The sequence below is a fragment of the Henckelia pumila genome, chromosome 1 (genome assembly GCF_033568475.1).
Source record: "Henckelia pumila isolate YLH828 chromosome 1, ASM3356847v2, whole genome shotgun sequence".
NCBI lineage: Eukaryota > Viridiplantae > Streptophyta > Magnoliopsida > Lamiales > Gesneriaceae > Henckelia > Henckelia pumila.
Genome location: NC_133120.1, coordinates 164,293,472 through 164,365,560, shown reverse-complemented (window position 1 = coordinate 164,365,560; position 72,089 = coordinate 164,293,472).

The window sequence follows — 72,089 nt, the reverse complement described above, 5'->3', positions numbered from 1 at the left end:
AAGCTTGCATATAGCATTTAGCCTTGATATCATGGTCCCACCATTGATTAAGTTTTGCCAATTCTTTCGGACTTATATTAGCCGGTGCTTCCTTTGGAGGATTCTTTTCTAACACGTAGAAAATTTTTTCCGAGTTTAGAACAATCTTTAATTTACGGAACCATTCCGTATAGTTTGCGCCAGTCAATTTGTTTTGTTCGAGAATTGAGTATAGTAGATTTCGCGAATCCATTGTAATGAAATACTGAAAAGAAACAGACAATAATCAGTGATTGTTTAATTAATTTACTAAGACATAAAATATGGCGAGATTTAATTTTTTGAATTTCACTCCCACTATTTTAACGATTTCACTACCCTCTAGTGAAAACGGGAAACTTGTTTCCTTAGTGGGAATATGGAGTCCAATTGACAAACTATAGTCCCGAATAATATCAGCCAACCATAATTTTCAAAAGGTAGAGCCCAATTGCTTCCAAAGCAATCCCCATGTTTTTACCTCATGTCCAATAAGTGCCCAATAATATGACGCCGTTTATTGTGACATGTCAAGATAACCCATCAATATTAAGTTGTGATGGACGGTCGCCATGTGGATCCCCAATAATATGAGCCAATCCCATGGGAGTTCCACCCAACTTACAACTTGTGTCGATCCAATGTACAGCTTTTCGACGAATGGACCCCCCCAATAATATGAGCCGGACCATGCCCGCGGGTAGCATCTTATACATTGATCGTTGATGGAAGGTAGGAACATTTAAAAAATATTTAAATTCCCTTTATTTATCTTGATATCAATTTTAAATCATATTTAAAATGAGGGATTTTTAATTTTGAAAACTGTCCCATCACTTAATATTTGTATGCTTGCGGGATTCATATAATTTAGTCTAAACATGCATACAACAATAATATCATATATTATTTAAAGGATGATCGACCCAAATAACTAATCGACCCGTGGTTGCCAATCACGAGTCTAAGTCCAATCCTAGGTGATATGCAGGTATGCAATGCAATCCTATTACATTGAACTTCCAATTTACATTTTTTCGGTCTTTATTGTCTGCTGGGCCCACCATTGTCTTCAAATTTTTATCTCCCACTACGTCTAATAAATTTCGATGACAAGTAGGGGATACATATTTAAGGGTGGGAACGGGCTATAAACCAGGCCCACTTTTTATTACAAATGACAATTCAAATTGGGCCATAAACCAAGCCCATTAATAAAACCCAACAACAATAAAACCAAATGTAAACAACCTAACATACACCTATAATATTGGTCATGGCAATCGGTCATCCTTTTATCCAATAATTAATTCTATAATTAAATAATTCAAGGGGATTTTCGAAATCCTCTCTCCCTTTTTGAAAAAATTCAGTCTGTGATTTTTCTGAAAAATTACATTCTGAATTGACAGATCAAATCTGTTTATTCTCTACGATAAACATCTGATTGATTTATAGTGCAATCAATCAGAGAGTTTTTGTTTTCTATTCGTGGACCTAATTCCGAAGATTGATCGAGCGAGTCATCGGCTTCCGGGATTTACAACAAGAGCAGATTAAATCTGTTGGAGTCCAGAATCAAGCCTTAGCTTGAAGAGGTAAAAATATTTTAATTGTGAATTTATATTTTTAATTTGCAAGATTTTAATCGTTTGGATTTGATACCCCCACGATATGGAATCGTTCCATATTGAAAAATAAAATTTTTAAACTTCCGCTGCTCCGGGTATCACATCCGTGTGATCAGAGAATGCGTGTTCCAACGGCTGGCAGCTGGAGATCGGAACTTCCGTTCTTGGATCGGAGCTTCCGATCTCTGTGCTTCCGATTGGCTTCCGAAGTGGCTGGGATCGGAACTTCCGATCTGGGTTCGGAGCTTCCGATCCGGCCCAAAAGTCAAAAGCCCAAATTTCCTTCTGAAGGCCAATTACACTCCGAAATTGGTTAATTACTAACCCTTAATCATGTTTAACATATTATTATCTTAAAATGGAATCTGGGTTACTACATTCTCCCCACCTTTAGATATTTCATCCGCGAAATAAAATCTAAAGACAAATTAAGATAACAATATGAAACATCAAACCATGTTTTATTACAACAACTGTAATTACATCTTTACATGGTAATCAAAAGTACAAAGCAAACAACTCAGGATATTCTGCTTGCATATGACTCTCAGTTTCCCAAGTTGCTTCTTCAACGCCTCGGCGCTGCCACTATACCATCACAAGTGGTATAGTCTTGTTCCGAAGAACTTTCTCCTTCCTGTCTAGGATACGGAGTGGTCGTTCAACAAAAGACAGATCTGGCTCTAGCTGAATATTAGTAGACTGAATCACATGGGATTCATCAGCTATATACTGTCGAAGTAGCGAGACATGAAAAACATTATGTATACTGGAAAGATTTGGCGGTAACGCCAAACGATATGCAACATCTCCGATCTTTTCCAGTATCTTGAAAGGCCCAATGAAACGAGGAGACAACTTGCCTTTCACACCGAATCTCATTACCTTCCTGAAAGGTGATACTCGTAAGAATACATATTCACCAGACTCAAACTGAAGTGGTCTGCGGTGAATATTAGCATAACTGGCTTGTCGATCTTGAGCAATTTTGATCCTCCGTTTGATCAAATCCACCTTGTTTACAATCTGCTGCACCAACTTAGGACCCTCGACTTGTCGTTCCCCGACTTCATTCTAGAATAACGGAGTACGACACCGTAGACCGTACAATGCCTCGAAAGGTGCCATATCAATACTACGATGATAACTGTTATTGTAGGAAAATTCGATCAAAGGTAACTGATCCTGCCAAGATACGCCAAAGTCCATAACAGAAGAACGTAGCATATCCTCCAAAGTATGAATCGTCCGCTCTGACTGCCCGTCAGTCTCCGGATGATATGCAGTGCTCAAACTCAAAGTGGTACCCAACGCCTGCTGAAAACTACCCCAGAAACGTGAGATAAATCACGGGTCTCTATCACTGACTATGCTTACTGAAATCTCATGTAATCGCACTATCTCCTGGACATATAAGCGTGTCATGTGATCATAAGAATATTCCCGGTTGTAAGGAATAAAGTGTGCTGATTTCGTCAAACGGTCAACAACAACCCAGATAGCATCACACTGACGTGAAGTCATAGGTAAGTGGGTGACAAAATCCATAGTCACGTGCTCCCACTTCCATTCGGGAATCTCAAGATTCTGCAGTAATCCACCTGGTCGTCGGTGTTCAGCCTTGACCTGTTGACAAACCAAACATCTTGAAACAAACTGATACACACTCCGCTTCATCCCTTTCCACCAGAATCTAGTTCGCAAATCCTTATACATTTTCATGCTTCCAGGATGAACTGATAATCGACTCCTGTGAGCTTGAGAAAGAATATCATTCCTGAGCTCCGCAACATTAGGTACAACCACTCGATTAGATAAGCATAATAATCCATCTGCCTGAAAATGGAATCCAGATGTATTAACCCCATTGGCTAAACGTGCCAAACGCTGAGTCTTAACATCAGATATCTGCGCATCTATGATCCAAGAATACAATACTGGCTCAGATAAAATAGTATACAATCGAATTCCATTCCTCCTTTTTCTGTGCTTGAGCGTAAAACTCAAAGAACAACACTCTTGTATCATATGAGATACTTCATTAGTCTGAAGTGCAGAAAGTCTCACCTGCCGACTCAAGGCATCAGCAGTAAGATTAGCAGAACCTGGATGATATTTGATTTCACAATCATAATCCTTCAAAAGATCCATCCAGCGTCTCTGCCGCATATTCAACTCTGCCTGAGTGAATAAATACTTCAAACTCTTGTGATCCGTGAATATCTCAAATTTCTCACCATAAAGATAATGCCTCCAGATCATGAGTGCAAATACAATGGCGGCTAACTCGAGATCATGTACTGGATAATTATTCTCATGCGTCTTCAACTATCGAGAAGCATAGAAAATAACATGTCCATGCTGTGTCAGAACACAACCCAACCCTTGACCAGAGGCATCAGTATAGACAACATATCCTCCTGATCTAGATGGTAGAGCTAGTACCGGTGCAGTAGTAAGACGTCTACGTAGCTCATGAAATGACTCCTCACAATCCGAAGTCCAAATAAAGGCAACATCTTTCCGTGTAAGCTGTGTCAACTGTGTAAAATTCTCTATGAACCGATGGTAATAACCAGCTAGACCCAAGAAACTACGAATCTCAGCAACCGTCGTTGGACGAGACCAGTTCAGCACTGCCTCTATCTTACTAGGATCAACAGATATCCCTTCATTAGAAATCACATGACCGAGAAACACTACCCGATCAAGCCAGAATTCACACTTGCTCAATTTTGCATACAACTGCTTATCTCGTAATGTTTGCAACACAATCCTCAGATGTTGTGCATACTCATCCTTGTCATGAGAATAGACAAGAATATCATCAATGAAGACGATGACAAATCTATCCAGATATTCTCGAAATACTTGATTCATCAGATTCATAAAGACTGCCGGTGCATTCGTCAAACCAAATGGCATAACCAGAAATTCATAATGTCCGTATCTGGTCCTAAAAGCAGTCGTAGAAATATCTGAGTCTTGTACTCGCATCTGGTGGTATCCAGATCTCAGATCTATCTTCGAGTAAATAGAAGTACCCTGTAATTGATCAAACAGATCATCAATCCGCGGCAAAGGATACTTATTCTTGATGGTGACACGATTCAACTGCCTGTAATCAATACATAATCGCATCGATCCATCCTTATTCTTGACAAATAAACAGGTGCTCCCCACGGAGAAACACTTGGACGAATATATCCTTTATCAAGCAGATCCTGCAACTGCTGTTTCAATTCCCTCATCTCTGACGGCGCCAGACGATAAGGTGCTCGGGATATAGGCGTAGTTCCTGGTAATAGATCAATACCAAATTCAACTTCTCGAACCGGAGGAAAACCAGGAATCTCATCAGGGAATACATCTGGAAACTCACTGACTATCGGTAGCTGATCAATACCCATACTACTCATAGACATATCACTGCATAGATGAGGTAGCCCTCCCTACCTGACTCCAAGACATGACATGCCTTCAGAGCCGAAACAAGTAGCATCGGAGGTCGCGCACCCTCACCATAAAAATACCAGCTATCACCCTCAGCAGGATGAAACTGTACCAGATGCTGATAAAAATCCTCAGTAGCGTGATACAAAGTCAGTATATCTATTCCCAAAATACAATCAAAATCTGTCATCGCTAATATCATCAGATTAGCTGACAATACATTACCCTCAAAATCTAGAAGGCAACCCATCACTAGACGCTTAGTTACTATCTCCTGCTCCAGCGGAGTAGATAAAACTAAATCCATATCTAATGATACATAAGGTAATCTATGTCTCTTAACAAAACGACTAGAAATAAAGGAATGCAATGCTCCAGTATCAATTAAAACAAGTGCAGGAATACCACATAACAAAAAGGTACCTGCCAACATGAGATCGCTTCCCTCAGTAGCCTGTTCTTGAGACAGAGCAAATACCTGCCCTTGAGACTGTGGACGGTAACCAGAAGAACTCTGTGGTGCTGGCTGCTGTCGTGGAAAAGTAGAAGCCTGAGATCCAACCTGTGATCCCGATCCACTAGCAGAACCCATGCACTGAGGACAATCTATCCGCAGATGTCCCTGCTGACCGCAAATATAACAAGAACCAGTAGCTCTCCGACATGAAGATGCAGGATGATTTCCTCCACAATGGCTACAAAACTCCTCCTTCTTCTTCTTCTTCCCAAAATGGAACATACCTCGTGAACCGCGAGAACCAGACAAAGTAGTAGGAGTAGAAGAAGACATAGGTCCAGATTGCACAATAGATTGAGCTCTAGGCTCAACAGATCCACTAGACTGTCCTGGCATCATCAACTGTGCCCTCTTGTTGCTGGTCTCCACAAGACGGCAACGGTTCACCAAAGTCTCATAAGATGTCGGATCATCACAGACAACAACTTGTGAGTAGATATCTTGATTCAAGCCTTGCAGAAAGATATCATACTTTGATGCATCACTGGTACTGATATGAGGACTGAAAGATAGCAGATCAAGAAATCATTGCTGATATTGATCAATAGTCATTGATCCTTGCCTCAGAGTCAGCAACTCCGCCTGACGAACAGCTGGAGGAAAATACAGTTTCTGAAACTGCTGACAGAAATCCCCCCAAGTCATCTGTCCTCTCTCAGTACGTGCCTGAGCAGCTTTGGCATCCCACCAAAAACGTGCTCGATCCTCTAGAACAAATTCTAGAACTTTCAATTTCTGATTCTCAGTGCAATCGAAAGCACGAAAAGTACTCTCGAGTTTAGACATCCAACTTCTTGCTTGCTCAGGATTCTCGCCTCCCACCAAAGGTTTCGGTCCTACTTGCTTGAATTTATTGATAGAGTAGCGACGTTTACCCTCATGATGGCGATTTTGATCATCATGATGGCGGTGGTGACGATGATGATGACCACCTCCCTGGCCAACACTACCGTGACTCTCGTCAGCCATATCCTGAAAAGAATTGCACATTAAAATCCCAAATGAGCAAAAATTACTCAAGTCTAAACTAAATCCCAAGTACTAATCCCAAAATCTAAGCATGCTCTGATACCAAAAATGTAGTGACCCTGCATGGTATCACCTACTAACTGACAACTAATAGCATGCATTAAACTTAATAAAGCAATAACGCTTAATAGAGTAAAACGTACGGAAACATAATCCATAATTACATATCAGCTTAGTAAAACATATTCGGCTTAAATCTGTAATGATACAACCATATCGAATAGTTTAAAAGTAAACATTATACAGCTATATCGAATCCTGCTTGTATAATTAACTCCTCAAGGCTCCTGCTCCCTAGTCCTGCCTTGAACTACCAGCTCCGTCCATCCTACGACCTGCCCTGTGGAATAGGGTGTCCAAGATAACAACTAGGACGTGAGCGCTAATGCCCAGTACATAAACATGAGTAAACATATGTATATAATGCATGCAACATGATGACTGGTAAAGGGTCATCCGAAAAGTCATGCTCAGTACCGGCGCCACATGAGTGCTACCACTGCACGGATCAACCTCTGGGTGCAACCACACTCCTCTAGTACACCAAAGTAGTCAGACATAAATGCCCCCGCCGTCGCGGTACTCTCAGTGACAGACTATCGAGTATAGAGCTGAGCGGCTCTATAGTCAGGTATAACAAGGTATAGGCTCAACGTGTATATGCACATGACATATGAATAATGAAAGCGATAAATCATATCTCATGCCATATAATAATGCCAAATAAAATGCAACATATAAACATGTATACTCGCTGTCAATCTCAGTCAATGTGTACGTACCTCTAGGCTAGTTCAAGTATAGTAGATCCTAGGTTCCAAGCCTATATTCAAAAGTTCACCGTATCACTACCCAAGTTCTATAAGCCTTAACTAAGCTAATAAGTACTCCCAAAACTTAAATAGATTCCCGGACCATACCTTCGTCCGTAGATAGCCCTTTGGAGTCGCTAGTCCCGGATGACTATAACCATACCTTGGTTATTCCATAACCTCTATTATAATCGATAGGGCCCTCAAGTTTATAACTCACACTATATAACTGAAGAAAGAAACTCGGGAATTCGTAATTCAAATGAAATCAGACAAGCCCTATTTATAGGCAAAATTCCCGGCCAGGATCGGAACTTCCGATTTTGGGATCGGAGCTTCCGATCCAGCTTACTGCATGCATGCATGACACGCTGGGATCGGAACTTCCGATCCGATGATCGGAGCTTCCGATCTACCCTCCGTTCGACACTTGTCAAAACTCACGGCTGAGTCATCGAGCATTGCTGGCAGCTGGAGATCGGAACTTCCGTTCTTGGATCGGAGCTTCCGATCTCTGTGCTTCTGATCGGCTTCCGAAGTGGCTGGGATCGGAACTTCCGATCTGGGTTCGGAGCTTCCAATCCGGCCCAAAAGTCAAAAGCCTAAATTTCCTTCTGAAGGCCAATTACACTCCGAAATTGGTTAATTACTAACCCTTAATCATGTTTAACATATTATTATCTTAAAATGGAATCTGGGTTACTACAGTGTTGGTGCGTGATAAAAAAATACAGTACCATTTGTAACGAAACGTAGTACTTTTTCTTGAAAATAAAGTATAATAACGTCTAATTGTGGTATGAGAATTTGTTAAATTTGGTACATCTTCCACACATATTTTACATTGTGGTGTTGGTGCTTGGTCAGAAACGCAGTACCATTTATAATGATACGCAGTATATTTGCTTGAAAATGAAGTATAATGATACGTCTAATTGTAGTATGAGAATTAAAAGTTCATTCTACCAAAATTAAACATCCAACTTCATTAACATAGTTATAAATAAAAATTAAACATCAATTCTACCAAAATACAGTACTAACTTCATCAACATAGTTATCCTTATGATCAAAGTACAGTACAAAATACACCAACAAAATTGTTCACTACATTCTCATTTCCCTTAGTCCTTCCCGAAATTCTGAAGCAGAGCAACGACTTGGTGTCTCATATGGCATTCGGGTACTAGCTTTCACCTAAGATCCTACTCGTTTTCGAACCATTCCTAAATAAAAAGATAAAACAGTGTGCAATAAGTCATAACGAAAAGCAGCATAATTTAATAGATTTCATCGGATTATCATGCACTGCTTCAAAATCAGCATAATTCAAAAAAAAAATCAGTACGTTTCGAAAACAGATCATCACAATTTCATTAAAAACAATAAATATCTGAGGAAAAACCCGCCATAAATAGAAGAAACCAACATATGCCGAATAGAATTTGGCACAAAGTGAACGAATAAGCGCAAAAACAAACAAAATTTTGACAAATATTTTATTTATATGATTTTGATTCTAATTTCAAGGAAAAATTTAGATTTCATCCGAGTATATATAATACACTTTTTCATGAAAATTCAAACTTCTTTCATCCCCTTCATTAAATAAGTGCTCATCTTCAATGGCGCAAACCCCCAATTTGATTCAAAAATCACTGTCACATTCGTCAAATACCAATCAACTAAAATGCAAATCACCACCCAATGAGCAACGCGATTATCTATATAGCAGTAACCATAAAACACACGCCATCGTAGTCGATTTCAAACAAAAATAACAAGAACCCATTAAAAATTGCAGCAAGAATAACTATCAGAAAAAGGGAAAAGGGAAAACAAAATCGGCTTCATGAAAGAAAATAAAAGTAAGATTGGTTGTACGTGTTTATCCTCAACTCCCCCTCCAATATTTTCCAAGCTTATTTTGTCCTTAATTTGGTAGTTTTGTTTTCTGGTAATTTTTTTTTATTGTTTGCATCAGTCAAAGTTCCTTGTTTTGAGTCATTTCGATAAAACATCGTACTCATTCAAGCAAGAAAAATCAGCAGGGAATAATAATCCCAAAACAAGCCACATATCCATATGCACAACTATACACACACATATTTCAAAATCCAATATCGTAACCCTAGATCCCATTTTCTACACCAAATTTCAATATCCAAAATCCTATTTTACAAATTAATAAGCACACAAAGCACATAACAACATAAAAAATCAGAAATAGAGCAAACCGGGTTGAAAGCGATTAATGGCGATTGAATACGGCGACGCCGGCGAGGAGCTATGTTAGCTGTTAGGGACCGGATCGAGAGCAGTGCAGGTAGGAGGAGAGAAGGGAGAATCTATGCTGAGTTTGAAGCGACGCAAAGGAAATCAAATGGAGCAGATTTGGCAAAGTCGGGTGGTGGATGATTTGGGGTAGGAATTTCTGTCTGTCTTCGACGACGAAAGAGGAGGGAAAGAGCGTGAGAATGAGGAAGGGGAGAGGAAAGAGAAACGAAGAGGATATAAAATAACGTTTAATGAGAAAAATAGTATTATATAATAATGGATAAAAAAATAAATTTAAAAAATGAATAAAAATATGAAATAGGGAGTGAGAAAAAAGTATTTATGTGCAGCAGGGAATGCAGAATAAAAATCCCTTACATGAGTACTGATCTTTAAGTTTAGTTTGTGTGTAGGGATTTTTCCCCAATTTCCCCTTAATTATTTTATACATACAATTGCAACGTATATATATGCTACCATAATTTATTTCTTACTTTCTGGAATTTGTTTACACAATATGAATAGATTTTAAAGGCAAAATGATTGACCTATAATCAAAAACATTATTTTATTTTTGATTGACCTAAACATGAAATAAAAAGGCATGATGTATAATTTTACTGATTGATCTAAAATTGAGAGAAAATATATTACATATTGCCTTTATTAATACACAACAGCGTAAACTGATAAAGCTCAAACTCACATAAATATATGTTGATCTAAGTTAAGTTCTACCTATGCGAGCTCATGACAGGCCTAAAATAATAATTTCGAAATTGTTTTCGAACAGCATGCAAAACCCAATATGAGTGGCCCCGGCCAGGTAGATTTTTAATGATCTTTTATTCCATCTTCCCCGGAGCTTCCGGCAAACATAGCCCAGAATGTGACGGGTTCCGCAAAGCAAGATGATATCTACTTTATATATATAATTTTTTAAAATTATTTTTTTAGTTCTGTATGTTTGTCACTTTGCGATTTCAGTACTTTATATTTTTAGATTTCAGTTTTAGTCCTCTATCTTTATTTTTTTGGCAATTTTTTTTTCTGACGTGACACCAATTCAGTGCTGATTTGGAGCTGACGTGTAATTTTCCCGTATAATTTTCTTTGACAACTAATGGTATAATATTGGTATGCCACTAATATATTTCATTAACGAAGATGTGTGTGTCAGCAAGCAATTATTCGTCTATTTTTAAGATAGTGTTTGCAACCTTTAAAAATAATTGATTATAAAAAATTTCTTAATAAATTGTTAAAAAAAATTTCATAAAATTATTTTTAGAGGTTGCAAACACCACCTATGACACAAAAAAAATGTAAAAAATTAGACAATAATGGCGCCAGTGATCGATCCGCAAGATTAGTCCTTTAAATATATATGATCTCAAAATAAAAGTGTAGGTACGATTCTTCCAATTAATCGCTACCTAACATATTTTCTGAAATGCTTCTCGGTTTTGCTTCGTGCATTCAGTTCCTCTAGCAAAATTGAAGTTAAAAAACGGTCTGAAAAAGCAAGCTTCAATGGCTGATGCTAGCTAGCAATTCCATGTTGACTTTACTTTTTGCATATATGCCACCTGTTATTACTAATACTAATATTCCACCTGTGCGATGCATATATTGTTATTTTTATGTAATTATTGGTAAAAATTTGTAAAATGAGTGCTTGAATAAATAATTAAAATACAAATAAATTTTGATGAAAAGATTTGAAATATATGGATTTAAATGTATTTTCATTGTTTAGATAACTTAAAAAAAATCAAATTCATCTTAAGATTTAATTACACTACAATTGAACTAATCACAATGGATTTCAAATCCTTAGAATATTGGAATCAATTTAAATTCATTGTGGCTATAGGGTGTTTGACAGAGCTTATATGTTCTTTAAATTTAAAAAAAAAAACAGTTTTAAGCTATCAAAATAAGATATTTAACATTTTATAAGAAGTTGCTTTTTTTAAAAAAAAAGTCGTTACACCTCTATTTTTATAGAAATCTTTTATTTTAATATTTTAATTTCTCATGTTATCTTTATATATTTGTTATGTCTTTCGCCCAATTTTCACATTAAACTAAAAAATTAGTAGCCACTCATTTTTTTTATTAACCTAAGATTAAAAAAAATATTTTTTATATAAAAATTTATGATAAAATTCTAAAACTATTTTTGTATATATACAATTACTTATATTATCTTAATAGTATTATATTTTTTTGGTAATTTTTACAATAAAATGATCTCGTAATATTATCTAAAAATATATTATACTGTTTGAAAAATATGAACTTAACATTATCTCGTTAAAGAATTCTGTTGTTATATAAATATGCTAATTTTTTTTTGATCTTATTGTGTGACATTGTTTTAAATTTGCTGTTGAATATATAATCTAAAAAGGGCTTATATTGTTTAAAAAAATAATTCAACATTATATCATAAAAATTTTTTGCTACTTTTTAAGTATTTTGTTATACTTTTTGGGTTTTATTACGTAATATTTTTTTATATGCATCTAAAAAGTGATTGAATTCTGTTGTTTTTTTAATTATGTTGTATATTTTTCGGTCTTATTTGTGTACATTTTGTTTAAATCTTTTGTTAGATATATCATCTAAAAAAATTATACCGTTTATAAAATTTAAATTTAACATTATTTTTGCATAATATTATTAAATATGTCATTGAATATATAATCTAAAAAACCAGTATAAAATTTAAATCTAGCATTTTCTCGTAAAAGAGATTCTGTTGTTTTTAAAATATGATGTTATATATTTTTGGCATTTTTGTGTAAATTTTTTTAAATATGTTGTTGAATATTTTTTATGTCATTGTGTATCATCGTAAAAATTTAAATTTAATAAATGAATCTATTATTTTCATCTTTTTAAATACAAAATTTGAATTTATTGTTATCTCGAAACTGCATTTCATCTTTTTAAAAGCCAAAATTTGAATTTGTTGTTATCTCGTAATATTTTATTTATTAATGACTAATTATATTTTTTCCACATAGATTATTCGTTTTTTTTATAATTGTGTTTTTGTACTTTTAGTAATGGGTTTTAGGCTGGGAAAAATTGAGCTTTATTTTTTAGCAGACTTTTATGCATATATATATATATATATATATATATATATATATATATATATATATATATATATATATATATATAGTTTGAGGTTATTTTTAATGTGCACCAATAAATATTATATTGAATTTTTTTTTGTAGGTAGCCTCCACAAAAATCGAAGATGCAAGCTTCTGATAAATTTATTTCAAATTAATCATTGATATTATAAATGTTTGTTATTAATAATATTTAATATATATAATAAAAATAAATAAATAATTTATTTTTTATTTATTTTTAATTTTTATAGATAATTTTTTCCAATAGACATCCCATAATTTATAAGATTTTATTAGCTTATTTGCATAAAAATCGAAGAGACAATCATGAGATATTTTAAAATTATCCAATGAAGATGAGAGAGAAAAAGTAATGATATATATTTTAATATTTTTTATTTTTATTGATAATACTATTTAAAGTAATTTGTTTTGAGCGGGAAAATTGAAGTTTCTTGTTTGGAAGACTTGTTTGCTTTTATATATATTAGTGTTTCACTCGTGCGATGCACGGTTTAAATTGTGTATAAAACGATTAAGAATGAAAATTTGAGTTTGTAATTAAAATTAAATACAAAAGCTAAACTAACTCTAATTAAATCAAAAATTTGTGTAAAAGTATTATTATAAATTTTGAAAAAACTTGTTTAAATACGACATTCGTCGTTGAGTTTCTTTGGTTACCATCATTATCGCATATTAAAATTTTAAATTATTTAGGATTTGTAACTCTAGACACGATGACTTACAACTGACCATGATTGAAAATTGATTTTAGTTCCATGGGATCGATGAATTCTTAATAGATGATACTTATATATATATATATGACATGTTAAATCAATAATATCAGTGCGATTTTTGAGGTTGAACTGGTTGAAATTTCATAATCATGTAAATTTTTTTATGAGTACGGTTTGGTGTGTTATATGCACAAATAAATTTAGAGATATATATTTTAAAAATAGATATTAATGCATGTATAATTTAATATTTTTAATTGTCGTTGATTATATCCTTAAAGGAGATAAAATTGTCGAGAAGAGAATGCTTTTGACATTACTTCATACGCTGCTTTGTTGATAAAATATATGTTTAGTGAATAACAATATAAACGATTTAATTAAAATATTAAACTAACAAATAACAATACACTAAAATGCTTAAAACTAATAATTTTTTTGTAAAATTATTTGAATTTTTTTTACATAAAATTAAAAGAAACAAAAGAAACTCATTCGATGTTCTTTAATTTTTAGAGTTTGATGATATTTCTTTAGAAGAAAAATCGATGTTAAATCGATGACTATTTTTTGTTCTTGTTTTTTCAATGGGATTTATTCGAAAAAATCAGTATTTCGAAAATAGATTCACAACTTTTGCTATAAGCCTATAACCATAAAGAATCTTTTATATCTCGAATGGTTTAATGCAAAATAAGTATTTTCGAAACTTGGGTACAATTTTTTTGTTTTAATTTGAATATTCATGTTTTCTTAAAGGATTTTACGGAATCTTAAGCTGGTAACCAGATCTAGGTAGTGTCTTCTAAAAAAAAAATTATCAAATTTTCTTTCACAAAATTTCAAAATTTACTAAAAATACTCACATAATGAGATCCAATTTTTTTTTTTTTTGAAAAAAAACTTTATCTTCAGCTTTTCAACCAAACTCTAGTTTTTTTTTTTTTTTAATACAGAACACCAAATGTTTTGATAAATATTTTTTTGGTCTTTTGATATTTATTTACTTATTTTCAGATTCAGAAAATCACGTATGTTTAATCCTTGAATCTGTAGAGATAAGCACTTGTTTAGATATCAAAATATTTTTCTCAAAGCAATTATTTTTGAAATAGAAATAATTTTTTTTAATGTTTTAAATTTTTCATTTTATTTATCAGAAATGATTGTATCTCATTTGTTTCGAAAATAGATCTGGTAATTTTATAATTTGATCTACAAATTTTATAAATTTTAATCATATTTATCTTTAAAAAATATAACTAAATCATTTTATAATTATGGTTTCAGTCTTTCAGATTGGATAATTTTATTTTTATTATTTTTAAAAATATCATTCATTCCTTTCGGAAAGAGATTAGAGATCGATGTATAGATAATAGATCCGGTAAGTTTCAAATATGATAATAATGTAAAATTTCGTTCTTTTATGGGCAATATTCTAATTTTCCGGAAGAAATAGCCCAATTTTGTGTTGTTGTAGTTTCATGTATTTCTTTATTTTCCTGTTTTTATTTTACTCAAATTTTCAGTAATCTGTTTTCATCAAGAAGTCATTGATTTATTGAAAACATGGTCATCTACGTGCATGCCTAATTATCTTAATTGATAATGTTTTTCAAATATATTATATTTTAAGCTATATAAATAAAGTATATTTAAAAAGATTAATATTTTGTGTTTTATTTTTAAATTAAAATCAATTATTGAGAAATATAAATAAAGTGTATTTATCATAAAAATTGAATTTGTAAGTGGCACAAAAATCGAATAGTTTTAGTAATTACATGCTTTAGAGACATGAAATATGACCTACTTTTGCAAAGCACGAGGTTTAAGAATGTTTTAATAATATGAAAGAAAATTGAATTTAATTTGCATTTTTTTATATGTATATAGATAACTATTCTATTTATTATATTGATTTTGAGCGAAAAAATTTGAAGTTTATTTTTCGATAGATTGACTTGGCTTTATATGTATAGATTTTTAAATTTTCGGATAAAATAGTCAATCTAATTTTTTTAAAATTTTCAATATTATCGTTATCTATAAGTTTAAATTCAATCATATATTTATTTGCATTTATGCAATATCTAAATACTTTGGAAAAAACATTGAATAAATGATAGTTTTCTTTTTTAGTATATTTTTTGGACAATTGGCACATGACAAATAATATCATTATCATATGTTTCAACACTTGCTATTTTAACATTAACCCAAAAGTTAGCGACCTTTAAATCAGATAATTAGAACAAACAAATCATAAGACAAAAATAACATATAGAAAAATTAACATAATATTTAATGTCATAACTATACTTAATTGTTCTCATAAAGTTGTTCAAGAGTTCTTAAAATTCCTTTCGAAGTCGTAATTTCTTCTAATAAGCTATGTGCAATTGTTGGAGTGACTGTGCTATGGGGTTGTTGCACTCGGAGTTTAATCTGTACATGCAATAAATTTGATTATGAAATGGTTGCAATTGCTAATTAAACAATTCAATAAATTAAATATATTATAAAATACTTTTTTGAAAATCCTTGATTTCATCCAAATCCTTCTTCACAAGGATTTTGGTAATTTGGTATGCGGTAGTAGACATATTTCACTTGAAATATTTTTTATTGACACATTTGAAGAACATCACAATAGGCTCTTCACGATATTTGCCTGTGAGCCCTCAAATCATCAACCAAAATTCTTCAAAATGTATACGTTATTCGGTTAACTTATTTCTAAAGAGTAAATAACACAGAATTAACATAAACAATAAGTAAGAAATTGAAAATATTAATATTTACTTTGTGTCTTCAAAAATGATATTGATAAGTTTTGTAACACGTCCATTTATTTCCTTATTTCGTGGATATTCTCTCGTCACCATCTTGTCTATCACATCCGAAAAAACAAAACAAAACAAACAATTAAATTTGGAATTTTTTCAATAACATTACGAAAAAACAAAATTAAAGTAGAATAAATAAATTTAATTAAACAAAAATTATTTTTTTTCATCAACTGCTTATTGATTTTTCAGTTCAACGATTGATATGAATTCATATTTATAGGATGATAACGTATCTTCAAAAAACTCACAAACTTGAGTCTTCTTAACAATAATTTAATTTTGTGTTGTGTTGTTTTGTAGTACATGTGGTTGCCAACAACTATCACATCTTTAAGAGCAAACAAATGTCATCTTTGAGGATTGGTATAAACTGTCCACAACTATAGTGATCGTACCATGAATGCGTGAATCCTAGAGAATAAGACAATTCCACAAAGTTTAGATTAATATTTGTTAATGTTTGAGCAATAAAACAAAAACTTGGTAAATTTACCTCTCGATCATGAAACACACAAAATTTTGTTTTTCTTGGACTTAGGTTCATACAAATGAACCAAATGGAGCTTCATAGCACACAAATTAATGGATGGAGAAACATCACGGATCGCACTGAAGATGAGAGCCATTAATCGAAAACTGGGCTGGTTTAGAACGTGAAATGGAAAAAATAATCATATTTTTGTTTCACTGCTTGTGTTTTTTTTTTAAAAAAACAAATGTTTATATTTATATTATATCGCAATATAATCTATGAAAAGATTAAACAGTTTAAAAAATCTAAGTTCGACATGATCTTGGAAAAGGTTTCTACTGTATTTTGTTAAAAATTTCAAATTTTAAATTATCTTGTCAAAGGGATTTTTAATTTTTTTTTTAAATATTGATATTTTTTGGGCCTTATCGTGTAATTTTTTTATATATCTGTCAATAATGGATGAATATAATTTTATCTAATAATACAGTAATAATATGAATCTACTGTTTTTTTTAAATCCATAATTTAAATATATTGTTTTCTCGGAACTTCTTTTCTTTTAAGGCCCCGTTTGGTTTCAAAAGCCAGACCAAAAAAACACTTTTTAAGTGCTTTTTAGTTAACAAGGTGTTTGGTTGACCAAAAAAGTGCTTAAAAAAACATTTTTTAACTCAAAATTAGAGCTTTTTTAAAAGCAAAAAATTGTAGCTTTTAAAAGCACTTATTTTAAAAAATCTCTACAAAATCCAAACGGGCTCTAAATATTTTTTCATATGTGCCATTGGATGTTTAACATCATCTAGATGAAATGAATCTATTGTTTTTCTTCTTTAAATCCATAATTTAAATATATTGTTTTTTCGGAACTTCTTTTCTTTTAAATATTTTTCCATATCTACCGTTGGATATTTAACATTAATATAATATTTAATGAATCTGCTTTACCGGGATGAATTCAACATTATCTGTTAATATAATACTTAAATGAATCTATTGTTTTTTTAAATTCATTAATTAAATTTATTGTTATCTACGAATGACTTATCTTATTTTTAACGGCAAAAATTTTGATTCATTGTTATCTCATAATATTTTATGCATTAAGGGCTAAGATATTTACAATACAAAGATTATGAAATTTTCTATATTTAGTAATGGGCTTTGGCGGGAAAATGCTTGTTTTTTTTTTTTTTTAACATACTTTCTTGTTTTTATATATATATATATAGATATAGATATAGATTTTATGACAAGATTCTTATAGGATATTTGACTTTCCAAAGTAGTCTCTCACGATGTTATTTTTAAATATTTGAGGTCAGATGTTATTTATAAATAAAGGGGAAAACTGTATTTTTGTTTTCATTTTATCATTTGTTTTTTAGTCATCCGTGTCAAATTTAGTTTTAGTTGTTTTGACAGTTTTAGTTTTTTTTTTTCATAAAGATTGTTCACATTTTACACGTCAGCACTACATGCATCCGCATTGCATTAATTTCATGTCAGCGCTAAATTGAAAAAAAGAAGAAGAATAGACTAAAAATATTTGTTCACATAAAAGACCAATATCATAATGAAGCAATATTTGTTCCCGTAAAGTTTCTAAATATGTAGACGATCACAATACAATAGGATTACGAGAATTTTCTATGATTCAAGATATTTCAAAATATACATATATCATATTGTTTTAGTTATCTCCCCAAAATTATGTACACCTAGAAATTCATCCCCATCTTCGATTGATAATTGGATTCAGTTGCAATATCCTTGATGTCCATGACATGCTCGGGTTATACATCGTTTAAATTAGGGGTGGGTTTTTTCAGTATGATGTATCAAAAATATTGGTACGAAAAAAATTCATACCTATCGATACCGAAATTTTGAAATTTTGGCATGGTATGGACAAAATCCATATGGATCACCATATAGATACTGAAAAAAAATTCGGTATACCAAAAAAAGGTCTGTTTATCGAAAAAATTTCGGTACGATATGCCGAAAATTTGGTGTTTTGATCCGCTATATCAGCCCTAATTTAGATCAACCGGCCGATTACTTATAGCACATAATTAAGGTCCTAAGTTAGAAATTAAATTTGAAGCTCGAAACTCAATTATAAAAAACTTCTCTATAAATAAAAACAGAAAATAAAATCAACCCTTAACCAAATTACTCATGTAGTGCTAAATAATTTGTCATAATATTCATAGATTTCTCAATGATCAGCACCCGATAAGAATACGAATAGATCACATAAGATATCAGACATAATTTGGTAATAATCTATTTCTAATAACTAAGTTTGGTGTGGATGCACAATAACCATGAATTAAGCATAACTCGCATTTAACATATACGTACTCCAAACATTTATAAGTACCTATACTACGTACGCTACATAAATTACCTTAGGAATAATATATATCTTATCACTAATATTACATATTCATTATCTTTGGTCATCTCATCCTACGTGTCAAACCGGAAGCAAATAATAAAGTCTTTTTCCCCCTAAAATATCCCTTTTAATTTTAAACTTACTCTCCTATTTGAAAGGATTAGGCGTAATAAATAATTTTCAAAATTATTTATAATATTCCATCATTTATAATTTCTAAATTTTGTTTTCATATAATATAATATATATGTTTTTTAGTAATTTCTTTTCAAGTTTCTTTAGATTGTAAAAATTAAAACTTGAATTACCGTACACAAATTTATATTTTATTCATTATTTTATACACACAAATTACAACGTACATATATATGCTAAATAATTTATCTATTACTTTCTGGAATTTGTTTACACAATATGAATAGATTTTAAAAGCAAATGATCATTAACCTATAATCTAAAACATTACTTTATTCCATATGAATAGTGGATAGGGGGAACCCTGAAACATCCGTCATGCTTTAAGTTAAGATTAGATGCCCAACATATACATACATACATACATATATATAAAGTTTCTTTCAAGTGCCCACCTATCATACCCACTACCATGCTCATCAATGATGTGGCACTATTCTATTGGATGTGATAAAGATGTGATTGTAGGTCCAATAGAATAGTGTCACATCATTGGTGGGCATGGTAGTGGGCATGATAGGTGGGCACTTGAAAGAAACTCCATATATATCAAGTGCCCACCTATCATGCCCATCAATGATGTGACACTATTTTATTGAATGTGATAAAAATGTGATAAATTGTAGGTCAATAGAATAGTGCCACATCATTGGTGGGCATGGTAGGTGGGCACTTGAAATAAACTCTATATATATATATATATATATATATATATATATATATATATATATATATATAGAGTTCTTTTATGGTGCCCAACACTATATGCCCACTTCATGCCCACCATATACAAGTCAACTCATCTATTGTACCTGTCAACTCATCTATTGTACATGGTGGGCATGAAGTGGACATATAGTGTTGGGCACCATAAAAGAACTATATATATATATATATATATATATATATATATATATATATATATATAATATTGTTGTAAAAAATAAAAATTTACGATAAACAATAAAATTCTTAAAATCTTAAAATATCCTCCCTCCGTCTCAATTATATTGTTCACGTTTTTTTTATTTGTCCCAAATATATAGTCATATACCATATTTAGTAATATTTTTTTTTACATTTTTTTATTAATATATCCCTATTAATTACACCTTGAAAATTGTGCATTCATTTTTTAATACACTGAATATGGATAAAATAGGAAGTTTATATAAAATTTGCTTTCTCAATACATTTTTCATAATCTGTATGAAAATCCAAAGAACACAATATATATGGGATGAAGGGAGTATCAAACTTCATGCTTTATAAAGTTTTCTTCACTCAATGGTGTCCTTCTTGACACATGGAAAATTGAAATACATATTTATAGAACTTTATTTGAGAATAATCCAAAAATACACATTTAATTATTTTACTATTTACTTTGACTTTTACTACACATCTTAATCATCACATACTTATTTTCAACATTTCCAACTCTTATTTTTAACATTTTCCTTGTGACGATGATCGTGATACAATGATTATTTTCATTACGTATTTTTATACTGATTCATTAAAAATCTTACTAGAAAAAATTCATTGAGATAAAAACAATAATAAGAAAAAAAATAGTGCAGTCACGTAAACCCTCTCTCATATAAACACGAACGATTCTTAATACATTTCATAGATTGCGTATCCCAATGTTATATATATGATTTCTGAATATTGTTGTAGGAAGTGCCTTTGTGAAGATATCTGATGAGTTTTTACTTGACAGAATGTAACGAATATCAATATCTTTATTTTTCTCAAGATTTTGTGTGAATGCGAAAAACTTAGGGGAAACTTTATATATATATATATATATATATAATTTTTTTATGGTGCTCAACAATTATGCCCAACTCCATGCCCACCATGTACAATAGGTGAGTTGACGAGCTTGAAAGTAGATGCAGTGGTTGAATGAGTTACATAGACGCACAACCCCTCTCAATTTACCTTCAAATATTGTGAACACTTTCAACACTACATGTCTATATCCTCCTTTGTTCTTTTACATCTAAAATGACATAAGTTAAAATGTCAAATGAAAGCCATAATTTGTAATCGTACTTTGGAAGGCATAATTAATCATTTGCTTTAATTAATCCTACGAACACAAAACAGGAACCAGTTCTTTCAAGTTTCTTTCACAGGGCTAAAGCATTCAAATTTTTTGTTATTCTTGAAACAAAAATAGTTCACTTCTTATGGAAAACATGGTGGGAAAGATGATAAGTAATTGATGTCTGTGGTGATCATCTTGAATATCGGTATTATATGGACATTAAAGAGCTTCCATCACATAGCTTGGCTGATGATATCCTGCATGATAATCAATTTTAGTTCCAGATTTTTTAGTTGACCAAATCGATATCAGTTTTTTTTCTTTTTAACCTGGAATATGACCACAAGATGTGTTTTTGTCTACTGACTGCTGGATTTTATGCTTTTTCTTGTTATCCTAACTATCAATCAGACAAGAAAATTTTTTTGCACAGTCCAAGGTTCCATGTAAATGTAGAAGGCATAATCACATATGTGCCTAACGTAAATCACTCCTCTGGAACATTCTATTTTTTATTCACACTCGTTTTTTTCCCCTGCAGGGACGTAAATGGAGACAACAATAGATTGGCTTGCAAGGGAAGAATTATGGAGGAACTTTCTATTTCAGAATTTTTCTTTGGTTAAAAGAATCTGTAAACATAATAGATTTGGTTTGCCATGGAAGATGCCCACTTAAACCCCATAAACATAATGTTGCTGATTTGCTTAGTAAAATGTGGATGGATGCTTGATAGAACTTTTCTCTTTCAATTTTGTACCCTCCACTTTGGGTGGATATTTGGGATGCACGTTCACTTGATTTTCAATTTACTGTTTCATGCATTCATTTGAATTACTTGTATTACAATGTGTCATTGGTGCATATATTTTGCAGGAAAAAAAATCAGATTTATGTGTTTGTATTCAATACTGGGGCTTGGCTTTATTTTCAGTGTCATGCAAACTGCAAACATATGGAGGATATTAATATTTGAAATGAGTTATGATTTACGTTACATTGGGATAAATATTTATTTGTCCGTTCATATGATTGTGTTTCAGGGAAATATCTATAGAATGAGATCTATGCAATGCTACACAACTGTGGAGTATTCCTCTATATTTAGTGTACATCATCCAAAAAAATTTATTGCCTTGTAGCATAAATAATAATATAGAAATCGGATCAGGATCATGTATATCAGGATCATGTTTATCAGAACCTTGATTCCACCACCGGCAGCTGTAGGGAAGAAGCCATGAAGAAATCAACGATTTAGTCTTACTCTTTATGCAAAAACTGTTGCCTATTATGTAACGTTTTTGTAGTTGCTGCATGACAAATCTAGAAGGTAGAGTTGTCACGTGTATTGAGTGAGGTAGCCATACCTACATGGTGGATCACAATCTAGACAAGTTAGATGAGGATTAATATATAGCTAATTCCGTTCGACGGTTAGAAAGAATTTCTACACCCAGAAAAACTATCAACACACTGTTTTATTGGCACTATTTTGATATGTGCTTAGTTTACCTCGTTTCATATGTTTCATTTAAAACTTCGCTTTTTTGTCCACATCGAATTCTTACATTCTATAGCTAAATCTCGACACTCGTGCTTATGTATGTTATCAGCAGGAGGGTGGGGGGACCAATTTTGAACCTATTCTAGTGAAAGAGTTGGCCAAGTTATTATAGTGAAAGAGTCATTTCATCTCCAAGAACTTGCACGTTCATTCATTTGATTTTCAAGTTAGATTATGATTTTTTTACAAAAAAAATTAGCTTAGTTAAGTTTCGGTTTTCAGTAATAAATGTGTATTTAGTAATTTTTTACCCATGAGTGCATTCCGATTAATGCAACGGCGGGTCGTAGGCGACTAGGCGTTTGGCCGTTTAAATTCATGTTGTATTCTTGTCCTTGTAGTTTACTTATTTTATTTTTTATTTAGTTTGATTAATTTAATTCCCAATCATGTTGATCTCAATTATTTATTTTGTTTTCCACTTACGAAACACTTGTGATACACACACGCACACACTATTAATAAACCAATAACTCTTTTTAAATTTTTTTTTTATTGCTTTATCTTTATTCTGGATAAAAATTGTCTTGGATAACCTTAAGTTGTTCTATGAATTCAGTAGGTGTCGTACGATTATAAGAAACAAGAGTTGAATGACTCTACTGATCAACTGGCTCGAGATATCAGACTCAACGTGATCAGCACATGTTCATACATACATAACATGATAAACATACATCATATGACAGAAAATAATTCAATACATAAATATTTGTACTCAGCTCAGTACTTACGTACCTCTAAAAAATTGGTTTAGTAGCACAGAGTCTAAAGTCTCGTCCAAAAAATAAGTGAACATCATATATGTTGAATCCGACATTTTGGTGATAACAAACAACAACTCATTGTATAGGAATGTGCTGCCAATCTTTTGTATTTCAGGAATCTACTACAACTCCTACCGCAACCGTCTAAACCCTTCAAGTTATCTACCGGAAGCTTGTCAACCGCCTTTGTCTCTCGACCGGTTGCAGTCACAAGCCTATCGACTGGTTATTCAAACCAGCAGAGGATAAATCTATCTACCGGTAGAAAGTCAACTGCTTATCAAGATATCTCAAGACAAATACTTGTGACAAGACGTTCATTGCAAGATCTTTTATCAAAAGCAGAACCGGCGTATCAGAAGATCTGTTGACTCTTGCATCGAGACAACAGGTTGCACTAAAATGGCAAAAATGCAGAATGGCTACAGATAAAACATTCGACTGTTTATACCAGTTTTGGACCCTGGAAGTTGTCTGCATTTAAAGAAGTGTACGATCTTCATGCAGAATCATCAATGCATTTATGAAGCATTAAATGTGCATTCAATGCAGCATCAGAACGTTCAAAATAAAGACGTTGATGATTGACCTATATAAAGGGAAGATTGCTCAAGAAGTGACAAGAAGAAGACAAGCAACACGAAAAATCTCAATCAACTCAATCACTTGAATACTATCAGAAGTCCTCATCTGATATACTGAAGCAATACTTGAGCACACTTACAAGATCATTCACTTGCTGCTCAAATAAACCCTCGCCTACAGTTTACATATCTGATCTTCAAGGATCATCCTAGGGTTTCCAAGCCTCTCGACCGCTCTGCAGTTTGAGAAGCTCAACCGGACTGTATTCATTATTGAAGAGACTTGAAGCTACTCTGAAAGCTTCCACCAGTCTGATAAGAACTGAGAATCTTATCTGTGTAAATCTAGGAGTTTCGGATTAGGCATTGGATAAGTCCTAAGTCTGAAGTGGGTGTATTGCAAGACGTTGTAATAACCAAAGTCTTCTAGTGAATTCCTTCCTAAGTGGAAGAAGGGGAGACGTAGAAGGATTAAGCCTTCGAACTTCCATAAATTGTGCCTTAGTCTTTACTGCATATTTATCTTATATATTGCTCATACATCGTGTTATAACTTGCCTTTGCATCACTAAAACCTCTGAACTATTTCCGCACTATTTAAGTTGTTCAAACCGTTTTAGAAGTTGAGAAAACAGATTAAGTGAACTAAACTTCACTTGATCATTTTGAAAAGAAAGAAAATAAGTTTCAGAGCGTATTCACCCCCCCTCTACCCTCTGAACCGATCCCAACAAGTGGTATCAGAGCGGGTTCCTTTCTCAACTGCTGATCTAAAGTTTTAAAATCATGACTTCTTTCAACAAAATTCCTATGTTTTCTAAAGAAGATTATGATGACTGGAAAATTCGCATGCAGGCACATCTTGCAGCACATGACGATGACATGCTATATGTCATAACAGACGGTCCTATCAAAATCATGAAGGTCAACCCAGCTCTAACCGTTGGTGCAGGACAAATGATTGAGAAACCAAGAGCTGAGTGGACTACTGAGGACAAAAAGAAGGCCAATCTTGACAATGTGGCCCGGGACATCCTATACAAAACACTGGACAAGAACATGTTCAGCAAAATCAAGTCATGCTCCACAGCAAAGGAGATTTGGGAGAAGCTCACTCAGCTGTGTGAAGGAAATGACCAGACCAAGGAAAACAAGCTCACCATGGCCATTCAAAAATATGACAATGCCAAAATGAAGCCAGGGGAAACCATGGCTGAATTTGATGAACGGTTCAGTAGTATCATTTGTGATCTTATTGCTTTAGGAAAAACTTATACTAACCGTGAAATTGCTGTGAAGGTTATGAGAGCTTTGCCCAAAGAATGGGAGATCAAGACAGTGGCCATGAGGGAGTCAAAAGACTTAAGCAAGGTTGAACTGCATGATCTCTTTGCAGATCTCAAAGCCTACGAGTTCGAGCTCAACATGAGGACAGAAGATGAACCATATACCTCTCAACCAACCAAGGCCTTAACCTCAACGGTGATGCGTCCACCGGTCGAGGAAACTCCAAAGAAATTAGCTGAGCAAATCAGCAACGAAGCCATGACACTCTTTGTCAAGAAATTTGGTAGATTTATGCGTAAAAACAATTCTAAATTTAAAAATTATCATAAATCGGACCATACAGACGATGGTCCTACTTGTTTTAACTGTGGCAAGCCAGGCCACTTCATTGCAGATTGCACCAAGCCTAAGAGCAATGATCAGAAGCAATTCTTCGAAAGAAGAAGGGGCAAGGAGGACAAGAGGACGTTTAGAAAAGGAAGAGACCAAAGGGTTCTAGTAGCAGACGAAAGCAAAAGCAAGTGGGCTGAGTCTGACTCTGACAACCCCAATACCGGAAGCTCTTCAGATGACAGCGATGATGAAAAGGTGGAATGCCTTATGGCTGACATCGAAGAAGAAGCTGAGGAGGTATTTGACTTTGGTTCACCTGAATTTACTCACAGTGATCTAGTTACTGCTTTACACGAAATGGCTAATGAATACAAAGCATTATCCAAGGAATTCGAGGAGGTAAAGGCAGAAAGAGCTGACCTAAAAGATAAGTCAAGCGAATCAAGCTGCATGCAGCGAAAAGAGCTTGATGGTCTTAAGGTCAAGCTAAGTCTGCTGGCTACTGAGAATGACACCTTGAAAAGAGTGTTCCAAGCAACCCTGACTGAGAACAAAAAACTACTTGAAACAATTAAGGCTTGGAATAAATCTTCTGTAACCATTGACAAGATTCAAGAAATCCAAAGACCGGCACATGACAAAACCGGTCTAGGATTCCGAACAAATGAACAGTCTATGGAATCTTGTATTCAGTCAAGCCTGGACAAAGGCAATCTTAACAAAATAAGATTTGTCAGATCCAGAACGATATATGAACATGATGAGTGTAGCTTTGACAAAAATCAGAAAGTATCTAACGAACGAAGCTCTAAGCATAGAGGGCTGGGATATGTGGATCCCCAGATCTCTAATCAAAGAGGAACTTGGATTAAACCAAAACCTAATGAAAGAAGAAAGGGAAACCAATCTAATTTCAAAAGGCCATGGAATGAGTCTAACTACTCTAAGAGAAGATGGTCAAAGGAGAAGCCTTACCAGTACTTTAATTGCAGGCCAGTTCAAAAGAGGTACAGGCTAACTGATAAAGATCAAAAAGGCAAGCAGCACAAAGCAACCTCACAAGCACACACATTTACTGCTTATCGACCGCACAGATTTCTGGATACACACACGGGCAAACCTGTAAGGGTGTTCCAGGTGTGGGTCCCGAAAGGGCTAATCCGACCTGGACCCTACTAGATATGGTTACCAAAAGTTCTTCACTTTTTGCAGGTACTAAAAGTCCAAACGGGCGAGAAGACCACTTCTATCAAGGACACTACCTGGTACTTAGATAGTGGTTGCTCACGGCACATGACAGGGAATCCAGAACTTCTAACAGAAGTTGTGCTGTGCAAAGGACCAAAGATCAGCTTTGGAGACAACTCCAAAGGTAAAACCGTGGGTAAGGGTAAGATTATCCATGGTAACATCATTATTAAAGATGTGTTGCTTGTTGACAAACTGTGCTATAATTTGATAAGTATTAGTCAACTATGTGACAATGATCATTCGGTCGAGTTTCACAAACACACTTGCATCATAAAAAATGACAAAGGTGAGACTCTTATGACCGGTGTAAGAGACCTAAACACCTACAAGGTAAACTGGTCTTGCTCACATATTTCTTCACCTACTTGTCTTACTTCTCATCATGATAAACATTGGTTGTGGCATAAGCGGTTAAATCATCTAAATTTTAAGTCCATCTCTAACTTGAGGAAGCATAATTTGGTTTCTGGTCTGCCTGAAGGAGATTTTATAAAAGATAAAGTTTGTCCTGCTTGTCAACTAGGAAAGCAGGTGAGAGCAACCTTTAAAAATAAAGGGTGTATTTCTTCTTTCAAATGCTTAGATTTACTTCACATGGACCTATTTGGTCCTATAACAGTAAGAAGCATAGGGGGAATGAGATATGCTCTTGTTGTTATAGATGACTTTTCTCGATTTACTTGGGTCATCTTTCTCCCTTCAAAAGATCAAACTGCACCTCACCTGATTAAGCTTTTTAAACGCTTTCAAAATGAACAATCTACTGTGATAGATAGAATCAGGAGTGATAGAGGGACTGAATTTTTAAACACCACTCTTATGACTTATCTAGATGATCAGGGAATCAAGCATGAGTTGTCAGCTGCTAGATCCCCACAGCAAAATGGGATGGCTGAAAGAAGGAACCGTACTTTAAAAGAAGCAGCCAGAACTATGATTGCTGATTCAAATGTTTCTCAAAGGCTTTGGGCAGAAGCAGTTAACACAGCTTTCTATACTCAAAACAGATCTATGATTAATAAACGATTTAACAAAACTCCATATGAGATCTGGAATGGCACAAAACCTGATATTTCATACTTCAAAATTTTTGGGTGCAAATGCTTTATCCACAACAATGGCAAAAATCATTTGACAGCCTTCGATGCCAAAGGAGACGAAGGAATTTTTATTGGTTACTCAGCCATTAGCAGAGCTTATCGAGTGTTCAATCAAAGATCACTAACGGTCGAGGAAACCATTCATGTTGTTTTTGATGAATCTACTCTTTGTACAGAACAAACTCAAGGGAGCATAAATGATCTGAGTCATAGACTGGAAAACACAAATCTACAGGAAGAGAGTGACAGTGATCCATATCCTCCAAAGAAGGATGATCCAGTTCCCTCTACCGTGTGTGATCAAACAAGGCCAGAAGAGGATCCACCGGTTGATAACGATCCTCCTGCCAATGATGATCCAGTAAACGAGGACGTTCGTCAACCAATTGATGACAACCCTTTAGGGAATTATTTTAGGTGGAACAAAGATCATCCACCTGGGTTGGTCATAGGTGACCCTTCTGCTCCTCGAAAAACACGTGGTCAAATGATTAATGAATTCTTGCATGCATCTTTCATATCTCAGGTAGAGCCCAAGAAGATAGATGAAGCTCTATCAGATGCCAGCTGGATTGAAGCTATGCAAGAAGAGTTGAATCAATTCACCCGCAACAATGTTTGGCATCTAGTTCCTCGACCGAAAAATCAAAATGTGATTGGAACTAGATGGGTGTTTCGTAACAAGCTCGATGAACATGGAACTGTTGTGCGTAACAAAGCTCGGCTTGTTGCACAAGGATTCAGAAAAGAAGAAGGCATAGACTTTGAGGAATCCTTCGCGCCAGTTGCAAGACTAGAAGCAATCCGCATCTTTCTTGCCTATGCAGCTTTCAAGGACTTTAAAGTTTATCAAATGGATGTCAAGTCTGCATTCCTCAATGGTCTACTTCAAGAAGAGGTGTACGTTGAACAACCACCAGGTTTTGTCAATCCTACTCATCCTCAATATATCTATAAACTTAACAAAGCCCTCTATGGATTAAAACAAGCACCGCGTGCATGGTATGATACATTACTAAAATTTTTACTGGAACATGATTTCCAAATTGGAACGGTCGATAAGACCTTGTTTAAATTTGTAAAAGGTGATCATGTGTTACTAGTACAAATTTATGTTGATGACATTATATTTGGGTCAACTAACCCCAAGTTGTGCTCAAAGTTCTCTAAGATGATGCAGGAGAAATTTGAAATGAGCATGATGGGCGAGCTAAATTTCTTTCTTGGATTGCAAGTGAAGCAACTTGAAACTGGAATATTTATCAATCAATCCAAGTATGCCAAGGAATTGGTAAAGAAGTTTGGAATGGAACAATGCTCAACTGTATCTACCCCCATGAGTACATCAATCAAGCTTGATAAAGATGAAGGGGGAATCCCGGTCGAGGTAATAATGTATCGAGGCCTTATTGGCTCATTGCTTTATTTGACTGCCAGTCGACCGGATATCATGTATTCAGTTTGTTTATGTGCTAGATTTCAAGCAGCACCTAAGCAATCTCATTTCATTGCCGCCAAACGAATAATTAAATATATTAAAGGAACTACTAATGTGGGTCTTTGGTATCCCAAAGATTCAAATCTTAATCTTATTGGCTATTCAGATGCAGATTATGCAGGTTGTAGAATTGATCGCAAAAGTACAAGTGGCACATGTCAATTCCTTGGAGATAGACTAATTTCGTGGTCAAGTAAGAAGCAGACATCAATTGCTACCTCGACCGCCGAAGCAGAATACCTTGCTGCTGGCAGCTGTTGTGCTCAAATACTCTGGATTCAACAGCTTAATGATTATGGAATCCGGTCGAGTGAAGCTCCAATCTACTGTGACAATACAAGTGCCATAGCCATCACTCACAATCCAGTGATGCACTCTAGGACAAAGCACATTGATGTCAGGCATCACTTTATCCGAGATCATGCCTTAAAGAAGGAAATCAGGCTGGAATACATCTCTACCGATCAGCAAGCAGCAGACATATTCACCAAGCCTTTACCGGACGCTAAGTTTTCATATTTTCGAAATATTCTTGGCTTAGTAGATCTAAGTTAGTATGCATGCTTTTAGGGGAAATGATTGCTAGTATGACGTTAATAGCTTAGCTGTTACATTGCCATAAATGTTGGCATATCATCCGCCTTTAGCTAGTCTCTGACAGGCTCCGTACTAACAGCTTTGTGCTTTGAACCAAATGACATTAATTGGGCGCGGTGATTATACTCTTCAAAACTTTTTGAATTTCAAAAATACTTTTCATGACATCACCATATGGCCCATAGGTTCCTATATATACTTTTTTACACTCGTATATCAACCTTTCACCGTTGCTAAAGATTTCATATTGCATTAAAAGTTCTATCGCATTACTATCAAGCTTTTGCATACTCTCTGCTCGAGTTCTTATCTACAGCTATCATATCGATCCAGAAGACTTGTCTTGCAATCAACTTTGATTCCGTTATTGAGGCAAACAATGCAGGAATCACTGAGGTCTTCACCATGCTTGAAGCCTCTGGACTGAAGAAGTTTTTGGGAAGCAGCGCCATCTGCGATCTGCCTGTCTTGAAGGAGTTCTTTGCAACCGCTCAAATCGAGCATGGGACTATCAAATGCTTGATCCGGACAGAGTCCTACTCCTTCAATCAAAAGTTCTTCGCCAGCACATTTGAACTGCCCTCCAGGGGTTTGACAAAATGCGCGGATCTTCCCGATGGTAACTGCTCATACTGGTTGAAGGAATTCTCAACCACTGATGCTCCGATCAAACTGCCGGCTCAGAAGACATCTCTTAAAGCTCCATTCAGGCTATTGACCAACATCGTGGCCAAGAATCTTCTTGCCAAGGCTGGATCGTACGACAAGGTGACGATGGAGAAATTCTAATACATGGCTTGTATCGCCTCCAAAATCAACATCAACTGGTCAGACATATTGTTCACTACTTTATGTGAAATGATCAGGGGAAAAGGGCAATCCGAGGGATTTGCTCTGCAAATTTGCCACATCTTGGGCGTCCTTGGAGTAGACTTCTCCAAGACTGAGCCTCTGCATCCCACCAAATGGCTCAACAAGTCTACAATCTTCAAGTTTCTGAACAAGAAAGAGGTTGCGGTCGACACTCTGCCTTCAACCGCAAGTGTTGTTGCTGTCACTCAACCGCTTTCAACAGTCCCGGTAGCGGCCAAACCAGCCCATACCAAGAAATCTGCCAAGCGTCAACTTATCATAGAGTCTGACTCTGAAGAAGAATCACGTGAGAACGTTCTCCTGATTCAAGCCTTCAGCAAGTCATCTCTTTCTGTCTCCAAAGCAGCTGTGCCATCCACGCCTGCAGGCGAGAAGAAGAGGCAGCACAAGAAGTTAAAGTCCCTTTCTGGACTTGCTCCTACCGTTCCAACACCAATTCTGCCAACGGTCGAGACTACTACCACTACTGCTACTACTGCTCCACGTCCTACCAAGGGTGTGATAATCAGGGAAGGTGCCTCATCAACTCCAAAGGTCACTCTCGCTGATCCCAAGGACAAAGGGAAAGGTGTGATGATCTACTCACCTAAGGCTCAACCAGCAGCTACTGTAGAGCTCAACTTGATCATCTCTCACGTTCTTCGCACTGTCAAGCGTCACCTATAGCGCTTTGACAGATGGCATCATTCCCGTACTCACCTGACGCTTGCTCAAATATTTCCTAAGTGGAAAGCTTTGAACGTTATTGAGCAGAAGATGCTTCTTTTTGCTGACACTGAAGACATCGTGGAGGCTCTGGGAAGAAGACAGCTCATCAACTTGAAGCTTCGAGGAAGCCTGATATCTCTGTTGATTACTGAGCGTGTCAATAACTTCAAATCCAAGAGTCCTACCGCCGCCGATGACTTTGTGATTTTGACTGGACTACAGAATAGTCTACGTCAAATCACTCAACTACTTCAGCACTTCCAAGCTCTTAACAACGTAAAGACGACAGCTTCAGCAGCTTGTTTACAGGCTTATGGACTGGAAGCACAGGTGATGATGAAGACTTTTCTTACCCAAGATCAGGGTGAAGAAGACGTCTCTGCTACTACTCTTTCAGATGGGATTCTGACCGGTCTCATCACTGCTGACCTGTTTCAGTCATCCGCTCTAGGATCGATTGTGGGAGCATCTTCATCGGTCGACCCCGCCTCAACCGCAGTCCAAGCAGTAATTAAACCGGAAGCAGCTGTGACTGCTCACTCATCTCCAGCGGTGACCGCTCACACCTCTCCCAGTCGTCTACAAGATTTTTTAGAAGTGATTGAACAAGAAATTCCTGTCACCTCTGTGACAGAGGCTCCTTGCAGCAGTGAAGCAGTAGTGCCTCCAACAGAGATACCAAGCACTATTGTATCACCTGTACCTCCAGAACAGCCAGTGACTGATGCTGACCCAGCACTTCAACCGTCTCCATCTACTGAAAAGTTTGTGGAAGATCTCCTAATGGATGAACCGAGTGCTGATCCTGCTACTCCACCAACCATCTTGGCTGCAGTCGAGACCCCTACATCTCCAACTGTACCACTATTGGAAGGTACATCAGCTAGCTCACCAGCCAGATCACCAGCACCACATCATCTTGAGTCTGACCCGGCTTCACCAAGGAATGACACACAGAGTCAAATGCTTCAGACTGATGACTCATATATTGAAGCCATGGCAGCAGCTCTGGATCACACATTGATAAATAGGCTTCATGAGCTCATGCAAACAGTTCGATCCGTTTCACAAGCCATCACAAACACATCCTCATGGGTTGACAATTCACGCACGACGATGATTCGGAATTTTGAGACCGTGTCTAGCGACCTTGCTCATCTGTCCAAAGAGATCACTGCCCATCATCGCACTCAAATCAAAATGCTCTCTACCGTCTCCGAACAAGTTGTCAGATCTGAAAACCTCCTTCATAGGCAGTTGAATGATCGGATGGACACTATGCAAGCTACTCTAATTGCTCAACTAGATGCAAAAATTGATACTATGCAAGCCTGCCTTGGCACTCAACTCACTGAGATCATCCTTCGACTCAACCAAGGTGATGCCAAAAAGGGGGAAGAAGAGCAACGAAGAGCAGCAGAGGCAAGAAGACGTGAAGAAGAATCCAGAAGAAAGGAAGAAGCCGACAGAAGAAGAAGAGAAGGCGATAGGTCAGGAGGAGCCAGTTGGTTCAAAAGATGAACAACTTGTCTCTTCTTTACTTATCGCAGCTGTATCTCATTTTGTTTTTCTTCAGTAGGTGTAATAAGAATGCTTATTGTAATTAATGAAATTCATTCTCTCAATGAAGTTCATTTTAATGCTTTCATATTGTTTTCGGAGCACTTAAGTTTTGTCATCACCAAAAAGGAGGAAATTGTTGAATCCGACATTTTGGTGATAACAAACAACAACTCATTGTATAGGAATGTGCTGCCAATCTTTTGTATTTCAGGAATCTACTACAACTCCTACCGCAACCATCTAAACCCTTCAAGTTATCTACCGGAAGCTTGTCAACCGCCTTTGTCTCTCGACCGGTTGCAGTCACAAGCCTATCGACTGGTTATTCAAACCAGCAGAGGATAAATCTATCTACCGGTAGAAAGTCAACTGCTTATCAAGATATCTCAAGACAAATACTTGTGACAAGACGTTCATTGCAAGATCTTTTATCAAAAGCAGAACCGGCGTATCAGAAGATCTGTTGACTCTTGCATCGAGACAACAGGTTGCACTAAAATGGCAAAAACGCAGAATGGCTACAGATAAAGCATTCAACCGTTTATACCAGTTTTGGACCCTGGAAGTTGTCTGCATTTAAAGAAGTGTACGATCTTCATGCAGAATCATCAATGCATTTATGAAGCATTAAATGTGCATTCAATGCAGCATCAGAACGTTCAAAATAAAGACGTTGATGATTGACCTATATAAAGGGAAGATTGCTCAAGAAGTGACAAGAAGAAGACAAGCAACACGAAAAATCTCAATCAACTCAATCACTTGAATACTATCAGAAGTCCTCATCTGATATACTGAAGCAATACTTGAACACACTTACAAGATCATTCACTTGCTGCTCAAATAAACCCTCGCCTACAGTTTATATATCTGATCTTCAAGGATCATCCTAGGGTTTCCAAGCCTCTCGACCGCTCTGCAGTTTGAGAAGCTCAACCGGACTGTATTCATTATTGAAGAGACTTGAAGCTACTCTGAAAGCTTCCACCAGTCTGATAAGAACTGAGAATCTTATCTGTGTAAATCTAGGAGTTTTGGATTAGGCATTGGATAAGTCCTAAGTCTGAAGTGGGTGTATTGCAAGACGTTGTAATAACCAAAGTCTTCTAGTGAATTCCTTCCTAAGTGGAAGAAGGGGAGACGTAGAAGGATTAAGCCTTCGAACTTCCATAAATCGTGCCTTAGTCTTTACTGCATATTTATCTTATATATTGCTCATACATCGTGTTATAACTTGCCTTTGCATCACTAAAACCTCTGAACTATTTCCGCACTATTTAAGTTGTTCAAACCATTTTAGAAGTTGAGAAAACAGATTAAGTGAACTAAACTTCACTTGATCATTTTGAAAAGAAAGAAAATAAGTTTCAGAGTGTATTCACCCCCCCTCTACCCTCTGAACCGATCCCAACAATATATATCACTATTTTTTTTCCTAAAAACACTCAATTATAGACCGAATAACTCAAAAAACTCTGTTGCACTTAGGCACCAGAATCTCGCGTCTATTTGAATTTATGTGTTTAAATAAAAAAAAATTGTCAATATTTTTTGTGATTTTTATTTATAAATTACTTAAATGAAACACAATAAAAGATAATTTTGATATTATATTTTTAAACTTCATAATTTTCTAATTTGTGATCATTTTTTCTGACCAATATTTTTTGTGGCTTATATTTATAAATTACTTTTATAAAACATGGTGATCATTGCGATAAGAATACGACAAAAAAATGATACGATCAAAACATATTTGAAAAAAAAAATAGTGGTTCAAATCTTTTCAATTTTTTTTTAAAAAAATGTGTTTTTTTTTTCTAAATTAGTTAATATGAGTAATTAAATTGAATTGTCCAAATTTAATACTATAGTGGTTATCTTTTGTTGAATTAATTAATTTTGGCGTAGATTTTTTGGTTTTGTTTCGAATTATAATTAATCAAACATATGTTCAACACTCATAATTAGAATTTATGTTTCGAATTCTAATTAATCAAACATATGTTTCACACAAATAAAATAATAATAATAACATATGTTTCGAATTATAATTAATCAAATTTATATAAATAGAAATATATATATTTATCGTATTTTGAAAACTAAATAACTATATAAATATATTTAAAAAAATTATAAACTTTAATATTAATAAATAATATTTTTAACGAAGAAAAAATTTCAAATAATCATGTATATATATAATAAAATATTAAATTAAGGTTTTAAAATAAAAAACTATTTTTTCAAAAAAAATCGAAAAACCAATATTTTGGTTTTTTATCAGTTCTGTCGGTTCAACCATTAAAATGGTTTTTGGGAGTGTTTCGAATCAAATCACTGACCCTTTTCGGATCGAACCGGTTGAATCGATCGGTACAACCCGATTTTGGAAACATAGCATTTTTTTTTAGTAATGAAAACATAGCATTTATACACCATTTCTACACCCCACAATAGCAATACAGAATTTACAGAAATTCCACTGTTCTTCCTTTTAATTGACAATTTTCATAAGAACAAATTCCAGCTATGTAATTTTAATATAATTAATGCAGTCTTATATATTAGGCAGCTGAATATATTAGTGAAATCTTAAATAGTTGAGTCATTCCATTTCCTAACAAAAAAGTCAAAGGTCGCAGTAGTTAACTCTAACAAGCATTTGAGGGAAGAAATAAAAAATATGAGTTACAAAGTTACCTTGCCACAATACATCATCAAACTTATTTGTAGTGACCCTTACCCGGATCACCTACAAAACAGAACTTAATTAAACAGATATCAGAATAAAACTGCGGAAACCATAAACAATATACAATACCAAGTAAAGGAATCTGTAATTTATCCAATAATATACAACCAAATCGAATAGCTGTATCAACCCAAACAACAGTAATAAAACCTAAGCGAAGCTCCAGCTGGCCAACCACTGACTAGCCCCTCCTGGATCCACCCTCCTCGTCCAATCGCAAACCTGCCCCATGGAATAGGTGTCCAGAAAATATAGAGTACGAGACGTGAGCATAAAATGCTCAGTACGAGAGTATGAGTATACATGCATGCAAAGTGAACTCCCTAAAGACTCGAGGTCAAGGATCATATAACAGAGACAGACCGGGCCCTGGTATGTAGCACGCTGTGCCGTCGCTTCAGGAGGTGGCTCCCATACCAAGATAACCGTGGATACGCCGGACCCAAATCGATGGAAGTCCATCCACTAACAGGATATGGTACAACCCTACTAACAGACATCTCGAAAGAGATTCAGCAAGATGCAAATGAATGCAGCATAATATCATGGCATATAAATCATGCAGTCACATAATACATGCATACTCAGTCAGGATATCTCGAACAGTACTTTCGTACCTCAAAACAGTGCAAGCTCTACCAACTCTAGGTCCACGCCTATAGTCTGCTCTACACTTTCAAATGATATTACTATCATTAAAGTGCTCTAAAAGCCTTAACTAAGCTATTGCATACTCCTAAATATTTATAGAAAGCAAAAGCTATACCTTCGTCCGTCGTTAGCCCTTTGATGTCGATGCCTCCAGAACTTGGGCACAACTCCGCTACGACTATCGAACGTCTCGCCGACCTCCGAACCAAGCCTAAGAAGACTAGAACAGCTCCAAAAGGACTAGAATGGAAAGGAGAACTCGGAATTGGCAAATGAAAGTGAAGCCTCGGCCTTCTATTTATAGACAACGATCGGAACTTCCGATCCTTGATCGGAACGTCCGAACCTCGATCGGAACGTCCGATCCTGCCATCGGAGCTTTCGAAGATCCTGATCTGCCACGTGTCAAAATATCACTTGATGACTTCGGATAGGGGTGATCGGAGCTTCCGATCCTGATCGGAGCTTCCGATCTAGCCAATCGTCATGGATGACGTAATATCATCGGTGCCTCCGATCGCTCATCGGAGCTTCCGATTCTGATCGGAGCTTCCGATCGTGCCTTCGGAGCTTCCGATCCGTCCGATACCCAATTTATTTAATTAGCATTAATCCTTTAATTACTCAATTAGGGTACGGGTTACTACATTCTCCCCCACTTAAGATATTTCGTCCTCGAAATCAGATCTTAAGTACCGAATGCAAATACAGAAATCAGAAACATTCTTCAAATCAAACGTTTACAGAGTTTGCAACTGAATACAACTTAAAGAATGAAATCAAAACAACTCAGGATGGTCTTTACGCATCTTGACCTTAAGCTCCCAAGTAGCTTCCTCAGTGCCTCGGCGCTGCCACTGAACTAAAACCAAAGGAAGAACTTTGTTCCGTAAAACCTTATCCTTATAATCCAGGATACGAAGAGGTTTCTCAACATAATTCAAATCCTTGTTCACCTGAACCTCAGACCGCTGCAGAATATGAGATTCATCCGCCACATACCGTCGCAACAGAGATACGCGGAACACGTCGTGAATACTGGATAGATGCGGTGGCAAAGCTAGTCAATAAGCCAAATCGCCAATGCTCTCCAAGATCTCAAACGGACCGATAAATCTGGGAGACAACTTGCCCTTAAGGCCAAATCTGAGAATCTTGCGAAAAGGTGACACTCTCAGAAACACTTTCTTCCCGACATCGAACTGCAATGGCCTACGCTTGATATTAACATAGCTGGCCTGACGATCCTGTGCAGTCTTAATCCGTTTCTTGATTTGATCAACAATGTCTAACGCCTGCTGGATAAACTCCGGTCCCTCAGCCTGTCTCTCCCCCACTTCTTCCCAGAAGAGTGGAGTACGACAACGTCGCCCGTACAACGCCTCAAAAGGTGCCATCCCAATACTAGTATGATAGCTATTGTTGTAAGCGAACTCGATCAACGGCAAATGATCCTGCCAGGCTGAACCAAAATCCATGACGCACGCTCTAAGCATATCCTCTAAAGTACGGATAGTGCGCTCTGACTGACCATCAGTCTCCGGATGATAGGCAGTACTCAAACTGAGAGTAGTACCCATCGCACGCTGAACACTCCCCCAAAATCTAGAAGTAAACCTGGGGTCCCGATCGCTGACAATGCTCACAGGCACTCCATGAAGTCGAACGATCTCCTGAATGTACATCCGTGCCATGCGATCCACAGAGTACTCTCGGCTATAGGCAATGAAATGCGCTGACTTGGTGAGTCGGTCCACCACAACCCAGATAGCATCACAGTTCCTCAGGGATACTGGCAAATGGGTCACAAAGTCCATTGTGATAAACTCTCATTTCCATTCAGGAATAGGCAGACTGTGAAGCAATCCTCCAGGTCGTCGGTGCTCTGCCTTGACCTGTTGACACACCAAACATCTCGAAACAAACTGATAAACACTGCGTTTCATTCCTTTCCACCAGAAACGAGTACGGAGATCCTTGTACATCTTGTTGCTCCCAGGATGAATACTCAACTTAGTGCGATGTGCCTGAGACAAAATCTCCTCTCGCAACTCTTCATCCTGCGGAATCACAAGCCTACCAGACAAACACAGAAAGCCATCTGACTGATAATGAAATCCAGACGAGCTACCCTCGTTAGCTAGACGAGCTAAACGCTGGGTCTACGAATCAGACATCTGAGCATCTCGGATCCGTGAATACAAGGCTGGCTCAGATAATATCGCAAACATCTGGATACTCTGCATACCTTTCTTATGCTTGAAGGTATAACCTGAAGTACAACAGTCACTGATCGCACTAGACATCGAACAAGTCTGAAGTGCGGATAGTCGCACCTTGGGACTCAAGGCGTCAGCGGTGAGATTAGCAGCTCTCGGATGGTACTTAATCTCGCAATCATAGTCCTTAAGCAAGTCCATCCAACGTCTCTGCCTCATGTTCAACTCCGCCTGAGTGAACAAATACTTGAGACTCTTATGGTCGGTGAAGATCTCAAATTTCTCGCCATACAGATAATGACGTCAGATCTTCAAAGCGAACACAATGGCTGCTAACTCCAAATCATGGACTGAGTATTTGTCCTCGTGAAGCTTCAGTTGTCTAGAAGCATATGCGATCACATGCCCATTCTGAGTCAGGACACAACCTAACCCCTGAAGAGAAGCATCCGTGTATACCGCATACCCTCCAGATCCGGACGGTAATGCCAATACCGACGCAGAAGTCAACCGCCGTCGAAGCTCACAGAAATTCTCCTCACACTCGGAGGACCACTCGAAATCCACATCCTTGCGGGTAAGCTGCGTCAACGGTCGAGCTAACTGAGAGAAGTTCATAATGAAGCGATGATAATACCCTGCTAGACCCAGAAAACTACGGATCTCAGCAACTGTCGTCGAACGCGCCCAATTAAGTACCGCTTTAATCTTGCTTGGATCAACAGAAATCCCTTCCCTGGATATGATATGGCCAAGAAAGACCACTCTATCCATCCAGAACTCACACTTGCTCAGCTTGGCGTACAACTGCTCATCTCGAAGAGTCTGTAGTACCAACCGCAAGTGAGAAACATGCTCTTCCGTATTACGCGAATACACCAAGATGTCGTCAATAAAGACCACGACAAACTTGTCCAAATACTCCCTGAAGACATGGTTCATCAGATCCATGAATATAGCCGGCGCATTAGTCAAACCAAATGGCATCACTAGGAACTCGTAATGCCCATAGCGAGTACGGAATGCAGTCTTGGCTACGTCCTGATCACGGACTCTCAACTGATGATACCCAGATCTCAAGTCAATCTTGGAGTAAACTGATGTGCCCTGCAGCTGGTCAAACAAGTCATCAATACGAGGCAACGGATACTTGTTCTTCACAGTGACTCGATTCAGCTGCCGATAGTCAATGCACAGCCGCATCGACCCATCCTTCTTCTTCACGAAGAGAACAGGAGCTCCCCAAGGAGATACACTAGGACGAATGTACCCCTTGTCCAAAAGATCCTGTAGCTGATTATTCAACTCACGCATCTCTGACGGAGCCAGACGATACGGTGCTCTAGAAATAGGCGAAGTACCCGGCATCAACTCTATGCCAAACTCGACTTCCCTAGCAGGAGGAAAACCCGGAATCTCATCAGGAAATACATCTGGAAATTCATCCACAACAGGCATGCTCTTTATCCTGTAAGAGTGGGTGCCCAGTGAGCCAACTGTGTGGCTATGGGCTTTGATGACTCTTTGTATAAACAATCTTTTGTTTAATATTATTTACACTTTTATGGCAATGACTTTATATTACTTCATATTGTTATATTGTGATATACTATTGTTGTTTTGATAAAGACCTTGAATATACTATAGTGTATGTAAGATGTGGTAGAACATGGAGATGTCTATCATGAAATACATCTTATAGTCACTGTATGTTCTAAAACCGTTCCTAGTCGATTGAGCCGTCCGATAATAAGGATAAGGATCGCTCGAGTTTGAGACTAGCATTTGCGATGCGGAGTACCACGTTTCATTGGTAGGGAACATGGAGATGTTCGAAGCATGCAAATGGATATTCATAGGATGAATAATCGAACTACCCTATCCGGACTTTCCAAGTGGTTATCACTTATCGAGTGGATTAAGTCCGCGGTTTTGGTTGTACACCATTAGTCCTTACGACTTGAAACATCATGGAGACTCTATATGCTAGTGCTGTGCTTTGACTCGTTTACCGACTCTATGGGGGTCATCAGGTGTCGAGATTGGGTACAGTTACGACACATATAGGAGTCAATGCATTGTTGTCAAGGATTCACCACATACTTGCGAGTGTGGATATCCTATGCGATCTGAGGAGATATTAGTGTGATAAATCTCTGGCCAGAGTAATTGATGTGATTTAAGAAATGGTTTCTTAGTAGCACATGCGATGTCACTAATTTGATCTTCAAGATGTATTGCATAGTTATCGAATCTTGAGCGACTCTCGATATACCAATGGTTGTTGATTCGATCGGGATATATGGATGAAGGGACCGTACTGTACGCTAACCAAAATCTACTGGTTCTTGTAGGCACTATCAGTGATACCTAGGGAATCATGGGGCGATGTTGCTAGGCGCTTTACCATGATTCGTTGGGCAAGTCGGAAAGTGTTGTTCCGAGTCACAAGGAGTTGTGAGCCCACGGCTAGCTGTATCCCTGAACCATTGAGGGTCACACAGTGTAATGGAGTTTTAATCCCCGTTGAGATAGTTAAATTTAAAGAGTTAAATTTAATGAACTAAGGAGTTGGACTTCTTAAATAAGAGTAAGGGAGTAGGATTTCCTAAAATGACATAGGGATGGACATTTTAGGAAACCACTGAATTCGGATTCAGGAAAATTTATTTTGACTTTAAAATGTGCAGAAATGGTTTCTGTGCACATTGGTGAAATCAGTTCATCAATCGGAGTCACGATGAATTTTATATTAATTTCTGAACGAGCGGGCTTTGCTTGTCGGGCCCCAGCTTATGACTAATGGGCCCTAAGGTGTTAGTGGCCTGCATTATAAATAAGTTATTTCAGTACAGAAATTACACACAACAGGTCATAATTTTTTAGAGCAAAAATCGAAAACCCTAGTTCCTCTCAAAGATTGTTTCGGCCGAACCCTCCCCATACTCTGCCCGAGATTTTCCGGTCTGTGATTTTGAATCGCAGTAAGGAATAACGAATCAGATTTGTTTATTCTCTTCGCAGAAAACTTCTGATAGATTTTCTAGTGCAATCTATCAGAGGAATTAAACCTCTGTTCGTGGACCTGATTGAAGGAGTTCATCGGTTCCAGGGAGAGACAACAAGAGCAGATCAAATCTGTTGGTGTCCATTAATCTCGTTGCGAGATTGGAGGTAAAATTTAATAACTGTTATTTAAATTTTACACACACAATAATTTAATCGTTGAACGGTTGATACCCACACTATGGAATTGTTCCATAACAAAATTTTTAAACTTCCGCTGCACCGGGTATCAATCGTGATTGATCAGAGAGCCGCGTTTTCCAACAGTGGTATCAGAGCCAGGTTGCTCAGATCAAACGATTAAATTAATCAATTGTACAAAATTTTTGAGTCTCGGTTTTTGAAACAAAATAAATATTTTTAAATAAAAAAAAAAATTTTCGGGGCAAAACCCGGGCAGCGATTGGATCGCTGCCCGGTGGGGCAGCAATTGTTGCTGCCCCGGGCGGCGCACGGCGCCGCCCAGGGCGGCGCTGTGCGCTGCGCAGGGCAGCGCTGGGAGCTGCGCAGGGCAGCGCTCGGCGCTGCCCAGGGGCGTCGCTCGGCGCCGCCCCTGGGCGGCGCCAGGCGCTGCCCTAAGGGGGCAGCCGGGCTGCCCCCGGCCCGCGCCCCGGGTGCGGGCCGGCCCGGGAGTGTCCCGGGCGGCCCGCGGGAAAAATTATATTTTTATTTAAAAATTAATTTTAATATTTAAAATTTTATTTTTGGTCCGGTCAAAAATTGTTTTTGATTGGTTCACGAGATTTCGGATCGAATTGTTCGAGTCCGTAAATTTTAAAATTGATTTTGGATAAATTTGAATTTTTGGAAAATTTTAATATTTTATCCGTAAATTGAATTTTGAAATCAATTATTTTGGTACAATTGATGATAAGATATGATCTTATAATATATTAAGTAAAATATGATTTTATTTGTAAAATTGGATTTTATAGATAAAATATGATTTTATTTGATATAGAGATAAAATATGATTTTATATGTGAAATGAGATTTTATATATAAAATATGATTTTATCTTGTTTAAATTTGAATTGCCACAGCATGTTATCCAATAAATTAATTTTGAATTAAATGTTATTGGATAAGGATGATCGATTGCCATGACCAATTTTGTAGGTGTATGTTAGGAATTTACATTTTGTCTTTATTATTGTTGGTTTTATTAATGGGCCTGGTTTATGGCCCGATATGAATGTCATATGTAATAAAAGTGGGCTTGGTTTATAGCCCGTTCCCACCCCTAAAAATGTATCCCCTACTTGTCATTGTTATTTATTGTAAATACATTAGATTTAGTGGGAGATCAAGATTTGAAGATGGTGGGCCCAGCAGACAATGAAGACTGAAGAAATGTAAATTGGAAGCATATGTAATAGGATTGCATTTGCATACTGCATATTACCTAGGATTGGACTAAGACCCGTGATTGGCAACCACGGGTCAATTAGAAATGGAATCGATCATCCTAAATAATATGTGATATTATGATTGTATGCATGTTTAGACATAAATTGCGTGAATCCGGCAATGCATGCAATAAATTAAATATGATGAGACAAATATTTTTATAAATAAAATCCCTCATTTTAAATATGATTTAAAATTTATATCAAGATAAATAAAGGAAATTTAAATATTGTTTAAATGTTCCTACCTTCCATCAGCGGTCAATGTATGTGATGCTACCCGCGGATACGGTCCGGCTCATATTATTGGGGGGGCCCGTCCGTCGAAAAGCTGTACATTGGATCGACAAATGTTGTAAGTTGGGTGGAACTCCCATGGGATCGGCTCATATTATTGGGGGATCCACATGGCGACCGTCCATCACAACTTAATATTGATGGGTCATCTTGACATGTCACTTTAAACGGCGTCATATTATTGGGCCCTTATTGGACATGAGGTAAATACATGGGGGTTGCTTTGGAAGCAATTGGGCTCTACCTTTTGAGAATTATGGTTGGCTGATATTATTCGGGACCATAAGTTTGTCAATTGGACTCCATGTTCTCACTAAGGAAAAAGTTTCCCGTTTTCACTAGAGGGTGGTGAAATCGTTAAAATAGTGGGAGTGAGATTCATAAAATTAAATTCGCCTATTTTATGTCTTAGTAAATTGTTAAACAATCATTGATATATGTCTGTTTTTCTTTTCAGTATTTCATACAATGAATTCGCGAAATCCATTATTCTCGATCCTCGAACAAAACAAGTTGACTGGCGCCAACTATACGGAATGGTTCCGGAAGTTGAAGATTGTCTTAACTTCGGAGAAAATGCTCTACGTGTTAGAGAAAGCACCTCCGAAGGAAGCACCAGCTGACATAAGTCCGGAGGAATTGGCCAAACTTGATGCATGGTGTGACCATGACATCAAGACCAAATGCTATATGCAAGCCTCGATGTCTGATGAACTCCAGAGGCGATTTGAGGACACGGTGAATGCTGCTGACATTCATGCGCAACGCAAGGAACTTTTTGGGGCTCAGTCGAGGGCTGAAAGGTTCGCTACTGTTAAGGAGTTGATGACGTGCCGCATGCGTGAAGGGACTTCGGTCCGTGATCATGGGGTACGAGTGATTTGGCTCATACAGAAGTTGGCGACCCTAGATTTGGTGTTGGAGCATGAACTCAATGTGGATTTATTGCTTCTGTCTCTTCCTTCTTCATTTGATGGATTTGTGATAAATTTTAATATGAACAAGATAGAGGCCACCCTAGAAGAGATGGTCAATATGCTCGTTACATATGAATCCACACTTAAGAAGGATAAGCCAGCTTTCTTGGTGGGCTCCTCATCTTCTGCTAAGAAGGGGCCAAGTATGAAGGGCAAGAAACGTTCTACCCCACCCAAGAAAGTTGAGCCCGAGAAGAAGCAAAAGACAAAGGCTTCAAACAATGGAAAATCCAAGGATGTTTGCCATTACTGCAAGAAGCCGGGTCATTGGAAGCGCAACTGCAAGGAATATCTTGAGCAGTTGGGAACTGCAAAGGGTATGTTCTATATTGAAATAAACATGTCACTTAATACAACTTCTTGGGTATTGGATACCGGATGTGGATCTCACATTTGCAATGATTTGCAGGTGATGACAAGAAGTCGCAGGCTTAGAATGGGTGAGACCCAGCTGAGGCTCGGGAATGGTTCCAGAGTTGAAGCTACGGCCATTGGAGATGTTTGTTTGACTTTGCAGAACGGTTTTAAATTATTGTTAAGAGATGTTTTATTTGTGCCAGATTTAATTAAAAACATTATTTCTATTTCTATGCTTGATAGAGATGGTTATTCTTGCAATTTTGTGAATGGGATTTGCAATATTTACAAGAATGAATGTTTAATTGGAAATGGACAACTTGAAAACGATCTATACAACTTAAAACTAAAAGACGTTCCAGTGAATTATGTTGATAAACCGGCGACAACAAACAAAAGGAAAATCGATAGTCAAAACCCGGCAAACCTTTGGCATGCTAGGCTAGGTCATATTTCCTCAAGGAGGATGAACAAGCTAGTGGGAGAGGGCATGTTTGATATGTCTGATATTAATTCTCTACCTACTTGTGAATCCTGCCTAAAAGGAAAAATGACTAAATCTCCTTTTAAGGGGAAACCTGAGCGTAGTCAGAATCTGTTGGATTTGATCCATACAGATGTTTGTGGTCCATTTAGAGTAGGGACTCAATATGGCCACACCTACTTCATTACCTTTACTGATGATTATTCAAGGTATGGGTATTTATATTTAATGAAATATAAGTCTGAAGCATTTGAAAAGTTCAAAGAATTCAAGGCTGAAGTAGAAAACAAGCTAGGTAAAAGTATTAAAGCACTTCGATCGGATCGAGGTGGAGAATACTTGAGTACCGAGTTTTTGGACTATCTAAAAGAGAATGGGATTCTCTCTCAGTGGACTCCTCCTATGACACCACAGCTTAATGGTGTATCGGAGCGTCGTAATCGAACTTTGTTGGACATGGTTCGATCTATGATGAGCTTCACTGAGCTTCCACCTTCGTTTTGGGGCTATGCGCTTGAAACGGCGGTATTGTTGTTGAACAACGTCCACACTAAAGCAGTGGACAAAACACCATACGAGTTATGGAATGGCAAAGCTCCTAAGTATTCGTACTTGAGGATTTGGGGATGTCCTGCTTACGTGAAGCGGACAGTGGGAGATAAGTTGGATAGTCGATCCAGCTTATGTTATTTTGTAGGGTATCCGAAGAATTCAATCGGATATTATTTCTATTATCCTGCTGAAACAAAGGTGTTTGTTTCTAGGAATGCCACCTTCTTGGAGAAGGAGTTCTTATTGGATAAGAAAGGCGAGATGATGGAACTCGAAGAAGTTCGAGAAGAACCCAAAATACAAAATAACGATCCTACACCTCAGGAACCATTGCTGGACACGCCTGCACCTAGAAGATCCGAAAGGACTTCTAGACCTCCAGTTCGATATGGTCTTCTTCTTGAAGGGGATCAAGATGAACCCGACATTGGATGTGATCCAAGAAACTTCAAGGAAGCAATTTCTGATGCGGATTCGAATTTATGGCTTGAAGCTATGCAGACAGAATTGGATTCGATGCATACAAACCAAGTTTGGTCTTTAGTAGATCCTCCCGATGGAATTGTTCCGATAGGGTGTAAATGGATCTACAAAAGAAAGCTTGGGCCTGATGGTAAGGTATTGACCTACAAGGCGCGATTGGTGGCTAAAGGTTATACTCAAAGGCAAGGAGTTGACTATGACGAAACCTTTTCACCAGTTGCAATGTTCAAGTCCATAAGAATCCTAATTGCCATAGCTGCATGGTATGACTATGAGATATGGCAAATGGATGTGAAGACTGCTTTTCTTAATGGAGACATTAAGGAGGAAATCTATATGAAGCAGCCTGAGGGGTTCACATCCATGGGAAGCGAGCATAAGGTATGCAAGCTTCAGAGATCAATTTATGGTCTAAAACAAGCATCAAGAAGTTGGAACCAGAAATTTGATGAAACAATAAAAGATTTTGGTTTCATCAAGAACCCGGAGGAACCGTGCGTGTACAAGAAAGTAGTTAAGGATGCTGTGACATTATTAGTACTTTATGTTGATGACATCCTACTCATTGGGAATGATGTAGGGATGTTGCAGTCAACAAAGATATGGTTATCAGGTAGATTTTCGATGAAGGATTTGGGAGAGGCATCCTACATTCTTGGGATACAGATCTATAGAGATAGGTCTAAGAGAATGATAGGACTCACTCAATCAACCTACATCGATACCATATTGAAACGGTTTTCAATGGATGGGTCCAAAAGAGGACATCTACCCATGTGTCATGGAGTTTCTCTATCCAAGTCTATGTGTCCCAAGACTGATGAAGAGATAGAGAATATGACACATGTACCATATGCGTCAGCTATAGGTAGTATCATGTATGGGATGATATCTACCAGACCGGATGTAGCATTTGCTCTGAGTGTCACGAGCAGATATCAGTCTAATCCTGGTCAAATGCATTGGAAAGCCGTGAAGGACATTCTTAAGTACTTGCGAAGGACTAAGAATATGTTCATGGTTTATGGAGGACGAGAACTCAAATTGGAAGGCTATACCGACTCTAGCTTCCAAAGTGATGTGGATGACTCGAAGTCAACCTCTGGATTTGTGTTCATGCTCAATGGCGGTGCTGTCTCTTGGAAGAGTTCCAAGCAGGACACCACAGCGGATTCCACCACTGAGGCTGAATACATTGCAGCATCAGCTGCTGCTAAAGAGGCCGTTTGGATGAGGAAGTTCGTCCAAGAGTTGGGCGTCATTCCTGAATTTGTTGGTCCAGTCCCGGTGTACTGTGACAACACGGGTGCCGTTGCTCAAGCAAAGGAACCAAGGTCTCATCAAAGATCCAAGCACGTACTGAGGAAATACCACATAATCCGGGAGATTGTGGAAAGAGGAGACATCATTGTCGAACGAGTGGCCTCTGCAGACAATATCGCTGATCCGCTTACTAAGCCCTTGCCAGGACCATTGTTTGACAAACATCGCGAAGCAATGGGTCTACGTAGTATGACTAGTTGGCTATAGGGCAAGTGGGAGATTGTAAGAGTGGGTGCCCAGTGAGCCAACTGTGTGGCTATGGGCTTTGATGACTCTTTGTATAAACAATCTTTTGTTTAATATTATTTACACTTTTATGGCAATGACTTTATATTACTTCATATTGTTATATTGTGATATACTATTGTTGTTTTGATAAAGACCTTGAATATACTATAGTGTATGTAAGATGTGGTAGAACATGGAGATGTCTATCATGAAATACATCTTATAGTCACTGTATGTTCTAAAACCGTTCCTAGTCGATTGAGCCGTCCGATAATAAGGATAAGGATCGCTCGAGTTTGAGACTAGCATTTGCGATGCGGAGTACCACGTTTCATTGGTAGGGAACATGGAGATGTTCGAAGCATGCAAATGGATATTCATAGGATGAATAATCGAACTACCCTATCCGGACTTTCCAAGTGGTTATCACTTATCGAGTGGATTAAGTCCGCGGTTTTGGTTGTACACCATTAGTCCTTACGACTTGAAACATCATGGAGACTCTATATGCTAGTGCTGTGCTTTGACTCGTTTACCGACTCTATGGGGGTCATCAGGTGTCGAGATTGGGTACAGTTACGACACATATAGGAGTCAATGCATTGTTGTCAAGGATTCACCACATACTTGCGAGTGTGGATATCCTATGCGATCTGAGGAGATATTAGTGTGATAAATCTCTGGCCAGAGTAATTGATGTGATTTAAGAAATGGTTTCTTAGTAGCACATGCGATGTCACTAATTTGATCTTCAAGATGTATTGCATAGTTATCGAATCTTGAGCGACTCTCGATATACCAATGGTTGTTGATTCGATCGGGATATATGGATGAAGGGACCGTACTGTACGCTAACCAAAATCTACTGGTTCTTGTAGGCACTATCAGTGATACCTAGGGAATCATGGGGCGATGTTGCTAGGCGCTTTACCATGATTTGTTGGGCAAGTCGGAAAGTGTTGTTCCGAGTCACAAGGAGTTGTGAGCCCACGGCTAGCTGTATCCCTGAACCATTGAGGGTCACACAGTGTAATGGAGTTTTAATCCCCGTTGAGATAGTTAAATTTAAAGAGTTAAATTTAATGAACTAAGGAGTTGGACTTCTTAAATAAGAGTAAGGGAGTAGGATTTCCTAAAATGACATAGGGATGGACATTTTAGGAAACCACTGAATTCGGATTCAGGAAAATTTATTTTGACTTTAAAATGTGCAGAAATGGTTTCTGTGCACATTGGTGAAATCAGTTCATCAATCGGAGTCACGATGAATTTTATATTAATTTCTGAACGAGCGGGCTTTGCTTGTCGGGCCCCAGCTTATGACTAATGGGCCCTAAGGTGTTAGTGGCCTGCATTATAAATAAGTTATTTCAGTACAGAAATTACACACAACAGGTCATAATTTTTGAGAGCAAAAATCGAAAACCCTAGTTCCTCTCAAAGATTGTTTCGGCCGAACCCTCCCCATACTCTGCCCGAGATTTTCCGGTCTGTGATTTTGAATCGCAGTAAGGAATAACGAATCAGATTCGTTTATTCTCTTCGCAGAAAACTTCTGATAGATTTTCTAGTGCAATCTATCAGAGGAATTAAACCTCTGTTCGTGGACCTGATTGAAGGAGTTCATCGGTTCCAGGGAGAGACAACAAGAGCAGATCAAATCTGTTGGTGTCCATTAATCTCGTTGCGAGATTGGAGGTAAAATTTAATAACTGTTATTTAAATTTTACACACACAATAATTTAATCGTTGAACGGTTGATACCCACACTATGGAATTGTTCCATAACAAAATTTTTAAACTTCCGCTGCACCGGGTATCAATCGTGATTGATCAGAGAGCCGCGTTTTCCAACATATCCCAATACTCTCAGCGGACAAATCAACTGCATAGATAAGGTAGCCTTTCCCGCCAGACTCTAGAGCTCGACAGGCTCTCAAAGCTGATACCAAAGGCATCAGGGGTCACGCAACCTCACCATAGAAAAACCAGCTCTCGCTCCCCTCCGGATGAAAGCGTACTAATCTCTGATAGCAGTCCACTGAATCTCGATAGGTAGTCAACATATCTATTCCCAGAATGCAATCAAAGTCGTCCATCGCCAAGACCATGAGATTCGCTAACAGAATGTTCCCTTTGGACTCTAAAGGGCAACCCATCACTAGACGCTTAGCCAAAGCAGATTGGCCCGTCGGAGTAGAAAGAAACATCACTACGTCTAGTGCAATGCATGGTAACTTATGCCTCTTAACAAAACGTGCAGAAATGAAGGAATGAGATGCACCAGTGTCAATAAGTACAAGAGCAGGTATACCAAAAAGCAGAAATGTACCTGCGATAACTTTCTCATTCTCCTCCACTGCCTGATCATGTCTCAGGGCAAACACCTGGCCAGAAGCTCGTGGCCTCAAATGAGAACTCCTAGCAGACTGTCCCTGCGACCTCTGCTGTACGGTGGCCTGAGAACCCGATACTGAACCAGAACCAGAACCGCCTCCCCCAGACAGTGGACAATCCCTCCGGATATGACCAGTCTCTCCACAACGGAAACAAGCTCCAGAAGCTCTACGGCACTTGTCGGATGGATGGTTCTTTCCACAGTGATCACACTTGTCCTTCTTACCGTAACGGACAACACCTCCAGAACCAGAGGAAGAAGAAGATCCAGATTTCTTGAAAGTTTGGGCACGGGGACCCAAAGAACTAGTAGGCCTCGACTGAGGTAAAGACCTATTTCGCCGAATACTGTCCTCCGCCTGGTGATAACGGCTCACCAAACCCTCGTAGGACATGTCGTCGCCAACCGCCACATGGTCATGGATCTCAGGGTTAAGGCCCTGAAGGAACATATTATATTTCATCTCTGAGCTATCAGCAATCTCGGGGCAATAGGATAGCAGATCAAAGAACCTCTGCTGATACTCATCGATAGACATGGCTCCCTGTCGCAGACTCAGTAGCTCGCCAGCCTTCGACTGACGGAGTGCAGGAGGAAAATACCGCTTTTGGAAAGCTGTGTGGAACTCGGCCCAGGTGGCCACTCCTCTCGCCGCAACAAAAGGTGCAGAAGTAAACCTCCACCACCTGCGCGCACGCCCATCCAGAAGATAGCCAAGGGTCTCCACCTTCTGCTCCTCGGTGCATTGGAAAGTCTGAAAAGTCGTCTCCATGCGATCTAACCAGTTCTCCGTATCCTCCGGAGACTCACCTCCAACTAAGGGCTTAGGACCCATAGCTAAGAATCGACGCACAGTGAAACGCTCGTCGTCATGATGACGATGACGCCGTTCTCGATGAGGCTCTCGGTCGGCATCACCCCAACGCCCACCAACACTACCATGAGAACTCCGGTCGTCACGATTTGCCATCTACAAAAATACCTCAAGATGAGACTAAATCCCAAGAATTCTTTTGCATGCTCTGATACCATAAATGTAGTGACCCTTACCCGGTTCACCTACTAAACATAACTTAATTAAACAGATATCAGAATAAAACTGAAACCATAAACAATATACAATCCCAAGTAAAGGAATCTGTAATTTATCCAATAATATACAACCAAATCGAATAGCTGTATCAACCCAAACAACATTAATAAAACCTAAGCGAAGCTCCAGCTGGCCAACCACTGACTAGCCCCTCCTGGATCCACCCTCCTCGTCCAATCGCAAACCTGCCCCATGGAATAGGGTGTCCAGAAAATACAGAGTACGAGACGTGAACATAAAACGCTCAGTACGAGAGTATGAGTATACATGCATGCAAAGTGAACTCTCTAAAGACTCAAGGTCAAGGATCAGATAACAGAGACAGACCGGGCCCTGGTATGTAGCACGCTGTGCCGTCGCTTCAGGAGGTGGCTCCCATACCGAGATAACCGTGGATACGCCGGACCCAAATCGATGGAAGTCCATCCACTAACAGGATAGGGTACAACCCTACTAACAAACATCTCGAAAGATATACAGCAAGATGCAAATGAATGCAGCATAATATCATGACATATAAATCATGCAGTCACATAATACATGCATACTCAGTCAGGATATCTCGAACAGTACTTTCGTACCTCAAAACAGTGCAAGCTCTACCAACTCTAGGTCCACGCCTATAGTCTGCTCTACACTTCAAATGATATTACTATCATTAAAGTGTTCTAAAAGCCTTAACTAAGCTATTGCATACTCCTAAATATTTATAGGAAACAAAAGCTATACCTTCGTCCGTCGTTAGCCCTTTGATGTCGATGCCTCCAGAACTTGGGCACAACTCTGCTACAACTACCGAACGTCTCGCCGACCTCCGGACCAAGCCTAAGAAGACTAGAACAGCTCCAAAAGGACTATAATGGAAAGGAGAACTCGGAATTGGCAAATGAAAGTGAAGCCTCGGCCTTCTATTTATAGACAACGATCGGAACTTCCGATCCTTGATCGGAATGTCCGATCCTGCCATCGGAGCTTCCGAAGATCCTGATCTGTTACGTGTCAAAATATCACTTGATGACTTCGGATAGGGGTGATCGGAGCTTCCGATCCTGATCGGAGCTTCCGATCTAGCCAATCGTCATGGATGACGTAATATCATCGGTGCCTCCGATCGCTCATCGGAGCTTCCGATTCTGATCGGAGCTTCTGATCGTGCCTTCGGAGCTTCCGATCCGTCCGATACCCAATTTATTTAATTAGCATTAATCCTTTAATTACTCAATTAGGGTACGGGTTACTACATTATTCGTTTGCCAGCTTAATATCTTGACTGACTGACTTATATTTTTAATAAATTTTGTTTTCTAGCATTTGAAAGTTATGGTATAAAATAAAATAGCTCGATTATAATAATTGCATTTAACAAATGGACTATCTTATCGCCCGTAATAGTCCAACATTCAAATAGTGAAGAAGCATTTAAATAGGTATTTTTAACCACTGAAACCATGAAATTGCTTAAATTATCATAATTACGAAATTAGTATAGTGAATTATCAGAAAACGACTTCATAAGTCTTCATTAATTGCAGTTAGTTAATGTGATTAAAGTAAGAGGCGAGAGGACTAATAAACTTCTTTTCAGCTCTCCAATGTGCTTGAGCTGTTATTATTATGAATTCTGGGAATGAAATCGATGCCCAAAGTTCTAGTTTCTCACCCAAAATAAGAATTAGATTGGCCCACAGGCTTTGTTAAAATGGAATTTCTAAAGCCTATGCCGAGCTATCTTCCCATGATCAAGTGATTATCAAGGTTCTATAATTCGCTAGGCATTAATCATGCGTCAGACCAGCTCCTAGTGCCTAGGCCGCCAAGGCGGATTCCGCAGGTTTCAACATAATAAATCACAAATTATAAGTCCAGCACAATAGCATCAAATTTAAAAAATGAGTTCAAAATTACACTGTTCATAGAATACCACAAATTTACTCTACTTCTCAAATGTTGTGTTATTTGCATCTGGAGTAGATGATGCCTAGGCTGGCCAACTAGCACATTTTCCGTGCTATCACTCGGCCTAGTGCTTAGGCGTCGCCTAGCTGATTTTTGAAGCACTGGTGATTATATTGATTATTCTTAGAAAACTAAATACTATTTGATCTTATTTTAAGTACATAATTTAACATCATTAAAATAATTTTAAAATATATCAACTAAATTGTTTACTCCATATTTTAGATGGAGAGAACATATTCCATTGATAAGCACAATTCCACAGCTCAAATAGTTTTTTCTACAAAACATACAATGAAATATTGTGAAATCAATTCCACGCTGGAAATAAAACATGTCTCGTGACTAATTTAAGTCTATGTAACTGAAACTACAAAAGCTATGACATTGAAGTTCAAGTGGCTTTGCTCTTAGTACAACTCTTTTTCAAGCAGCACCAATAATCTGTACAATTCACAAAACCAACACCACTATCCATCAAACTAAAGTATTCTGATCTTTCTTTTAACCAGACCACGAGGCAGGCAGTACAGAAACAGGCACACAATTTATTCTGTTGACTGCTTTCTAAACTGCAAGTAATGATTCCCTAATTGGTGAGTGACATCAAGATTTAGAGCGAATGCTTCACTTCAAGCCTATCACTTTACTCTAGCCAATTCTAGATTTGATGCATTTCTTAGACACCATCTTTGATACTTATTTCAGCTAAATGAAAGCACATTCCTAAGAATCATTAAAAAAAAAAGCCAACAAAATTTGAGAAACTGAGAAAGTAAAGGTATGGCGAAATATAAATTACCTTTGACCCCGGAAAAGACCTGAGAGAGATCTCAAAATGCAATCTCTACTATTTCGCATGGAACTTCACGGCATCGATATAAACAGCAGGCACATGAGCAATCTTGCACCAATCTTCACCTTTATCTTTGCTGCAACGTCCTTCTAATTTGGGACAATCATCGACCATTAATGTTTCAAGGGTGGATGGAAATCCACCATCAGGCAAACATGAAAGTTCAGGACAATCGCCCAATTGCATACACTTAAGAGAGTTCAAATGTGACAGAAAAGGAAGGCACTTGAATTTCTGACACGATTCGATTCTGAGATCCAAGAGATTGGGAAAATCACCGATTCTTATTTCTGTCCATTTTTCCAATTTGGGCATGGCATAAAATGACAGTTGCTCGAGCATAGGAAACGAGGGTTGATTCTTATCGGTTTGTTCACCACAAAAGAGGTTGTTGATTTTTAGCACCTCATTCATTCCAACAACGCTGAGAACCTTTAGAGATGGCAATTGTCCAAGAGATGGAAGGTTGTCACAATATCTACACTCGTAGAGGCTTATACTAACCAATTCATTAAAAGACGGTTTGCTTATCCAACTCGGGAAACTTCCACCGCTATAATAGCATACTTCTATCTCTTGGATGCCCAAAGCTGGTTCAAGGCATGCTAGTATTTCCTCTTCAATTGAATTCTTCTCATATTGAAGATCCACCCACCAAAATTCTATTTTCTTGAGGTCTTGTTTGCAGCAAAGAGAAGCATCTGCAGCCTTAACAGGAGATTTAACATTTTCAAGATTCGAAATCCGAAGTGATCCATTCAATTTGTTCATGTGTTTCAATTCATTTATGTTATGACCATCTTCTTTGCCAACAAAAAATGTCCTTAAAGTGCGTAACTCTGATAGATTTCCCATACCTTCTGGCATTGAGTCCAACTGGCCAGCAACATCAAGAATCAAATGGCGCAGGTTAATCAACTCTTTCGTACGATTAGGCATTTGAGCGAGGGACTTACGTTTGTCAAGTTTTAAGGTCTGCAGATTGATGAGATTGCACATTTTCTCAGGCAAATATGTAATTGATGTCTCGGACATATCAAGAAATCGCAACGCCTTTGAATTTTCAATAGAGCTCGGCAAGTGATCGACATCAGAACGACTGAAATTTAACATCCTTAATGCCTTAAGCTCCAGAAACAAATCAGAAGGTAAGTATTTAACAACAGAACTACGGCAACCATGAATTATGAGAGTATGAAGATGGCTCAACTTTTTTATGATCCCAAAATTGATTTGGTCGATGAACTTAAAGGACAAGGACAAATGGTCGAGTTTAGACACATTGACATTCACATGGCTACTATCCAATTCTTTCGCAACCCGAGATCCTACGGGATGAATTTGAAGGAATTCATTCATCTCATCACCAACTTTGTATTTTGTTTTATAAAGTCCATCATAAACATACCCAACAGGAGCAATGTATTTGAGCTTCAACAATATATCAAAGCACTGAATGCATGCTTCCTCGAGGAATACACTGTTTCCTGCTATTGTTCCCCCTTGAGCAATCCATTGCAAAACGAGAATGTCCTTGGTGAATTCATATGCGGATGGAAATAACGAACAATATCTAATGCAGTCTTTCGTGTATCTGTTGTTAAACAGTACGTCCATCGATATTCCTAGATTTTCCTTGCACTTAATTTCCCCTTTTTGTCCTTCCATAACTATCATGGAAACACCTTCACCATAGCCTCTTGGAAGATTTTCCGTACTTCGTTCCAGTGCGGTGCTTCGATTTGAAGTTGAGAGCAAAATCTGTCTCAAAATATTGGGAACAAAATTGAAACTGTAATCCGTCATGTATAATTCAAAAACAATTAATAGAATGTAGTTTAGCACATGATCTTTTGATTAAAAACAATAATGTCCAAACATTATTTTGCAACTCTGTTATAGTCAATGAATACGACAAAGTCATATTCAAATTGAGAAAAAGGGAAGGATGCATAAAGAGAACTATTTCATCTAACCCCTGTAGATCGTTGGTTATGCTACTCAACAAAGATTTTATTTCAAAATGATCGAATCAATACTGCTGCAATATCGAATTACCTGAAGAATATCTGGATTCTTAGCCATGAAGAAGTCCTTCCAGATACCACAAACGCTGCAGAAGTTAGCATCACCCTTTCTATTTGGTTTGCAAACCACTACGAAACTTCTATCAATTAGATCTTTCAGAAACTCCTCAGCCACATCTTCAGGACTTTTAGAACCAAGCTGATTTACGAGTCCCTCATCAATCCAAAGCCTCATGATTCGGGGGACTGAGAGTTCATAATCTTCTGCAAAGATTATCATGGAACGGATGCATGCTCTCAGATGATCTGGCAAGTACATGTAGCTCAAGGAGAGAATCCCCTTCAATTGTTCCTCAGAAGTTGTGGTTGCCTTAATCGACCTCACAATAAGCTGCCAGTCATCTCTAGTCCTGCTTACTTTGGAGAGAAGGCCACCAGTCACCACAATTGCAAGGGGAATCCCTCCACAATTCCCTAAAATAATTTCTGCAGCATACTCAAGCTCATGAGGGCAATTTTCGTCCCCAAAAACTTTGATACAAAAAAGAGTCCAGCTCATTTTGGGTGTAAGAAGACTCATGTGATGAATCTTGGAAAACTGGTCTTCAAGATCCATCTCGAACAGCCTAGTCGTCAGAATGATCCGGCTCTTGATATTATCATTAGGAAATGATCTTTTGATGTCATCCCAGACCTTGATATCCCACACATCATCCAATACAATGAAGCACCTCTTACCCTTTAAACTTCTGTATAGAATATCTGCTAATTGTTCAATGCTCTTGTCATCCAGTTCATCTTCGATAGGTCTCAAGGAATCCAGAATGCCCTTGATAATTTTTTGCGCATTATTTGTTCGAGATAATGATACCCAAGCATGAACTTTGAAAATATGATCAATGGCTGGATGCTCAAACAAATTTCTTGTGAGAGTAGTCTTACCGATTCCAGTCATCCCAACAATCGTCATGACTTCAAGATGATATGCTGATCCAAGTAGCCAATCTTTAATTTGTAAAAAGTCTTCCCGGAATCCAACCATAGAGCTTTCGTGATTCCAATCAAATCCCAGAGAGTCCTCAATGGAATCCAGCATTTCCTGTTGCTCCAATTGATCCGTAAGTTCAGAGTTCCTATCCAAATCCTCAGTTGTGGAGTTGGGTAACAACTTTGGACAAGAATAGTTTATATCCAGCAATTTCCTGGTGGATTTCAAAATCGAATCAAATTCTTCCACTATCCCCTGCAACTGTTGTTCATCACGAGATTCCTTCGACAGGTGAACAGAAATAATAGTTTTTGCTTGATGGGCTGCCCCAATTATTTTCCATTTCAATGTCCAGCCGTCTAAGGTTCGTATGAGGCAGGAATCCACTGCAATTTCCATCAAGACACGAACATTTTCCTGGAGACAGCAAATTTCAATGCTGACATGAGAGAAATTAGGGCAGCAGAAGCCATCTGTAGTTTCAAAGACAAAACTATTAAGCATACATCCGTAGTTAGTAGTTACCGTGTGTAATTAGACAATGTATTTGGAAAAAATTAAAAGTATACAAGGATGAGAAAGAAATATGCATGAGTGTGAACATTTACCTTCCGATGACTGCTGTAAAGTAAAATTGAATCTTCTCTACCAGAGGAGATGAGTTTTCTCGGACATTCGCTGCTGCGATGAAGGCGGCGTATGGGGTTTGTGACGGAGGAGAAGAGCTGGTGCGGAGGCCGAAAAGTCGTTATTTGTAAGTATTTGATTTGAAAATATTTTTTTAAACAAATTGTTGTTCAAGCATTATTTTTTTTAAAGGTAAACTTGCTCTTTGTTTTATCTCCATGTTTTGGCAAATTTATCAAAGCCCGTATTTTTTTTTTTTCAAATAAAGAAAACACTAAAAATAAGGACAATTGATAGTTTTACATTCTCACTCAACTGATTCTTCTCGCAGAAAAGAGTGATCTTTGGCGACAAGATTTTCGACTCAGAAGATGGCACCGAAGACGAGACGAAGCAAACATTCAAAAAATAAGTCAGTTGAAGGAGCTCGTGGACTGAGGAAGGAAAAGAAATCGAACACTGTGAAGAATTCGAAGAAATCAAAAATAGGTGAACCCTGTTTTCCATTTTTGAAATCGACCACTATATATGATTTGTCTCGAGTAACTGAGAAAATTTATCGTTTAGAGGAGTAATTTTGGTCCTCATTGTATGAATCTTTAATATTTATGTGTTCCATTATTTTTAGGGTTTTGTAAGTCAAATATGTTGCTACCATTCTTGTTTGCATATATTTTTTCGATTGGAAGTGGGAGCATATAACGATGAACTTTGTTACCCACCTGTCGATGTCTTCCAGGCGTTGTGATGCCATTTGGGTTGTTGTGGATAGCTTGTCCAAGTCTGCTTATTTTCTTCCGTGCAACCGCGAGTTTTCTTTTGACCACATGGCTAGGTTGTACATTAAAGAGATTGTGAGATTGCATGGAGTTTCGTTGAGTATAGTCAGTGATAGAGATCCGAGGTTCACCTCACGGTTTTAGGGTAGCTTTCAATAGGCCTTGTGTATTACTTTGAGTCTCGTATCATCCAGAGACTGACGGTCAGTCTGAGAGGACCATTCGTACATTAGAGGATATGCTGAGGATTTCAGTGATGTATTTCGGATTAGCTTGTTAGGATCATTTGCCGATGATAGAGTTTTCTTACAACAATAGCTATCATTGTAGCTTTGACATGGCACCTTTCGAGGCTCTTTATGATTGTCATTTTTGGACACCCTTGTTCTGGGAAGAAGTAGAGGGACGACAGGTTCTAGAATCAGAGTTCATCCAACAAATTGTGACTAAAGTTGAGTTTATCAAGAGGAGGATCAAGACCGCTCAGGAAAGATAGGCCAGCTATGCTAACACCAAATGCAGACTGTATTTTGACATAAGAGAACATGTTTTCCTGCGAGTGTCACCTTGCCGAAAGGTGATGAGGTTTGGTCTGAAGTGCAAGTTAGAGCCAAGATTAATTGGTCCGTTTGAGATCTTGGATAAAGTCAGAGATATGGTTTACCATCTAGCGTTGCCACCGTATCTCTCTAGCATTCATAATGTGTTCCACGTATCTTTGCTTCAATGGTACATTGTAGATGAGTCACACATTCTGCATCCGTCAGAGGTTCATTTGGATCCTGACTTGTCGTAATGGAGAGACCACTAAGGATTATTGACAGTAAAGAAAAAAACTTCGGAATAAGTGCATTCCTCTAGTCATGGTTCGCTGGAAGCATCGAGGAACTAAGGAGGCGACTTGGGAATTAGAGAGTTGAATGCGTTCCGAACATCCCGAGTTGTTTTTATTGTACTTTCCTTGTTTCAATCTATTTTTAATTTTACTTTTAATTATTGTAATATAGTTGGTTTCTGTGATGTTTGGTACGTTCACCTTAGTCCAGATTTCGAGGATGAAATCTCATAAGTGGGGGAGAATGTTATAGCCCGATTCTAGATTAAGATAATTGAGTACTTAAGCATGATTAATTGGGACAATTATAGTTAATCATTGGATTCAAAAATATAAGAAATGTTTATGCTTTGGGACAGTTCGAAAGCTCCAAAAAAGAGTTTGGAAGGTAGTGTGCAGGATCGGTAGCACCGAGCAGTTTGGAAGCTCTGATCTGCAGAATGGAAGGTCTGATCTTTCCACGATAGTCAGCGTAAGGGGTTCTGATTTTTTGTTTGATTTGAGTGATTTAAGCTCCAAACTCACGATCGGTGGTTCCGAACTCCTTCAGCGGTAGTGTGTTTTCCAATCAGAGATATGCGTTCATTGGATAGAGATTGGAATGTAGTGACCCGCATCGTGGTCATCTACTAATCAGAAACTTAAGCATGCAATTAAACATTAAATAATCTTAATCAGAGTAAATGCGGAACTTAAATAAGTCAAATACCAGGTAAACAAAACCTAGTGGTCAACCCTGCTTTCTAGCCTTGGTCAACACCTAACCTCACTGTTCTCAGGATAACTACCTGCAACTTCCCCATTGAATGGGGTATCCAGCCAATAGAAAACAACCGAAAATGAGCCTAACATGCTCAGTATGAGAGTATGAGTATACACTATTATATGCGCATGAATGCAAATGAACTGAGTACAAGACACTCAAGTCAAGAAACTAGCTCATAGACCGGGCCCAGGGTATATAGCACGTTGCACCATCGCATCAGGAGGTGACTCATATACCCAGTGAATATTGGTGACCTGACACTAGTACAAGTGTCCAACCATCATGGTGACTTAACACAAGACTTATGTATCCAACCATCCACAAACTCGTAGGGTGAGTGCCCTAATACAGGATACCTCTAAGGTAAAGGCTCAATATGCTCATGTATACAACATATAGTCATGACATGTTGTATATAAAGACATATAAAACATGTAATCACATAATCTATGAAAACACATAATACATGCATACTCAATCTGGATATCTCAAATAATATTTCCGTACCTTTCTAAGGCAGATCCTAGAAGCTCTCATCTATGTCCAAGCCTACCATGAAACACTACAATACATAAATACCATGTATTATCTAGCATGCCAAAAATCGCCTATCAAGCTATAAAAGACTTAATTGAACTATAGCCTACTCCATATTTAATATATGGAACCAGAGCCATACCTTTGTCCGTTTTCAGTTGGCTGATGTCGCATGCCCCAGAACCTGGGCACAGCCTCGCTACGACTCCTGGACACCTCGCCAGAGCTCAGCCGCCTGGCCACTACTATGGAAATTGTTCGTTATATAAAAACTACTACCTACTCAAACTCTTAAAATAAAAGTAACCAAAAGCTCTTGAAATCGAGCTAACATGTGCCAAGAAGAGGTGAAAATGAGCATTTGAAAATGAGACCTTGGACTTCTATTTATAAACAATGATCGGAAGCTCTGATCAACTGATCGGAAGCTCCGATCTTCGCATGCGTGCAACGTGTCCAACGGCTATGATCAGAAGCTCCGATCTGCACTTCAGAGGTTCCGATCTCCTGCATGCAGCTACTTCACTACAACAAAAATTGATTTCCGCAACGCACAATACATGCTTAACAAATCAAAGCTGTCGATAATAGACGTTTATTGGCAGCGCAGAATGTACGCTGCCGATAGTTGTATCCGCAGCGCATATCACATGCTTCGATTGGTCATTTTTGCAGCGCGAAATGTACGCTGCAGATAGTTACATCCGCAGCATACAGTGCGCGCTGCGGAAATGACCAATCACAGCGTGTAGTATGCGCTGCAAAATGTAACAGCCACAGCGTTCTATGCAAGCCTTGGAAAGTAACATATCAACAACACATATTGCATGCTGCGTAAAGAAGTATTAACAGCTCGCAATGCATGTCGTAAAAAAATTATGGCTTGCACGCTTCGAAAACGTATCCATAGCTTTCCGCAGCCTACAATGTGTGCCGTGACTTATGTTTTATAGCAACAATGAAAAAATAATTTTGCAAGCATATTGATCATTAATACCGTTCTATGATTCAAATGTAACAAAAAATTCAACCGATAAAAATAAAAAGTAAATAAAAATATTCGACCGATAAAAATAAAAACTAAATAAAAATATTCATATTTCATTCATGAAAACCATAAAAATAAGATCTTTGCACAAATTATTTGCAAAGCACTAATATACATAAAGTTGTTAAAACTAACTTATTTGTCCATCTACCAACATATATAGAAGTCTTAACATAAAAAACAAGACACAAAATCCCTCATAAATGTATATCAATCACACAAGACAATAAATTTTGATAGCCATGCTACTGTACTTCCTATTGCATCCTCAAGAAAACGCATTCGTCGTTTGGTCGAATCAAGTCCACCTTCTCCTCAAAAACTCTATCAACCCAAACTTTCCAACAAGATCCACCAAGAGCAACATGATGCACTTTTGCATTTGGATCTGTAGATGCAATTCTACCTTCTGCAACAGTTAATCCTTCAACACACCAATTCAACAGCTTACATTTAGTATTATCACGAATTTTTCCACGACTCGCATTCTTCAAATTTGACTATAAATTTAAAAAAAATAAAAATTTATTAATTTTACAATGCCTAATATTAATATATCGCAACAACTTAGTGGTTTAGATGTTTGTTACCTGAACAGTAGCTATATGTTTGTTAACATTGCCAAAATCACCATTTTTTTTGGCACCAATGTTGATATCACTACTGCTACCAAATTCATTCCCAACACCGCTGCCAACGCCGCCACTAGCAACCTAATTTTACCAAAAAATTCTTTCAAACAATGTCATCATGATAATCCAAGAATTTAAGTGTATATACCATATATATTATATATGTTGTTTGATTACTAACCTGTTCTTGATGATTTAGTTGGCCCATATTTTGTAAAAACATGGACCTCATTTCTTGCATCATTTCTTCTTTCATTTCTTGCCTCATTTCTTGCATCTCATGTTGAAGATTATTCACCATACCTTGAAGTTGTTTGATAGTTCCATTTTGTTGTATAGAAGCTCCAACCAAAGATGGTGTAACTCCAAAGCCCATTCCTCGCACCCGACCTCGAGCTTCCTTACCAAACACGATGCTAATTGCATCTTTAGCAATGTTTGACGTGTTTTGAGATTCTAGTGGGCATTGTTCTATTTCTTTCTGCAAATAACAAAGATAATTTATTAGAAAACAAAAAATTCAGGTTTTTCATATTTTATTTTGACATTATGTGAAAAAAGTAATTTTTTTACCATTTTCTCTCCAGCAGCTTGACTACAAGGTTCTCCATAGGGATGAAAATGGAGCGGGTCTAAACCCGCCCCCGCATCAAACCCGCCCTGACGGGGCGGGTCTAGACCCGTCAAAGCGGGTCCACAAGCGGGTCCGGGGCGGGTCTCGGGTTTTGCCAAACCCGCCCCGGACCCGCCCCGCCAAAATATTATATATATATAAATTTAAAATATTCATGTATATATATAAATATAAAATATATATGTACTATTAATAATATATAATTATATTATTATACTAAATAATTAATATTTTATCTATAATTTGAATGTGTAATATTATTGTATTGAAATGAATTTATTTTATTATGATATGTTTAAGATAAAAATAAATCATTATAATGTTTTTTAGCTAATAAATATTAATTAATTACAAGTTAATAAATTTAAACTTGTGAGAATAATTTATTTTTTGTCTTAAATATTATAAATCTATTTTTGAAATTAAATTTAATGATTTTTGTTAATTTTTTAACTTTTTATTTTTTTATTTTAATAAATTTAAAATTATTTAATTTATGGCGAGTCCAACGGGTCTAACCCGGATTGGACCCGTCGGGTTCGCGGGGCGGGTCCAAAGGGAGGCGAGGCGGGTCCCAGGTTTAGCCAAACCCGCCCCAGACCCACCCCGTTGCCATCCCTAGTTCTCCATTTTTTTTTATTGTGACCTTCAATCCATACTTGAGATCTTGTAATTTTTGTATCTGTTGAACTTTCTTTTTCCTTATATATATATATATATATATATATATATATATGTATATATAAAATCATCATACACAAAATTCGAAAGATTTATCATTACATACATAATAAAATTAAATAATATTTACCATGATGTGAGCCAGACGAGCATAACCTCTTCTGCTCATTGTGTGAATGTGATCCTTTTTTACTCTCATTGCTCTAAATTTGGCACTCTTTTCCTGATATTTAAGAAACAAAGAAACCAAGACATTAATATAAAGATTAGAAAAAACATACAATTAAATTGAAATCTGAAAATTGCATAGTATATGAAGCTAGACAAAGAAATAAGCTCTGAAACAAAAGATAAGACACTGCACAAAAAAGGTAGATGCTTCTCAATGAATAATGCAAATAATGCAGAAAATAGCTAAATGGAGGTACATACCAAATTTATTTAAAGTCCATATCAGATAATAATTTCTCCACCAAAACAACAACAAACACAAGAAAAGTTAACAAGCACACAACTAGAGAACTACTAGATGGATATATGAAATCTTGCTGCTCCTGATCCATCCTTATCTCTGAAAATCAGCTTCTTAATATCAAGTGACAATCCCTTCCCTTAAATATTAATGTTGAAACATCACAGCAACAAAATACAGACATTAGATGTCCGGTCAACCATCAAATTCAGTCATAACTCACAATACAAAGATCTTCCCCTGTTCCATCAGCTTTAGGTAATACTTTCCGACAGCTACTTCATATCATTTAACAAAAGTCCATTTACAAAGAAAGAGAATTCTACCACAAATGTAGTAATTTATTATCACACATCAAATCCTATATAAAAAATGCACAAAACTGAACAGTTGCAACCACAATACAATCACAATTCATGTTTTTCAATTCATGAGTAGAAAACAGATAATATTATATTTTTCTCATTTACAATACTAGACATTCATCCACATTTATCTATAAACTCAGAAATTCTAGCAGTAGCAAGAATCCAAAAAAAAAAAAAAAACAAGACAATCCTTCTAGTTTTTTTTATAAAAAATAAATGTTTACTTGAAAGGTAGGTGACAGTGTCTTTTTTATAAATAATTCCCATTGATTTTGGTCCATATATTCAGGCTTCAAAATACTGAGATCTCTTGAAGCCCCTCGACCTGCATCAACCTCTCGTACAATTATTTGAAGCTTAGACTTTCTATCACGCAACAATTTGGCTAACTTTTGAAATACTACTTTTTTTTCCCAATCCTCAACTTTAAAATGCATATGTACATAAAAAAAAATTAATTAAAGAAAATATGTCTAGATTTGCTTATAGAATTAAAAGTGAAAATTCATTTATTGAAAATATTACCTGAAGACAACTCCACATCTTTTTCTTCACTTATTCTTCTATATTATTCCATCCATCTAATGTGTAAGGCACAAATTCTTTTATCATGCGACCTAGAAAAGAAGTGTGCTTAACTGAATTATCTCCAACCGGTTGTCCGAAATCATTACGCTCTAGCTCTTTGCATTTCTGTTGGCCAATACCCACTTTCAACTTTGATGGACCCCGTCCCTTTTTCTTTATTGTTTCCTCAATTGGTTCTTTACCATGCAAATCTTGTGATAAATTAGGCGGAGTGTTCGAGTTCCTTTTTGATAAACTATCACCTATATTTTCCTGTAAAATAGCAAAAGAAGATGTTGAAATATGCAAGTTTAATTTATTAAAATAAACAAAAATTTAAAATAAAATACAATGTCACCTAATTTTGATCTACAGATGCTTTGTTGCGTTTTCCCCAATTTTTCTCATCTTTTGAATGCTATGTAATGACCTGGTCAAACATGTAATATGACAAGAAACACTGCTGAAAATAAAACATGCAAAAAAATATATTGCAAAAAACAAACTTGAGAAGTTGAGACACATCAAGAGGTGTTGATGACGTATATGCATCCTCTTCCAACACATCCATGTTAGTACCTTGAGGCGGTGCTTTTAACAACACATACCAATTTGATTCATCATTGTCCCTAGAATAGAATACTTGCTTTGCTTGTGATGCTAGAATGAAAGGATCACTTTCAAAAGTTCTTATTCTTTGGTGTATGACAAGTGTAAAACCGTTGATAAGTGCATTTTGTGCACTTAAATTGTGTTGATATTATTGGATAATTGCTGGGTTTCGAGCGAAATTATGTGGAAGAAGTTGTTGTTTTTGTTAGATGACAGGAAACAATGAATTAATGATGAATGGAACCAAAAGAGTCAAGAACAGAGCGAAGCAAGCGAAGATGGTTCATATTTTGAAGAGTAGATGAAGACAGGGCAGAGTGTCATGCGCGCCCGCGCGTGAAGTCGATGAGTGAAGTTATTGAGACAGTGTTCCATGCGCGCCCGTGCCTGGTGTGGCGCGCCCTCGCGTTGTTGTCTGTGTGACGAATGCTGTGTTTAATTTTGGAAATTTTTGGGATACTTTTGGAATGTGTTAGGACGAATCTTAGGGGCGTATTTAAGGGTTTTTCAGACCTAATGGAGGGGGCGAGCCGCCAAAAACACAGAAAAAATCTTGAGAGAAAATTCGTGGAAGTTTCGATCGAGATTTGAAGTTGTTTGAAACAAAGACGAAGACTTTTCGACCGGACACGGAAGAAAGACGACAGCTTATATCTTTATTTTATTTATTTCTTTTGAGTTGAATTATGTTTGAATTTATGAACATGATTTATATTGCTATGAATTTTATTATGAACTAAACTCTTTAAGTCTAGAGGTCGATGTAGCCTTGTCAAGACATATTTATGAATTGTTGATTTTAATGAATTGAGTTCTTCTAAATTAATTGTGATTCTAGTTTTGAAAGCTTTTTCAATTTACTGGCCATAAATTGATTTGTTATATTTATTTAGAATCCGGCACTCGGGAGAGGGGATTTAGAATAGGATCAATAGAAATTGCACTGTTAATTGTTTATATGACTCGGGAGAGCTTATAGCTTTAATAGAGCCTAAAAAGAACATTGTTTTACACATATAATTACAAGTAGATTTATAATAGGGATATTGGAATCGATCTGTAATTGATACATGCTATTTGATACTTGGGAGAGGGAAATAGTATAATTTATGTGTTCTTGGTTATTAATTGAACGGAATTCATGAAAATAGATTGATTAGGATTGAATATTGTTGAGACTAGGTGAAATCAAACCTCTAGAATATTTTTCTCTGATTGTTAATCTCTTAAGGATTGTGTTTGTGCGCGCTTTTCAATCTTCTTTATTTATTTAATTTGTCATAAATCTTCTAAAGTTCGATTTTCTAGATAAAATTAAGACTATTTTAATTACAAGTATTGAATATTTTCAAATTACTCCCTGTGGGATCGACACTTTCTCTTTCACTTTACTAAAATTTGACACTCGTACGCTTGCGAGTATTTTTCACAACAAGTTTTTGGCGCCGTTGCCGGGGATTAATTTTGATTATTTTTTAGTCTTGTTACCAATTAGTCGAAGTTTTAATTTAGAGCTTTTCTTTATTTTGATTTAAGTACTAATAAATGAAAGAGTGGGTGCCCGGTGAGCCAACTTGTGGCTAAGGGCTTTGATGACTCTTTGTATAAACAATCTTTTGTTTAATATTATTTACACTTTTATTAATGGCAATGACTTTATCTTTCTTTATATTGTTATATTGTGATATACTATTGTTGTTTTGATAAAGACCTTGAATATACTATAGTGTATGTAAGATATGGTAGAACATGGAGATGTCTATCATGAAACACATCTTATAGTCACTGTATATTCTAAACTATTCCTAGTCGATTGAGCCGTCCGATAATAAGGATAAGGATCGCTCGAGTTTGAGACTAGCATTTGCGATGCGGAGTACCACGTTTCATTGGTAAGGAACATAGAGATGTTCGAAGCATGCAAATGGATATTCATATGATGAATGATCGAACTACCCTATCCGGACTTTCCAAGTGGTTATCACTTATCGAGTGGATATAGTCCGCGGTTTTGGTTGTACACCATTAGTCCTTACTACTTGAAACATCATTGAGACTCTATATGCTAGTACTGTGCTTTGACTCGTTTACCGACTCTATTGGGGTCATCAGGTGTCGGGATTGGGTACAGTTACAACACATATAGGAGTCGATGCTTTGTTGTCAAGGATTCACCACATACTTGCGAGTGTGGATATCCTATGCGATCTGAGGAGATATTAGTGTGACGAATCTCTGGCCAGAGTACATGATGTGGTTTAAGAAATGGTTTCTTAGTAGCACATGCGATGTCACTATTTGATCTTCAAGACGTATTGCATAGTTATCGAATCTCGAACGACTCTCGATATACCAATGGTTGTTGATTCGATCGGGATATATGGATGAAGGGACCGTACTGTACGCTAACCAAAATCTATTGGTTCTTGTAGGCACTATCAGTGATACCTAGGGAATCATTGTAGTGACCCTTACCCGGATCACCTACTAAACAGAACTTAGGCATGCAATTAACTTAATAAAACAGATATCAGAATAAAACTGCGGAAACCAATAACATTATACAATCCCAAGTAAAGGAATCTGTAATTATCCAATAATATACAACCAAATCGAATAGCTGCATAAACCCAAACAACAGTAATAAAACCTAAGCGAAGCTCCAGCTGGCCAACCACTGACTAGCCCCTCCTGGATCCACCCTCCTCGTCCAATCGCAAACCTGTCCCATGGAATAGGGTGTCCAGAAAATACAGAGTACGAGACGTGAGCATAAAACGCTCAGTGCGAGAGTATGAGTATACATGCATGCAAAGTGAACTCCCTATAGACTCGAGGTCAAAGATCAGATAACAGAGACAGACCGGGCCCTGGTATGTAGCACGCTGTGCCGTCGCTTCAGGAGGTGGCTCCCATACCGAGATAACCGTGGATACGCCGGACCCAAATCGATGGAAGTCCATCCACTAACAGGATAGGGTACAACCCTACTAACAGACATCTCGAAAGAGATACAACAAGATGCAAATGAATGCAGCATAATATCATGGCATATAAATCATGCAGTCACATAATACATGCATACTCAGTCAGGATATCTCGAACAGTACTTCCGTACCTCAAAACAGTGAAAGCTCTACCAACTCTAGGTCCACGCCTATAGTCTGCTCTACACTGCCAAATGATACTACTATCATTAAAGTGCTCTAAAAGCCTTAACTAAGCTATTGCATACTCCTAAATATTTATAGGAAGCAAAAGCTATACCTTCGTCCTTCGTTAGCCCTTTGATGTCGATGCCTCCAGAACTTGGGCACAACTCCGCTACGACTACCGAACGCCTCTCCGACCTCCGGACCAAGCCTAAGAAGACTAGAACAGCTCCAAAAGGACTAGAAAGGAAAGGAGAACTCGGAATTGGCAAATGAAAGTGAAGTCTCGGCCTTCTATTTATAGACAACGATCGGAACTTCCGATCCTTGATCGGAACGTCCGAACCTCGATCGGAACGTCCGATCCTGTCATCGGAGCTTCCGAAGATCCTGATCTACCACGTGTCAAAATATCACTTGACGACTCCGGATAGGGGTGATCGGAGCTTCCAGTCCTGATCGGAGCTTCCGATCCAACCACACGTCATGCCTGACGTAAAAACATCGGTGCCTCCGATCGCTCATCGGAGCTTCCGATCCTGTTCGGAGCTTCCGATCGTGCCTTCGGAGCTTCCGATCCATCTGATACCTAATTCAATTAATTAGCATTAATCCTTTAATTACTCAATTAGGGCACGGGCTACTACATTCTCCCCCACTTAAGATATTTCGTCCTCGAAATCAGATCTTAAGTACCGAATGCAAATACAGAAATCAGAAACATTCTTTATTCAATCAAACGTTTACAGAGTTTGCAACTGAATACAACTTAAAGAATGAAATCAAAACAACTCAGAATGGTCTTTACGCATCCTGTCCTCAAGCTCCCAAGTAGCTTCCTCAGTGCCTCGGCGCTGCCACTGAACTAAAACCAAAGGAATGACTTTGTTCCGTAAAACCTTATCCTTATAATCAAGGATGCGAAGAGGTTTCTCAACATAAGTCATATCCTTGTCTACCTGAACCTCAGATCGCTGCAGAATATGAGATTCATCCGCCACATATCGTCGCAACAGAGATACGTGGAACACGTCGTGAATGCTGGATAGATGCGGTGGCAATGCTAGTCGATAAGCCAAATCGCCAATACTCTCCAAGATCTCAAACGGACCGATAAATCTGGGAGACAACTTGCCCTTAAGGCCAAATCTGAGAATCTTGCGGAAAGGTGACACTCTCAGAAACACTTTCTCCCCGACCTCGAACTGCAAAGGCCTACGCTTGATATTAGCATAACTGGCCTGACGATCCTGGGCAGTCTTAATCCGTTTCTTGATCTGATCAACAATGTCTATCGTTTGCTGGATAAACTCCGGTCCTTCAGCCTGTCTCTTCCCCACTTCTTCCCAGAAGAGTGGAGTACGACAACGTCGCCCATACAACGCTTCAAAAGGTGCCATCCCAATACTAGTGTGATAGCTGTTGTTGTAAGCGAACTCGATCAACGGCAAATGATCCTGCCAGGCTGAACCAAAATCCATGACGCACGCTCTAAGCATATCTTCTAACGTACGGATAGTGCGCTCTGACTGACCATCAGTCTCCGGATGATAGGCTGTACTCAAACTGAGAGTAGTACCCATCGCACGCTGAACACTCCCCCAGAATCTAGAAGTAAACCTGGGGTCCCGATCGCTGACAATGCTCACAGGCACTCCATGAAGTCGGACGATCTCCTGAATGTACATCCGTGCCATGCGATCCACAGAGTACTCTCGGCTATAGGCAATGAAATGCGCTGACTTGGTGAGTCGGTCCACCACTACCCAGATAGCATCACAGTTCCTTGGGGATACCGGCAAATGGGTCACAAAGTCCATAGTGATAAACTCCCATTTCCATTCAGGAATAGGCAGACTGTGAAGCAATCCTCCAGGTCGTCGGTGCTCTGCCTTGACCTGTTGACACACCAAACATCTCGAAACAAACTGATAAACACTGCGTTTCATTCCCTTCCACCAGAAACGAGTACGTAGATCCTTGTACATCTTGTTGCTCCCAGGATGAATACTCAACTTAGTGCGATGTGCCTGAGACAAAATCTCCTCTCGCAACTCTTCATCCTGTGGAATCACAAGCCTACCAGACAAACACAGAAAGGCATCTGACTGATAATGAAATCCAGACGAGCTACCCTCGTTAGCTAGACGAGCTAAACTCTGGGTCTTTGAATCAGACATCTGAGCATCTCGGATCCGCGAGTACAAGGCTGGCTCAGATAATATCGCAAACATCTGGATACTCTGCATACCTTTCTTATGCTTGAAGGTAAAACCTGAAGTACAACAGTCACTGATCGCACTAGACATCGAACAAGTCTGAAGTGCGGATAGTCGCACCTTGCGACTCAAAGCATCAGCGGTGAGATTAGCAGCTCCCGGATGGTACTTAATCTCGCAATCATAGTCCTTAAGCAAGTCCATCCAACGTCTCTGCCTCATGTTCAACTCCGCCTGAGTGAACAAATACTTGAGACTCTTATGGTCCGTGAAGATCTCAAATTTCTCGC